The following is a 70,979-nucleotide window of genomic DNA, read 5'->3' on the forward strand; positions in this document are numbered from 1 at the left end:
ATGTCTGGGGCTGAGATTTCCTCACCTCTGAATCTCCCCACTGTGACGCAGGCATTGGTGGAGGGAAGAGCAGGCCCGGGTGGGTTCTCAGTGCCTCCAGGGAGACAGAAAAACACCCGAGGGGACATTTGGACAGACCACTCCAGTGGGTTATGGGGCCCAGGGGCCACACTATCCTCAGCAGTCTCTGGCTGCTGGGCTCCCTGTCTTCCTCTGGTCCCTCAGTGGTGGCTGGACTGGGTGGGATAGGGTGGTTTATAGAGTTTCAAGGGCTACGGGAACACCATTGCCCTTCCCTGCCCAGCCTGGGGCAGAGGACCTGCTGGGACGCTGTGACTCTGAGCTGTGACTCTACTAGGTGGGCAGAGAAGGAAGGTGGGCCTCGTTTGGGACAGGGCTGGTGGGGGCAGGAGGTGGGCCCCTTCAGCAGAGGCGGCCATCCTTCTTGCTGCTGCCCACATTGATGTCTCCTTTGTTCGAAGGCTTTCTGCTCTGGGGAGCATCTGGCACTTCGTATGAAAGTTTGTGTCTTTACAAAACCTTCAAGGTGGGAATTTTCAGCCTCACTCTATAAGGAGAAAACTGAGACTTGAAGGAGTCCCTTTGTCCTGGTAACTCAGCCAGGAGGTGGCTCTACCTCCCTTCCCTGGGCAGACACCTCACCTCTCCCTGAGCTCTGACTCTTGGGCTGTGGAAGGCCTACAGAGCCAGGGCTGCAGAAATGCATCCAGGGCAAGGCCCAGAGTCTCAGCAAGCTGCGCCATCTCATAGCCACATCTGGTTGAAGGATGGGGTGCAACGTGGCAGAGGAGGGCCTTCAAAAGAGGGGAGAGCCTTGAGGCCACTTGAGGGGTGACACAAGCCCTATTTCCAGTCCTGCTGGATGATCATTGCAGCCCAGTTCCCAGAGTTGGGCATGGGGGGAACCGGCAGTGGCGGCTCCTCTCTGGAGCCTGTGGGGCTCAGGTTTCTAACTCCACGAACCTGCCATTTCCAAGGGTCCCCAGGCTCCCTGCATTGAGGGAGGGTCGAGGGATCAGGGCTCTTTAAACAGAGAGTCCTGGCCCCCTTCCAGACCTCCTGAACCAGAAAGCCTATTGTTAGACATTTGTTGAGCACCACTGTAGCTAAGTCTCTCACACATCTGATTATTTCCTTCAAATAAATGCCTTAAGGAGGAATTTCTGGTTAAGGATTGTGAATATTTCATGCTCTAGATATATTTCCAGGTTATCCCCTAGAAAGACTGGGCTACACTTCAAGGAGGGGTCATTTGGGGACACTGGATATTTTCTTTTGGGGCCATGAGCAAGTGGCTACTGTGGGGGAGGCCTGGGCCACCAAATGGCAACAGGAGGTGAGGAACAATTTTATGGTGGGAGATAGTGGTGGGGGTGGGGAGTGGGAGGGAGCTACTGGGACAGCACCTCACTTTGCCTGAGGTGACACTGGTCCTGTGTCCGTCAGGCTGGGACAGCACTGGCAAATCCCTGTGGGTTGTAATGACATGATCTCAGTGTTCCTTTGTTGCTGGATCTTAAGGGCTCAAAGAGCATGGAGGAAGGACCCTGGAGAGGTGAGGCCTGAGGGAGAGACGGGCTGTGGGGCTAGAGAGTGTGTGAGCCCTGACTCGGCCACCTGCAGGCTGTGTGGTCTCGGGCATGGCGCTGGGCCTCCCTCACCTTGGGTCCTGAGGAATGGAGCAATGGTGTTGGCGGAGTGTGGGCAACAAGGAAGTGTCCCTCCCCTTCCAGTACTGCTGGCTGTAGGGACACTTCCCTGAACCGTGCAGGCATTTAGGAGGAGCAGGGATGGGATTGTGAGACCCCTCCCCAACACGGACCCAGTGTGCCTCACATTCTCCTCAAGAGAGACACAGGACCTCAAGGGCAACGTCAGAGCCAGCCAATCACATTCTCCTCAAGAGAGACACAGGACCTCAAGGGCAACGTCAGAGCCAGCCAAAGTGGAGCTGCAGGTACTGGACGGTACTACAGTATGCACAATACACTGAGGTCCCCGAGGAGTCACATTCATACAGACAGTCGGGTGGTGGCTGCCAGGGGCTGGGAGAGGTACTGGACTGAGGCTCTGCTCAGGCCATCTGATACCTTGTCAGGCTGCTAACAGTGACAGTGACTTTGGGCCCACTAGGACCAGGAAAGCAGTGAAGCTCTGAAGCCTGGATGCCTGTTAGAGCCACCTGGGAGCTTTGACAACCCTGATGCTCAGGGCACATCCCAGGGCCACTGCATCAGAATTTTGTTTTGAATTCTTTTTAAAATTGTGGTAAAATATAACTAATACAAAATTTACCATTTTTATCATTTTTAAGTATATGATTCAGTGGTATTAAGTAAATTCACAGTTGACGTTGTTGCACAACCAATCTCCAAAACTTTTTTTATATTCTGCAAATGAAACTCTGTCCCCATTAAACAACTCCCCATTGCTCCCTCTCTCCGGGCCCTGGCACCACCCCACTCTGTCTCTACGAATGTGACTGTACTGTAGTTGTCTTTTATTGTTCAGCTCAGTGTCCTCAAAGTCCATTCCCATGCAGCGCACATCAACATTTCCTTCCTTTCTAAGGCTGAACACCATTCCATTGCATAGATGTACTGCATTTTGTTGTTGATCTGTTCACAGACACTGGGTAGTTTTCGGGCTTCAGTGGGTTGAAGTTCCAGGAGTTCCCACTGTGCAGCCAACGGCCAGTGGGCTGGGCACAGCCTGGCCTCCTGCCAGGCAGCCTCAGTGGTATCACCACTTCCTTATGCCAGTGGTGCACTCCGCTGTTATCAAGCCCAAGCACCAGTGCAGGTAACACCCTGCTCCCCGTTCCCCCCACCCTAAACAAAAACACCCAGCAGGGCCTGCCAGGTCTGCACCCAGGCAGTCCCACCCAATGTCTCTGGGCCCTATGGAGACCAGCCTCAGCATGGACATTGAGGGGTGGCTCCTGCGAATTACTGGTTCCCACATGCAGGGCTTTTCTTACTCCAGTCTAGTGTGTTACAACATAAGGACAGTAAGTCACACCCAGTTGTCTGGGGCTTGAGCCTCCCATCTTGTCAATCTTCTGCCTGCTGCATCTTGTACTTCTCTATCTCCAAAATCCAAGGGGGTCTTCATTCTCCCACGGAGTCCTTCCCTCTGTAGTGGGGAGAATGGAAGGCGCCAAGGGAATGCATGCTTAAGAACCAAGATCAATACATGGTTTGACAACGGTGCTATATTTGAAATTGGGAGTGTGCCAGGAAAGTTACTCCTTTGTTCATTTGTTCAACACACCGAGGCAGGCACTGGGCTGTAAGATACCAACTGTGATCTCCGTGTGATCTCCAGCTTCACGGAAGGAATTCTGGGGAGCATTCATCCACCACCACAGGCTGCCGCGACCCCAGACCCCCTGCTGCGGGCAACAGGTGCAATCGCAAGGACCAGGTGCAATAGCCGCACCTTCGCATCCACCCTTCGGGTGTTCATGGCCGGAAGGAGGAAGGGTACAGCGGTACACCAGGGTGGGATTCCAAACCCACCCTGCACCACACGTGGCCCCGCCCACCCGTCGAGAAAGCCACGCCCCCTCTCGGGGCGGGGACGGGTCCAACCAATCAGAACTCCCGGATCGCGTACGTTAGGCTCCGCCCAGGTGAGCGCGGGTCGCGCTGCGCTTTCTACAAACCCGGTCGCGGCCTGTGGCCCAGGCGGCAGGCGGCCGGGAGCCCGCGCCCTACGCAGGCGCCAGCGCGCCCTCCCGCGGGGCGGCGAGGCCGGAAGCGAAGGCCCGGCGCTCTGCGCGCGGCACCGGAAGCCAGTGGCAAGGCGCCCGCCGCCGGAAGCCCGCGTCTGACGCGTCCCCCGGCCCGCGGCGCCGGAAGTGGTGGGGGGCGGGCTGCGGCTGGCCGAGGGCCGGAGCACCCATGGCGGAGGGCGGCGGCCCCGATAGGCGGGCCGGTCTGGGGTCCGCAGGTAACGTGCGCGCGGCCGCTGGGCCGCGGGGCGTGTGGGGACATCTGGGGCTGGCCCGGCGGCCCTGCCGAGGCTCCGCGTCCTCGTCCCGGGATGTCCAGGCCCGCGACGCAGGCAGGGGCCGCGCCCGGTCGCCGGGGGTCGGGTCTGCACCGCTCGCCTTGCGGGACGACCCGGCCATGGACGCGCGCACTGTTCTCGGCCTCGCGTGAGAGGTTTTCCTCCCCGTGGAGTTGTGTTGTTGCTGCCGGCCCGGTACCTGGGGCGAATTGGATATGGCTCCAGCTGTCAACATAGGGTGCCGGTCATCTTCCGGTTCTGAGCGCACGGATCAGGACAGCCCCCCAGAGGTCACGCCGCCCACTGGTGGTACAGCGGGCAGCCGCTCACCCCCGTCAGACTGGGGACAGCGATGACGCTGTCAGTGACACAGCTTGCACAGGGGCCCGTGGCCCACCAGCAGAAGCACCGAGCAAGGCTCACACCCATCACCACACACAGTCGTATCTCTTAGGGTCTCCACCGGGAAAAATTCCTACCGTGCAAATGTGAATTGGCAGGGGAAGCAGTCAGGAAAGGTCCTCGGTGGTGGGATTCCCTCCTTGCCCAATTTTTGAGCTTGTTATGTTTGTCAAAGCCTTCGTGTGCTCTGGACTTTACATCCTCATCTGTATCTTTGGAGAGAGTACTCTCCAAAAATTCTATTATTCTTTCTTATTACTCTCTTAAGTGCGCAACAAATCGCAAAAGATTTGACTTGAAGGCTAGTGCAAGTAGCCTTGTCATCCATCCAACCCTCCTTCCTTCCATCTGTTCACTCAGCGATTTGTTGAGGACCTACCATTGGCTGGACCCTGCTGAGGATACCACAGTGACCAGAACAAGTCAGACAGCATATACCAGACTGGGTTTTGGTTAGCATTGACTCTGACTTCAGGGACAGCCAGGACCTTAAAATGTGGGATGCCATGTCCTGGGAGGACGAGAGATGGAATGAGAGGTTCTTAGTTGGAAGGGAACTGGTAGACCTCCTGGTATAGAGAGGAGTCCTGTGTGAGAAACTCTGGCTTTACCCTCTGGACAGGGCTCCTTTCTATAACTATGTACCTGGCTGTTTTGTTATTCAGGATCAGGTCTAGGGGGAGGGGCAACAAAGATGTTCAGTTAAGGCTTAAGTTCTATCAGTGGGGTAATTATGTTGTCATTGGAGTAATTACTAGCAAAACACAAACTTGAAGTTGCCTTTGAATGGGGAGTTGGGGAAGATTCTGCAGCTCTGTTGAGCTGGGTCAGGGGTAGGTTGTGCAGAGGACAGTGGGTGGGTGTTGGGAGTGTAGGAGGACTCAGCAAAAGTCCTCAAACTGTCCCATTCCTGCTTTGAACTTTTTTTTTTTGTAGAGACAGAGTTTTACTTTGTTGCCCTCGGTAGAGTGCTGTAGCGTCACAGCTCACAGCAACCTCCAACTCCAGGGCTTAGGTGATTCTCTTGCCTCAGCCTCTCGAGTACCTGGGACTATAGGCACCCGCCACAATGCCCGGTTATTCTCTTGTTGCAGTTTGGCCAGGGCCGGGTTTGAACCCGCCACCTTCGGTATATGTGGCTGGCGCCCTACCCATGGAGCCACATGCGCCGCCCCTTGCTTTGAACTTTTACACCCTATTATAATTGCAACTATGGGGGTAATTACAGTGTAGACTAGTGACTGGAGGCCTGGGATGGTGCCTTGCAGGGCTGTTTCCAGGCTGTGTATCTGTCCATTGGTCTGCTACAGGTCTGGGTGTGAGATCAGCTTGAGGGACCCTTGTGTTTGTGGACCCTTGTCCAGCCCACAGCCAGTGGCCTTTGTGTCTGACCTCAACCACTAACTGTCAAATCCTAGAGGGCAAGGACATCACTCTATTGTACCTATGGCTTAGTCTTCTGTATAGGAGGTACTCAAGAGAGATTTAATCTGAATATAAAAAGCAGCTTCAGCATCTGGAAAGATCCTGCTCATGGAGGGGTGTGCTTTATAACTGTGTGCTTGGACTCACGCTAGGATAGCACAGCAAGGCAGGGACTTGAATCCAAGCAGCCTGAGTTTATATTCTTTACTTACACAACTATCTGTGTAATTTTTTTTTTTTATTGTTGGGGATTCATTGAGGGTACAATAAGCCAGGTTACACTGATTGCAATTGTTAGGTAAAGTCCCTCTTGCAATTATGTCTTGCCCCCATAAAGCTATCTATGTAATTTTTATAAAATTTTTAATCTATTGGAGCTTTATTTCAGATTATGGTGTGAGGTAGAGAACTCAGGTATTTCCAAGTAAGGCAGTAATTCTATAAATGTCATTTGTTGAATACTCTTTTCCATCCTCACTGATGTTGATCCCCTTTTATCACAGACAGACAGACCTTGTTCCAGACCTCTGCAGTAAAGCAAATATTGCAGTAAAGCAAGTTACACGAATTGTTTGGTTTCCCAGTGCACATAAAAGTTACATTACACTATGCAGTAGTCCATTAAGTGTGTGATAATAGTGTGTCTAAACAATGTATATACTTCAATTAAAAAATATGATTTTGTAGACAGTGCTCATGATCATCTGAGCCTTCAGCAAGGTGTAAGCTTTTGGCAGGTGGAGGGTCTTGCCTCCATATTGATGATGGCTGCGCCTGATCAAGGTGGTGGTGACTAAAGGTAGAGCTGGCTGTGCAGTTTCTTTTTTCTTTCTTTCTTTTTTTTTTTTTTGAGACAGAGTCTCAAGCTGTTGCCCTGGGTAGAGTGCTATGGCATCACAGCTCATAGTAACCCCAAACTCTTGGGTTTAATGATTCTCTTGCTTCAGCCTCCCAAGTAGCTGAGACTATAAGTGCCCACCACAATGCCTGGCTATGTTGTTGTTGTGGTGGTGGTGGTGGTTGTTGCCATTGTTGTTTTATCTGGCCTGGGCTGGGTTTGAACCCACCAGCCTCAGTGTATGTGGTTGGTGCCCTACCCACTGAGCTACAGGCGCCGCCCAACTAGTTTCTTAAGACAACATTGAAGTTTGCCACATCAGTTGACTCTTCCTTTAATGAAATTTCTCTGTAGCATGAGAAGCTGTTTGATAGCATTTTACTCACAAACTTCTTTCACAATTGGAGTCCCTCCTCCCAAACCCTGTTACTGCTCTGTCAACCAAGTTTATGTGATATTGCAGATCCTTTGTTGTCATTACTTTTTTTTTGAGACAGAATCTTACTTTGTCTCCCTTAGTAGAGTGCTGTGGCATCACAGCTCACAGCAAGCTCAAACTCTTGGGCTTAAAAGATTCTCTTGCCTCAGCCTTCTGAGTAGCTGGGACTACAGGCGCCGGCCACAACACCTGGCTATTTTTTTGTTGCAGTTGTCATTGTTGTTTAGCTGGCCTGGGCTGGGTTTGAACCCTTCAGCCTTTGTGTATGTGGCCGGCACCGTAACCACTGAGGTACTTGAACCCTGTTTACGGCATCTTCACCAGGAGTGGATTCCATCCTAAGAAACCACTTTCTTTGCTCATCTATGAGTACCGACTCTTCATTCAAGTTTTATTAGGTAACTGCAGGAATTCAGCCATGTCTTCAGGCTCTACTTCTTTTTTCTTATTTTTTAATTTTTTAAAATTTTTTGTAGAGATGGAGTTTCTCTTTTTTTTTTTTTTGTAGAGACAGAGTCTCACCTTATGGCCCTCGGTAGAGTGCCGTGGCGTCACACAGCTCACAGCAACCTTCAACTCCTGGGCTTAGGCAATTCTCCTGCCTCAGCCTCCCGAGCAGCTGGGACTACAGGCGCCAGCCACAACGCCCGGCTATTTCTCTGTTGCAGTTTGGCCAGGGCTGGGTTCGAACCTGCCACCCTCGGCATATGGGGCTGGCGTCCCACCCGCTGAGCCACAGGCGCCGCCCAAGAGATGGAGTTTCTCTATGTTGCCCAGGCTGGTCGTGAACTCTGAGGCCCCAGTGGTCCGTCCTCCCACCTTGGCCTCCCAAAGTGCTGCGCTTATGGGTGTGAGCCTCTGTGCCTGGCTGGACGCCACTCCTAATTCCAGGTGACTTGCTCTGCACCTGTGGCTCTTCCTCCACTAAACTTTTGGATCCCTTGGTCCATGAGGGTTGGAATAAAAAGTCAGATTCTTTCAAATTGCTGTTAATGATGATGTTTTGATCTTCCAAGAATCATTGAATGTTCTCAGTGGCATCTACAGTGGTGAATCTTTTCCAGAAGGTTTTCCATTGACTTTGCCTAGATCCATTAGAAGAATCACAATTTATGGCAGTTATAGCCTTATAAAATGTATTTCTTCAATAATAGTAAGACTTGAAAGTGAAAATTACTCATGGATCATGGACTGCAGATTGGCTGTTGTGTTGGCAGCATGAAAACATTCCTCTCCATGTATTTGTCAGCGTTCTTGGGTGATCAGATGTATTGTCAGTGAGCAGTAATTTGAAAGGAATCTCTTCGGAGCAGTAGGTGTCCACGTTGGACTTCAGTCATTCAGTAAGCCACACTATAAAGAGGTGCTGTCACTCAGGTTTTGTTATTTCATTTATAGATCATGGCAAATGACCATTGGCTTCAACTAAAGTCACCAACTGCATTAAGCCCCTAATAAGAGAATCAGCCTGTCCTTTGAAGTTTCAAAGCCAGGCACTTCCTTCTCTCTAGCTGTGAAGATCCTAGATGACATCTCTTCCTAACAGGAGATTGTTTCATCTGCATCGAAAATCTGTTGTTTGTAAACTCTCCTGTCCCGCTTGGCTCCTCGATCCCTTCGCCTCTGAGCCCTTCTCCAGATACTCCCTTTTCCCCTTTCTCTTGAATCTTCACTATCTTCCTTCCTACTGACTTAGTTCTCTCTTAATAAGAAAATCTGTTTATTCGTCAGTGATTTTAGCTAGATCTGAGTAACTTTCTGCAGCTTTTCCGTCAGCATTTGCTGCTGCATCTTACACTTTGGAGATGGCTTCTTAAACCTCGTGAACCAGCCTCTGCTGGCTTCAGACTTTTCTTTTGCAACGTCCTCACCAATCTCAGTCTTCTTAGAATTGAAGAGTTAGGGCCTTGCTCTGGATTAGGCTCTGGCTTAATAGGCTCTGGCTTAATAGGCTCTGGCTTAAGGTGGTGGTGTGGGTGGTTGATCTCCTGTCCAGACCACTCAGACTTTCTGCAGATCAGCAGCAAGGCTGTTTTGCTTTCTTATCATCTGCGTGCAGTGGCATCATAGCTCCCTGCAGCCTTAAACTCCTGGGCTCAAGCAACCCTCTTTTGGCTTTTGTATTCTTAAATTAGGTTTAGCTTATAGTTTCCCATCCCCATCAGCTTTTTAAAGGTTATGCTTGTCAAGGTTGTTGTCAGGAATGTGCTGGTTTCAGAAGGGAAACGTTCTCCCATTTTCTGAGATTTATTTCTTAAGATGTTTTTTTTTTTTTGAGACACAGTCTCACTATGTCGCCTTTGTTAGAGTGCTGTGGCATCACAGCTCACAGCAACCTCTAACTCTTGGGCTTGAGAGATTCTCTTGCCTCAGCTTCCCAAGTAGCTAGGACTACAGGTGCCTGCCACAATGTCCAGCTATTTTTTGTTGCAGTTATCATTTTTGCTTAGCTGATCTGGGCTGGGTTTGAACCCTCCAGCCTCGGTGTATGTGGCTGGCTCTGTGCTACGGGCGCCCAGCCTATTTCCTAAGATGTTGAGAGTAGCCGATAGAGGATGTGCTTGTGCAGATGGTGGCCCCTGTTGGCCGGCCTTGGCCAGGTCTGGCAGGGCTGACAGGAGCCCCTCTCTCCAGCGCAGGTCCTAATCTGAAGGAGTGGCTACGGGAGCAGTTTTGTGACCATCCACTGGAGCACTGTGAGGACACAAGGCTCCATGACGCAGCCTACGTGGGGGACCTCCAGACCCTCAGGAGCCTGTTGCAAGAGGAGAGCTACCGGAGGTGAGTGCCGCCGCCCAGCTGGAGCAGGTACCCGGCGTCCATGGGTCTGCGTGAAGCCGAGGCTCACAGCGTGCAGATGAAGACCCTGGTGCTAAGAGGAACATGTTCCACGTAGAGGGTGGGGAGGAAAACAGACGGAGGAAGCATGGTCAGAGTTGTAGGAGACAGCTCGACAGTGTGAGTGGGGAGTCCGAGTTCAGGTCCACTTCTGTCATTGACCTTTCTGGGCGCCAGCTTTCTTATGTTTCCCTTCAGTGGTGGCTGTCCTCTGTCTCTTGTGGCACTGTGTCAAGCACCCTGTGCGTGCACCTTCCTTGACTGTTTCCACCTGGCACCCTCTGCACCCTAGCTTCCCTGGCGCTCAGTTACCTGCCTCCAGACCCAGGTTCCAGCCTCAGGCAACTGTCCCATCTCCCCTTTGATGGGTGATCTCCCTTTTGGTAGGCCCTGACCTTGCTTGCCAAATCCCCTGGTCCTCCAGACTGGCTCCAGCATTTCCTTCATGGCCCTGGGCTCATGCTGATCTGTGTCCCTGCTCAGGACACTGGGCGAGTGGAGTCTGCACTCTCCAGTGATGGTTCTGTGTGTCTTCAGACTTGAGTCCAGGTAGATTTTGAACTCTACTGCAACAGAAACTCCTCTGTTTTCCCCGCATTTCTGCTTCCAGTTCAGCACTAGGATGGCAGTGATGGAAGAAAGGCCATCACTGATGTTGATGCTGCAGCTAATGCTACCCCTTTCCTTTGGATAGTTCCCAAGAAAAGGATTTGTAACAGTCTAGGAATTATGTTTGTTTCCTTCTAGTGTCGTAGTATTATTTCATCAGAGCAGGTATCAGTATTTTTTAAAAATACCAGAAAGGATCATCATACAGAGACAGATGGATTATGTACAAATATTTAATGTGGATGACTCAAGCCCAGAGAAAACCTTAATTAAACTTGCAGAAGTAATCGTAGAGCAGAGCTCAGCTAGGTCTCAGACTGAGTCCTCCCGTAGTCCTTCCAAGCCCTACTTGTCCCGTTTCTTCTCATGTCCAGGCTCGGTGTGTCTCCTTTTACTCTGGGTGGTGGGTTTGTGGGCATGCCTCTGCTGCAGCTGAAGGAGGAACCCGAGGGCTGGTTTGAGGAGCTGCCTCCTCCCACACACTCTGGGTCACTGGCTCTGTTCTGAGTCACGTGGGAGTGGGGCAGGGGGAACTGACCCTTGATGCCAGCCTGGTGGGTCAGCAGGTCTGGGCACCTGCAGTCTGATTGTCACAGTCCTTGAGAGCTATGTCTGGACAGTTTCCATGTGCTGCTGTTCCTGTGCCCCCACGCCACCTCTGTGATGCATTTAGGCTGTCATCCGTGCTATGTCAGAGATGGGGGGACCATAGTGGTCACCTAGACCCAGGGAGGACTCTGAGCCCAGTGAGACTCCCAGTCTCAGGCCTTTGCAAAAAAAAGGGGGCTGGGCACCCTGGCCTGGATTCCCAGGTGTGTGTGCTATTCACCATGCACCATCTCCCTGTAGACCCTGCCTCCTTTGTAAAAGGTGGTGCTCTGGACCGCAGGGCTGTAAATCTGAGAGCAGACGTCTTAGTTCCAGAGCTGATCTTCCTGCCTGAGCCTTTACACTCCTCTGCCCTGGAACGGGGCTTCTGATGCCAGCCCTGCCATACACAGGTCTAGCAGTGGGGAGACACGGAAGTATTTCAGAAGGCAGAGCATAGGTGGAGCCATTGCTACAGCGGAGGGAGGGCTGTTCATGTGATGGCCCCCTCTGGCAGTATCTGCAGCCTGGCCTGTCCTGGCCCTCTCACAAGCCCCCTCCTTGTGCCCTTCTGTAGCCGCATCAATGAGAAGTCCGTCTGGTGCTGTGGCTGGCTCCCCTGTACACCACTGCGGATTGCAGCCACTGCGGGCCACGGGAGCTGTGTGGACTTCCTTATCCGAAAGGGGGCCGAGGTGGACCTGGTGGACGTAAAGGGGCAGACTGCCCTGTATGTGGCTGTGGTGAATGGGCACCTGGAGAGTGCCCAGATCCTTCTGGAAGCTGGCGCAGACCCCAACGGAAGCCGACACCATCGCAGCACCCCGGTCTACCATGCCTCCCGTGTGGGCAGGGCGGACATCCTGCAGGCCCTCATCAGGTCAGTGCCGCCCTGCCCGGCCCTGCAGCCCCTTCTCACGGCTGGTTCTCTGTATTTGCTTTCTTCCTCTCTTTCAGATGGCTCTTCAGAGCCTCCGTCTACTTTGCTAGCCTTTTAAAAGAACTCTTCTTATGTTTATCAGTTTTATTTTTCTACCTACTTACTCATTTTAATCTGTGTATATCTTTGTTTTCGATTTTTATTTATTTTTTTCCTAGCCTTTTGAGTTGAAGCTTATTCATTGTTTTCTTGATTAATAATGTAAAAGTTCAAGGTAAAAGGTCATGAAAGGTAAAGCTATTAATTTATCTTTTTTTTTTTTTGAGACAGGGTCTCATTATGTCGCTCTTGGTAAAGTGCTGTGGCATTACAGCTCACAGCAATCTCAAACTCTTGGGCTTGAGCTATTCTCTTGCTCAGCCTCCCAAGTAGCTGAGAGGACAGGCGCCCCCAACAATGCCCGGCTATTTTTTGTTGTAGTTGTTGTTGTTGTTTAGCATGCCTGAGTCAGGTTTGAACCCACCAGTCTCGGTGTATGTGGCCGGTGCCCTACCACTGAGCTATGGGTGCCGAGCCTAATTTACCTTTTTCTATAGTTTTGGCCATGTCCTCTAAGTTTTTTCCTTACTTTGTAAACAGCTGAAATTGAAATTGATTTCCTTTGTTCCTAGAGTTATGGAGGATAAAGTTTTAATAACATTTTTTTATGAACTTCTAATTTTATCGTATTGTGCTCAGATAACGTGAGCCACACAGTGTCCATTTTGGTGATTCTTTGCGTTTTTTTACATTACTGTTCATTGGTGTCAGACTGCATTGTTGTGGGTGCTTGGAATAAGGCACGTGGCTGTGGCGTTGTGTCTGCAGGCTGCAGTGTGCTCACCTGAGTTACTTTACTCAGAGCCCCTCTCTCTAGTTGTACATTTTTGGCACTGGCTCTACTAAAAATTAAGAGAGAGAAGTCTTTTACTCTCTATACTTTGTGATTTGTCAGATTCCCACTCCTTGTGTGTTCATGTTTCAAATAATTTTTGCTTTGACTGTTTTGATGCTAACCAAGCTCATAAAATTCCTGCTTATGGATTATGCCTGTTATCAAACAGCAGAGTCCTGTTGGTTTTACGTACGGCTCATGTATACAGCGTCATGAAATGCTTCGTTTACCCGTAGTAGCTCTGTGTATGCTCGTGCAGAAATATTTGCTGGGATTCTTCGTTTTTTTAATACCATTAACGTTGCTATGGCTGATGTTAGTTAGGGTCTGTTTCTTTTATCTTTCTGTTTCTCAGCAGTTTCCTTTTTTTGATATCTTCTGTTCTGTGATCAGTGTTTTCTTTGCTTTTCCTCTTCTGTCTTGGAAGGTTTTTACAGTCCTATTTGGTTCCCTTTATGTCTTCTGTTTGAAGCAGATTGTTCTCATTTTTCATGTTTCCAGCAACTTCTTTCTACCAAAGATGCTTTTTATCCTTCCTTTGCTGTAGAGTCCAGATTGTTCTGTGGTTAGGCTGGGTACCATTTGGGAGCTGATTGTCAGTGGAGTTTTTCACTGTGGAGAAGGCTCAGGAAAGGGTTCCGTGGTTCCCAGCCACAGTCAAGGTGGTTCTAAAGAGCAGACCCCTGGCGTTCCTTTTGCCTAGCACAGCACGGGGTTTTTAAATTAGACTCTGGGATTACATTTATTCCATTGGAAGGTTTTATGTGTTAAGTAGCTATTATACACTTGGCTTTTGGGAGGGTACATGAGAGTAATAAGGTGGTGATAATAGAGGATGAAAAAGCTGTGAAGCTTTTTTTCTTTGTATGGAGTTCTAGCCAGATAATAAACCACCTCAGTCCTGCATCTCTGCATCTTGGAGAATGTAAATCATTAATTTGGAAATGTTTTTGAGGAGGACCAATCAATGAAATTCACCTTAGCTCCAGAAAGCCCTTTGGGCATTTCATTCAGTTCATGATGCACAACTGCCTTGAGTTCCCTGCAGGCTTGACTGAGACACACACACAGAGATGTTCTTCTTGAGAAAACATTGCTGAGACGTCCCCCACCCTCACTGGAGTGCTGGACATTACTTTTACAGTGAGGTACCAAGAACACATATTATTCTATTGAAAAATTTCTGTATTCTAGACTTCAAGGTAATTGACTTTGGAAAATGAGAGTGATACAGTGAAGTTACTGAACAGATAATATCTGTGAATAAGGGAACTTGGCCCCTGTGTTTCCCTCTTTGGCGGAGCTCTCATCTTTCACTGTTGTAATTCTCTGTCCCTCTATAAATAACCCCCATTTTATTTGTAAATTCCCTTGATATACATTGCTCATGTTTTAGAAAAAGGTAAGGAGTGATATTTCTGTATGTGCAAAAGTTATATTGATTTATTGAGTCGTCCCAGTGGGTCCTTGCCAGTGATATTAAAAGCAATAGAGGAATCTGGAAAATATTCAGGATTAAAATGAACTGGATCTTATCCAGCATCTTTTTATGAGTGGTTGAGGGTCTATCTTTCCCACAGCTCAGCTAATACAAGATTGTCATTTTGCCCAAAATTACAAACATTTCAGAAGACATTTACCTAAAAATAGGGAGAAAAAACAGTCACTACTTGAAATCTAGCTTTCCTTTTCTTAATTGGTTTGGTATATGAAATGGAATATCAGTTTCTGGCTGGTTTCATGTGTGTTTTAGATGTTTCTGCTATTGCTGCTCGTCCATTTTGGAGGAGGTCACCAGAGTGTGTTGGTCTGTGTGTCTGTCCTCGGGCCTTTGCTGCCTGAGAACAGCAGTGTGGGTTCCAGGGGCAAGTTTCTTAGAACTCAGAATGGAGCTGGAGAGGCAGTTAGAAAGTGCAGGTGCTGGCCGGGACTGCTGGCCGGCCTCTTACCACACCTGTGCAGCGCGCCCTCTGTCTTCCGGGCCCCTGGGCACTGCTACATACTGCCATTTCCTATTCAGATGAAGTACTTAGGTGATGACAAAACTTGTGAGACATTGCAGGACCACCTGGGGCCAGTGAAGGCCCAAGAAACCAGGTGCTGGCTGTCTAAAGTTTCCTCCAGTTAGAGGCAGGTGACAGACAGTCTGGGCGGGAGTCTCCCAGAGCTGAGGCTGGGCTCTTGTCCCTCCTGTGCCATTCCTGGTTCTGAGACTCACTCTGATCTTTTGGTTAAGTCAGTGTCTGCCAGGTTTCCCTGTTGTAAAGTTATTCTTTACCTCTGTAATTAGTATTTCGTGGAGAGGTACTTTGCAACCATGTGTGTGGTCTGTTCCTCATCTCAAGTTTTTGATTTGTTCATTTATTTATTTATGTTAGTGTAGACTCACGGTTTTTTACATTATCCCGTGAATTACACTCTAGTATTATTGTTACTTTGATGCTCAGATCATCTCAGATTGGGCTACTGGTAGCCGCTTTAACCCACCCCTGAGTCCGTTTAGCATGTCCCTTTACCCTTTCTTATATGACAAGATGCAGGCTTACCTTGTACTTTGCCTGTCCCAGTCCCAGCATCGGCCGTTTCTCCAAGGAGCCCAGGTTTCTGTGTAGAAAATGTTGTCTGGACTCCACAGTGCTTCTTGCTCCTGGGTTGTCACTGTTTGCAGGCCCTCCGACTAGGTCAAGGTAAGGTCACACGTACATCGGAAGGGGCAAGGGGAAATTCCCCTGGAAGTTCGCTGAAAGATCTTCCTGCACGTGCCTCACCCATGTAGCCACCCTTGGAAGGTACCCTCGTCACTTTGCCAGGGGTCTGACCCTCTGAGCCAGGCTGTCCTCCCTGCTGTAGTTGGCTGACCCCTGCACCACGAAGTTAAATGTTTGGGCATCTCTTAGTGTGGTCCCACTTCACTCCTGGCTTCAGCGGAGAGGGAAGCTCCCAAAGGGGCTCCTGCACCTGCCCTGTGTGAGAGGCCATGACTGGGGGTCGAGAGGACAACAGTCCTAGGAATCACTGCGCTGGAAGTGCCTGTCTACTGTGTAGAGCTGTGTGAGGCTGTCCTGCTGGTGACCTGGGCATGTCCCCTGCCCTCTGCCCCCCAGTGAGCAGTAGCTTCCGGCCACCTGCCTTTCTCCTTACTCATGGGGTGCTCTGGGGTGTGCCCTTCTCATCTGCATGGCCGTACAGTGCTGCTTCCTACCAGGGAGCTGTTGTCCATTCAACCAGCCCCCACTGAGGGTCACCTGGAAGCTTTCCTGTTTTCAGCTATTAGGGATAATGCTTTAATGAACTGCTGTGTGCATACATCTTTTCACAGTCTTGCAAATGTTTTTCAGGACTAAAGTCTCAGAATTGTGATTGATGAATCAAAGAATAAATATATGTGTAATTTTGTAGCAATTGCTAAATTCCCGTCCATAGAGATGGCTCTATTTTGCATTGTCCCAGCCATGAATGAGACGTCCTATTTCCTTATAGCCTGGTCAATAAACTTTTGGATTTTTCCCAATCTCATGGGTGAGATGGGCTATATCAGGGTAGTTTTAATTTGTTTTGTTTTGTTTTCTTTCTTTCTTTCTTTTTTTTTTTTTTTTTTAAAGAGACAGGATCTTGCTCTGTTGCCCCGGTCAGAGTGCAGTAGCCCAATCATAGCTCACTGCAGCCTTGATCTCCTGGGCTCAACCATTCCCACCCTCCTCAGCCTTCCCAGAGCTGAGACTACAGGGTACACCTAGCTCATTTTAATTTTTTTTGTAAAGTCAGAATCTTGCTATATTGCTCAGGCTGGTCTCAAACTTCTAGCTCAGCCTCCCACAGTGCTGGGACCACACAGGCTTCAGGCTGGTTTTAATTTATATTTCTGTTGTTGTGAGGAAGGCTGGGCATCTTCTGTGGTTAGGAGCCATTCCCACAACTGCCTCTCAGCTCATTTTTCTATAGAGATGTTTATGTTTTGCCTTTAGAAACTCTTTATATGTTAAGGATATTAATGCTTTGTTTAACATGTTTTTATTAAACATAAATGAAAGATTGAGGAAAATGTTGCATAAAAATGAAACAAAACAAATGAAAAATTGAGGAAAATGTTACAAAGCATTTATAAAGCAATTGTAAAAATGTTACAAATGTTCACAAAGCAATTGCTTATGTAATTTTTGCTATGCAAAAGTTTAAAAAATGTTTTTCATGTTGAAAACATTTCCTTTCTGTATTTTGTGTTACAATTGGGCAAATTTTACTTAGAGATTTTCTCCTACTTTTTGTATGGTTTCATATTTTACTTTTAAAATTTAGATCCATTTGGAATTTATTCTGGAGTATGCTGTGATGGATGGATTTAATTTTAATATTTTTTCATATGGATATTCAGCTATCCCAAAAGCACTTATTAAAAGTCCACCCTTCATTGCTTATTTGTGATGCTGCTTCTGCCATATACTAAGTTTCTATATGTGATTTGGTTTAAGAGGTCGTTTTCCCCTAAGTTTATTTTGTAAATGAAAATACTAGTTCTAGAGTGAAATAATTTGATTATAGGTGTAAATAAATAAAAATAGTGTACCTGGAGCCACATTAGTTTGATTATAAAGTTTATTTAGAAGAGGAAACAAGATGGAACAGCAAAGCCTTAATGGGAGCAGGTAGCCCTTCTCTAAGCATTTAGCTTATAAAGCAAAAGGTAATTTCGTCTATTAAAAAATGTTAGGAAAACTGACACCTTCAAGATGCTGAGTCTTCGAATCTAAAACTTTGGTGTGTCTTCTCATTCTTTTAGGTTTACTTTTGTGACTTTCATTAGCATTTTATCATTTTCCTTATGCAAATTTTAGACATTTATTGTTAAGTTTATACTTAGATATGTCATTTTAAAATTTATTTTGCTGTCATAAATGGTGTCTTCTGTGTTACCTTTGAACTTGTATGTATGAATATTGATTTTACAACTGTCCAAGAAGTCTGATGATTGAGTTCATGAACTTACCGTCATGTACCATGTGCTTACGTTGGCAGCCCTGTATAAACAGCTTGCCAAGGTGTCAGGGCCCGTGACGCCGTGTCTCACACCCTGACCCAGGGCCTCGTCAGACCTGGACTCTAGGTCTCCAGCCCTGGCCCACTCAACTGTCTGGACATGGGCCGCTGCGCCAGCTTGATTGGAATAGGTCTCATTCAGGTCTCAGGTGCCGAAGCAGCTCAGAAGTCACAGTCAATATTAGCAGGAGCGAGCATCTCAGCAGCAGTCTCAGTAGGGGAACACTGGTCAGGCCTCCTCTGAGCAAGAAGCAGAGGCAAAGGAGGAGCCCCAGCTAACTTCTCCAGACGCTATGGAGGCATGCGTGTGGCCGGTTATGCCACACGTGTGGAGACTGCTGCCCAGTGATGTACACGCTTTGTGTTCTCCTGCCTCTCGTAACGAGACAACGATCCCTTCTCCCAATCCCTTATTACCGCAGTATTTCTCCCAGGTGCCTCCTACGCCGAGGTTTCGTAACCTTGGCATGTCAGTGTATGACGGCTGCGTGTGTGCTGATGGGGGTTATCTTGCCTAGTGGTGTTCTTTATTGCTGTTTCGTAGTTTTGTGTGCTGTGGCAAGAATGCTGGAGCTTGAGTTAGAGCAACAAACAAAATTCTCGTTAAGCTTGGCAAGAGTGGAAGTGAAATAAGGGACATGTTAGTCCAAGTTCACGGGGATTATATGGCAGTGTGCACATGGATTTAATGTTTTCTGAATGAAGAGAAAGGTGTCACTGATGAAGAGAGGTCAGGGCAGCCAGGGACACAGCACTGATGAAAACCTTGCAGAATCCATGGGACTGTGGGTCAGAACCGTCGGCTGCCTATGAGAAGCACAGCAGACCCAGTCAACACCGACAGAGAAACAGGAAAGTCTTCACTGAGAATCTTGGTGTGAGAAAAATGTGGCTTTTGGATCAGGACAGAGCACCAGCTCACATGACGCTGTGTATGAGGGAGTGTTTAGCCAGTAAAGAAATAACTGTATTGGAACCCTCCCTGCTCACCTGATCTGGACCCCCGTGATTGTTTTTCTTCACCTAAAGATAAAGGGAATATTGAAAGGAAGACATTTTGATAACATTAAGGACACAGCTCTGATGATGTGTGGTATGATCACAGCTCCGATGGCCATTCCAGAAAAAGGGTTCCAGAATTGCTTTGAAGGGTGTAGTGGGTGCTGGAGGTGCTGCACAGCTTCCCAGGGGAGCACTTCGAAGGTGACCACAATGATACTCAGCATTGAGCTGTGTCACACTCCTTCTAGGACGAGTTTGTGAACTTAATTGTCATACGTTGTTCTTTTATAAATTCTCCCATTGCTAGTTCCTTATTTTTCTGTGTTCCTTGTTTTGGGCTTTCCAGACATGAGTATTTCCTCTGAAAACAGGGACCCTTCTCCTCTTCTTTGCTGATCTCTCATTGAACGGCTTTCACTTGCCTCATGACACGGGTCACACAAGAGGTTGGGGGGCGGCGGGTGCGTTTTGACCCATCTGTAGCAGGTGCGTCTCTCATTCCTCATTAAGTGAGATGCTTATTTCTGGGTTGAGAGAATATATTTATCTTTTTAAGGAAAAGCCATCACTTCCTCTTTTCTTTTACTGACTACTTTTTTTTTTTTGAGACAAGAGTTTCATTATGTCGCCCTTGGTAGAGTGCTGTGGTGTCACAGCTCATAGCAACCTCCAGCTCTTGGGCTTAAGCGATTCTCCTGCCTCAGCCTCCCGAGTAGATGGGACTACAGGCACCTGCCACAACGCTTGGCTATTTTTTGTTGCAGGTGTGCTTGCTGTTTAGCTACCCAGGCTGGTTTCAAATGCGCCAGCCTTGGTGTATGTGGCTGGCACTGTAACCACTATGCTACGGGTGCTGAGCCTCTTATTATTGAGTACTTTTAAACATACATAACTGTTGAGTTTTGTTATATACCTTTTTTTTGCTTCTGAAGAGAAAATCAGAAGATTTTCCCCTTAGTTCCACTATTCATCTGATGGATTATATTAATTCTGATGGGACCTGCCCTGGCGTCCCTGGATAACTCTATGAAGTCATGGTCTGCTGCTTTCTTTATGTGCGTTAGGATTGTCTTTGCTAATATTTTATTGATGATTTTTAAATTGATACTCATGAGTAAAATGGGTACTTTTTCTTGGTGGTATAGCCTTTAGTTTTCCTTTTTTCTTCCTTTACTCTGAAATAGTTTAAATAGCCCTAGGAATGTTTTCGTGTAAGTGGGTTCCAGGTTCTATCCTGCTTCCTTGTCTTTCTGGACAGACTGAAGCTGTTTGTGACCTGTGGGTCCGTCCGCACAGCTCCCGGCCTCACTGAACGAGGCCTCCCTGGGGCTGTGGAGTGGTGGTGTGCTGTGGTCAGCCCGCTGCAGGCCTCACTGCCCTCTCTTCTGCAGGTATGGTGCCGACGTTGATGTGAACTACCACCTGACTGCTGACGTCCAGCCCCCGTTCTCCCGGCGGCTCACTTCCCTGGTGGTCTGTCCCTTGTACATCAGTGCGGCCTACCACAACCTCCAGTGCTTCCGACTGCTACTCCTGGCTGGGGCAAACCCTGACTTCAACTGCAACGGTCCTGTCAACACACAGGGGTTCTACAGGGGCTCCCCTGGGTGTGTCATGGATGCCGTTCTGCGTCATGGATGTGAGGCCGCCTTTGTGAGTCTGCTGGTGGAGTTTGGAGCCAACCTGAACCTGGTCAAGTGGGAGTCACTGGGCCCAGAGGCAAGAGGCAGAAGGAAGGTGGACCCCGAGGCCTTGCAGGTCTTCAGAGAGGCCAGAAGTAAGTGGCCTGGGTTCAACTCTGACTTGTCATCTGTTTGGGTCCGTTGAATGAATGAAGGTGTAGTAATTCAAAAACTCCCAACAAACTCTTAAGGATTTGGCCAAAATCTTCAGTGAGGACTAGCAATTTTCCAGCATGGTCATTGAGATTGATCTTTTCTTTTAAAATTCCTGTACACCAAGGGTAGATATCAGGAAATCTATAAAGGTACATGTATGTTCTCAGAGTTCCTAGAATTATGTTCTCATTATCTTTTTGCTCTGCTTTGTGACTCAAATTGTTAGAGACAATGACTTCTTTTTTTTTGAGACAGAGTCTTACTCTGTCACCCTGGGTTAAGTGCCAGGGCATCATAGCTCACAGCAACCTCCAACACTTGGGCTTAGCGATTCTCTTGCCTCAGCCTCCCAAGTAGCTAGGACTACAGGTGCCCACCACAACGCCCGGCTGTTTTCTTCTTGCAGTTGTCATTGTAGTTTAGCTGCCCCAGCCCGGGCTGGAACCCTAAGTGGTAGTAACCACTGTGCTAAGGGCGCTGAGCCGAGATAGTGACTTCTTTTATATGTGGTTTTAAATGAGGCCTGACCCAAATTGCCAGCCCATTTTGTAAGGTTCCTCTCTTCCCTTTCTTCAGTTCTACCCAAGTACTGTTATTTTGGATGCAGCTGTGTCTAATTTTGGTCATAATGAAGTCCGTTTTTTCTTATTTATGAGGAAAGGTTTTGTTAAGGATTAATAAATCAATAGCATGAGAGCTTGGAACTGATCCATGGTTTGGTCTTGTTATCAGAGGCCCTCTCTGGGATTCGGAAATTGACCCTGTGTGTCCTCTGTGACCTCCTGCTACATGTCATCCCCACCTTCCCTTCTGGGTCTTGAGGGGATCCACAGAACTTACGTTCATTATGATTTGGTTACTGGAGTTCCCTAAACAGTTTATTAAAACACGTTCCTGTTGGTCAGGTGTGGTGGCTCCCATCTGTAATCCCAGCACTCTGGGAGGCCAAGGTGGGAGATTCGCTTGAGCTCAGGGGTTTGAGAACAGCCTGAGCTACTAGAGATGGAGAAATTAACTGGTCATGGTGGTGGGTGCCTGTCATCCCAGCAACTTGGGAGGCTGAGGCAGGAGGCTCGCTTTAGCCCAGAAGTTTGAGGTTGCTGTGAGCTGGGATCACACCATAGCACTCCAACCTGGGTACCAGAGTGAGACTCTGCCTCAAAAAAAATAAGTAAATAAAAAATAAAGAAAACAAAACCTCCATGCTCTTGTCGAACCTTGTTTAAAGTAGTGATTAGCGGTCAGTGGGGAACCCTGCTGGTAGAAAACAGCAGTGGTATCCATGACTTTTCCCTTATCACCCACTTTAGTGACTGAGGCAGAGACTTGGGTAGGGTTTTTTGACCCAGAGCAAAATTGTCCTCCTGTCCCCATGAGTACTGTCCAGACGATCCCCCAGGCTCCCGCGGAGCTTTAGAGGGGACCAAGAGAAGAGGCTGACAGCAGGGGGGGTCAGTTGCTCGTCTCCTGGGGCCTTTACTGACCACGTCTAACTTTGTCTAGGCAGCGGTTCTCAACCTTGGGTCGTGACCCCTTTGTAACAATGAAAATACATCGCGGCATTAGGAAGGTTGAAAACCAGGCGAGGGCGTTAACTTAGTGGAGGGAGGAGAGGCTTTTCCAGTGAGTGATGCCCCAGGTTAATTGGCTGTGAAGAAGGTTCTGCTCCGTCCTCAGGTGGAGGGACCGAGAACGCGACCCTGCTCTGGGGGCTCCCGCACTGCAGGGTGTGGAGGCCAGTGAGCAGCAGGGCCGCCTGGTTCTCGGTCATGGCCAGCCTTTAGTCTCTAGGGTCAGGGTAGGAGCTGATTGATCTTCCTTCCTCTGTCTCTCCCTTCCTTTCCCCGGCTGTGCAGGTATTCCCAGGAACTTGCTGAGTTTGTGCCGCGTGGCTGTGAGAAGAGCTCTTGGCAAATACCGGCTTCATCTGATCCCCTCACTGCCTCTGCCAGAACCCATAAAAAAGTTTCTGCTTTATGAGTAGAAAGCAAGTGCAGCCTTGGTTACCGTGAGGAGGAAGGTGATCTGCAGGGAAAATGGACACCGACTCTCGCACCTGTGACCCGTGTCCCGTGCTGCCGGCCGAATCCCTATTGGCTGTTGGTAGAGAAGAAATGGCCTTGTTCTAATTGAATTGTAATTCCACCTCAGGTGCTGAGCCATCGGACAGTTCTGGTCATCATTAGCCAAGAGGCTCTTAGAAAACTTAATTTTGTTCTTCCTAAATATCTCTGTTCTGGATTTTCACAGTTGCATAATGGTGGAATGGGCTCTGACATGTGTGCAGTGTGGGCAGCTGGAGAGGGAAGACGCCTAGCACTTTCCAGAACTGTTTTTATTTATTTTTCTACTTCTCAATTTAATCATTCAATTAAAGTTTCTAATATCTAGATGAACAGGGAGTTGCGGTAAGCAGAGTAGAGAACAGAAGTGCAGTTCGCCAATTTGCTGGTTTGCCTTCCCTGCTCCTGGGGTTAAGCAGCATGTGCCCTGGTCATAGTGGTCACACGCCCTTTTCTTGCTCCCCAGTATTCTGCTTCCGTAGTGGAGCTGCCACATTAATTGTCTTCATTCCAGGATGGCCTCCGGGCTGCTGTGTGTCAGATTCAGCTGTGTATTTGCTCACAGTCTGTGGGGTCGTGGCGCAGAGGTCCAGGCGCTGTGCCTGTCCTCAGGCCCATGTGCCTCATCATGCCCTCAGCTGTCAGAAGCTTTCTGCCCTTTCACCGGAGGGACCTTCCAGACAGGGAGTGATTTTAGGAGACCCACATGGAGCTAGCTAGTAAACGACTGCCTTCCCTGGGAGCAAGGACTGTTCCAATAGCGTTCACTGCCAGTTTTAACAGAAGGAAAGCTGAGGCCCTGTCTCCTGGTCCCTGCACATATGAGAGCAGAAAGCTCAGTTGGGCTCCTTGGTGTCCAGTGGACAGAACCTCTGGTGGTTGTGTCCTTTTCACTTGTCTTGGAATCTAGGAGGGGAGAGCGGTGAAGTCTGGGTCTGCCTGCTGGGGGTGGTGGCAGGGGAGTGAGATGTCCTGGATTATCGTCACAGTGATGGCTGTGTGGCTGGCTTCCTGTCTCAGCCTCGGCAGTGCCCGGTGTGAGGGCCAGTGACAGAGGTGGCTGCTGTTTGCAGTGAAGTCACATTTTGTCATTTGAATCCCCCAAGGGCCATTGTGTAGACCCTTGGTGGTTCTGGACTTCAGAAATAGTTAAGAAACGAGCAGCTTTCAAATCTGCGTTAAGATTTTCTATAATAAGAGAAATCCTATTTGTAAAAGTTGAGCTAATGAGATTGTTTTATTTGTTAGCGTCGTTGTGTTTTTAGCTGTCCAGCAGTGTCTGGCCACTGTATTCTGCAGTTTGAGAGTGTAATTCCAGCCCCCACCTCACATGTCCTTGACGGGCTGTGTGTTGGATATCTCTGTGGCTGGCCTGAGTGTGCAGGTCTGAGCAGAAAAGCATTGTTCAGAGGGAAATGTGGTCACCGAGGTGTTCGTGCAGCTGAAGGGATGTCTTGTAGGCTGTGTAGGTGTGTATGTGGGCTGGGTCTCTGAGTCCTGGGGGCGGGCCATGTGCTGTTCCTAAGGGGAGCTTGAAGTCAGGAAGCAGGAAGGGGGAGAGGGCAGAGGTGAGGGGATTCAGCCCAGGAGAGAGGGGTGAGGCGTGTTCCTCGTGGACTCAGAACTGGGCTGTGGCTGGGTGGGGACTGTAGGGAGTAAGGGAAGGGTTGCATGGAAAATTGAGCCACCGGGGGGGACTGAGCTGCTCTGGAGGGGCTGCTTATCACTGGAGATCTGTAAGCAGTGACTATACCGTGGTAGGGCTGAGAGAGGGCTCTTAGTGGTAGGGGTGAGCTTGCTGTACTTTTAGCTTTTTCTGGCTTCCTGCTTAGCTCTGCCAACTCTTGTCCTCTCTTCCTGCTGCCCTTTGGCTCAGTGTGGGAGAGGGCAGTTTCTCCAGCTGAGCTGGGCTGTGGGTAAGTGGCAAGCTCCGAGGCTTCTTCCCAGCCCTCCCTGTGGTTCTGGGCCCTTTGGAAAGTGCACCTGGGAATGCTGCCCGTGCAGGATCCCCACGCACAAGTGTGCTGGTGTGACCTCTAGCTGGCAGAGGCGTGGGCCCGGGCGCAGCAGAACGGGTGCCCATTTCTGTGCCCAGTGCAGGGCTTGTGTCTTGAGGATGGATCCACTTTCCCAGACTCTCTCTGGAGGAATGGACTGGATTGATACTTACAGCTGAGCCTTGCTCAGACCTGCCCAGGGAGATAATGTGTCTGGGGAGAGAATGAGCCAGAGGATGGGTCCCTCCCTGGCATGTGGCGTGTCCCAGCTGGTCTGCAGGGATCTGGGGTCTCAGCTGTTCATTTACAGGGGACTGTTCAGCTTCCTCTTTATTTTATTTGTTTTTGAGACAGGATCTCATTCTGTTGCCCAGGCTTAAGTGCAATGGAACAATCATAGCTCATCATGGCCTCAGACTCTGGCTTTGCAAAGAGTCCCACCTTGGCCTTCAGAGTAGCTGGGACTACAGACACGTGCCACCATGTCTGGCTAATTTTAAAATTTCTTTTGTAGAGGTGAGGTCTCACTGTGTTGCCCAGGCTGGTCTCTAATTCCTGGCCTCAAGTGAGCCTCCTGCTACACTCTCCCAGGGCGCTAAGGTCACGGGTATGCGCCACTGCGCCTGGCCTCAGATGCTCTTTACTCAAGCCAGCCTTTCCTTATGTTTTCAGAGTCGGAACAACTTTGAGTTTCAGCCTCTTGTTTGAAAGGTCAGCCTTTTTTTTGAAATTTCATGGCTGAAATAAATCTGAATGAATCTGAAAACAGTATAGGTAGCTGAGGTCACTCCTGGTTTTTAGTAACACTTAACTGAAGCCCCTTTTCCTTTGTTGGCAAGGATGGTTACAGAATAGGAGAGAGTGGCAGTCTCTGTTGAGCACTTTGTGAAATCATCTTTCTAAGTCCTGGGGCCCAAAAAGCAAGGGAATGTGGTGGTGCCCTTGAAGAGGCTACTGCCTGCTGGCCCAGAGCATTCCACAGGACAGGGGGTTGGGGGATCTGTGGAAGGAAGCCTGGTGCTGCTTCCAGCCCACCCCAGGAGCATCTGACTGTCCCCACTCCTGGGGCGGCTACCGGTCGTGGGCCTCAGCTGCTGTGAACAGGCCTCTTGAGAACTTAGCTTTAGGGGACTGGGTGAGGGTCACACCATCTGTGACCTTTCATATTATGCATCTTATTTATATATTTATTTATTTATATTCTGCCTTATTCCAGGAAAGTGTTTAAGGCAGCAATGCTTGCTTTTAATGTTCTGTTTTGATATTTGAAAACTTTAGTTGAAAATGTACTTGTTGGGGGCGGCGCTTGTGGCTCAAGGAGTAGGGCACCGGCCCCATATACCAGAGGTGGCAGGTTCAAACCTGGCCCCGGCTAAAAACTGCAAAAAAAAAAGAAAAGAAAATGTACTTGTTAAACAGGTAATTTTAAAAAGAGAAGGCAATTAGCAATTTCCTCATGTTGACTGTGTTCCTGTTCATAGGGTTAAGTGGTATCATTTTAAGTTTTATTTTCCTTCTTCCATGAATTGGTTCTTCAAGTAAAAAAAGTTGTGGTGAAAGAGGGAGAGGAACACACAGCAAGTGGGATAAGTGAAGGAAAGCTCTGCTGGGCTGCTCTGCCCTGTGCTGTAGCTCAGGACTCTGTGACATTGGAAGAGGCTCTGTGAGCAGTGGAGGCCCTACTGGAGATGTCCGGGCTGCCTGCTCGCCTTTCCTGGGGATTTTGTGTGGTGGCGTGGGAGGACGCACGTGCCTATGGGTGTGCTTTGGATGTGAGCAGTCTCTGGGCATAGGCGGGCTGCTCTCTCTGTGGCTGTGTCCCTGTTCTCCGGGGAGATGCTGTCAAGGTGATTGGTGCTGGAGGAGCCTGTGGCCTGGGAGGGTCAGGGCCTGCACTTGGTTCCTGATGGTGCAGCCAGAGTCACTGTGGCCGACAGCCTGGTGTTGGGCACAGCGAGCTCTGCGGACACAAGAGGATGACATGGTGAGCACTTCATAGAGTCAGATTTATTCAACCTGAGGAGATGATTATTTTCTTCCTAATTTGGTTGATAAGTGTCCTTGTTTATGATGAAGGTGATAGTACAGAGCAAGATTTCTGCTTTTTGGAATGCTCTTAGCTGCAGAACAAAATTTTGGTTACTCTTTGTCAAGCTCTTAAATTTCTTTTTAAGCGTGCCTGTCTCTGAAATCCCTGAGTCAGGGAGCCTTGGTCCAGCTGTGCTCTGTGTTTGCATGTTGCTGAGAAAGTCTGTGCAGGGTGGGTGTCACCGCATTTCTACCACCTCATGGTCCAGGGTAAGTGCTGAGTCGCTGTGAGTGTGAGGTGACACAGATGGCCATGCAGAGATGAGCTCTAGCTGCTCCTGGATCCATGGGAGACACAGGAAGTTTGTATGGCCTTCTTGGTGAGGACTGCCCCTTAATTGGCCTTGGGAGGCTGTGGCACCCTGAATGTTGGCAGTGGCTCTAGTGGTGGGTCTTCTGGTGCTGGGGCTGTAGGCTTCGGCCTCCTCACTCGCCCACCTGCATGGCCCTTCGTGACTGGTCCTGCCCACCAGGGTTCCCTGCCAGTGTCGGATCACGTTCCTGGAACAGTACTTGTTTTGGCATGTGACCGTCTTTCTCACTGATGCCTCACTTTCCTCCTCCCTCTTCCAAACTGACTCCCGCAGGGTGGAATAAATAAGTTATGTGTACACATACATGGCTGATGGGATTCGTGGGGAGGAGAGTTCCCCAGAGGGGCCACATGGACTGGGAAGTGCGCAGAGCTGATGGATTAAGTAATGTAAATTCTCAGCAGACAGGAAGAGGGAGGTGTGGGGTGGGGGGTAGCTCTGCGGCCACCACGTGTCATTGTTCAGTGTCTGGAATGCAGTGGGGTCTCTTTCTTAAGTAGCTTTGATTTCAGCATCTCTTAGATACTACTTAGACATTAGATACACTAATGTCTGCATGAATCTGGCTGAGTGTGGCATGAACATGGCCCGCTGTGCGTACAGAGTCACAGTTTGCTACTGTGCTTTAGCCAGCAGTACCCTGCCGCACGCTCTCTGCACGGCTCCTGCCCCTCTGTCCAGTGCTGGCACTGTGGGCATAACTTGCTGTGTGCCTGGAGACAAGCTGAATGGAGACCGTGCTCTGCCAGCCTGGGCCCTTCTGCTTTGGCAGTGACGTGAGTTTGCCTGCAGCGGCTGGGATGTGACCATGACTATGACTGTTTTTGCCCTTGTGCCTAGTTAAGAACTTTCAAAAGTTTGATGGACATTTTTGATATGTTATTGTAACTTTAATAAATGCTTTATTCCCCTCTAATTCCCCCCGGAATGCCTTAATTGTGTGGAGTGTTTTTTTCAGCAGGTAGAAGTGTTGGCTGTGTGTAGTCTGGGTTTGCATATTTCCAGAAGAAGGGGCTGTCTCTGTGGAAGGTTTTGAATGATTGGACAGAGGGCTGTGAAACAGGAGCTTCAGACTGCTCTGAGGAGCCCAGGCCCAGGGAGGCGCCCGCAGTGACAGCCTGCCTTACTGAATGGCTCATGGTTTCTGGTCTGATGAGAGTTACTTGTGCCCTGAAAAGTGTTTGAGACCCATGGTTTTGAAGCAGGGTGACCTGTCCCCATGGTGGTCTGTGGGCAAGACTGAGGTTTGGCCCTGGGGTTCTGTGTGACCTGTCTTGACAATAGGGGGTAAGGTGTGAAGATACAGGACGAACCCTGGAATGAATGAACTAAATAAAGACACTCACTCGTCTCTCGGGTCTCCTTGCATGTTCTCTATCTCTGCTGTTTTAGATACTTTCTCCTTTCCTTACACCTGAATTTCCCCTTAGCTCCTGCTCTACTGAAGAAAAGCCTCCTGTCACAGGTGGCCCCAGGCTCTTTGCCTCAGGCCAGCCGGTGTGTGTGGCAGAGATGGCCCTTCCATTCCCCGTCCGTTCTCTCCAGCTGTTTTTAGATGGACGCATGGGTTCCTGGAGCTAAGGCTTCACTCCCGTGTCCTGTCCTGCTGGGTGTGGCCGCTCTCCTCTGCGCCTCCTAAACCACTAACGTGACTCCACTGACATGACAGGGAAGTTTGTTTTTAAGTATAAATCTACTAGGATGACTAAAAATATCAACAAAATTGGAAACCTCTCAGGAAAATCAGGAAATGGGGACATCTGAGCCTGTGAGTGATGTTGCAGAGCTCCCAGAGACTCTGGGATTGGCAATTCTGGCTTTGGAAGTGGTCGTGAGATAGGTGAGGCCCGGAGGATTGGCCAAGAGCCTGTGTGAGAAGCAGACTCCACGCCATGGCTAGCTGCCCGCCTCAGCCTGCGGACGGCCAAGAGGGGCACCACACTCAGCCTGCGGACAGCCCAGGGGGCGCCACACTCAGCCTTCGCTTGTAGGGTGCTGAGATCAGTAGCATCTTCTATACAAGAAACAAAGCAAAACGAGACTTCGTTAAGGAGTCTCACCAACCTGAAAGGAAACACCTGAAGCGACCAGCACAGAATGCGTCTTACAGCGGTCTCCAGCGAGTTAGAGAGCCTGTCCCCCTCAAGTGCGCTGTGATTTTTACCCTGGTTAGGGGCCCTGTGGCAACAGAGGGTGAATGTGAGGGGATGGGCAGTTGAGTGCCCCTTTGGGGCATCTGCCCTGTGAAGGTCGTCACAGGATTTTCAGTCAGAGGAAGATTGTGACACCATGGGGCAGAGTCCCGCTGCCACTGGAGGTTCAGAGTAATGTGAGGTTAGTCATTTGTCAGTTCCACCTGGGTCCAACTAAAAGTCCCCATGCTGCATCTCGTGGTCCTGTCCTGCCCCAACCACATCCTGACTACGTTCAGAACTGCTCCCAGCCAGGACAGTTACACTTTATGTTTGATTTCAGAAATATCAATCCTGAAACTACAAGAAAAAAGAGGGCCAACTGCGCTGGGAGCTGACTTGTCCTTGGTGAGCGTGTAGTGCCATCCTCGAGTGGTGTTACTGCCATAAACCCCAAGGCATTAGGGTCAGTGGGTGCGACCTCAGTTAGCCAAAGGCTTGATTAGTTCTGATGCTGGTCATCTGTAGTGCCCTCCGATTGCTGGCATCACATCTCCCACTCTTTTTTTTCATGAGACAGAGTCTCAAGCTGTTGCCCTGGGTAGAGTGCCCTGGCGTCATAGCTCACGGCAGCCTCAAACTCTTGGGCTTAAGCCAGTGGTTCTCAACCTTCCTAATGCCGTGATGTATTTCCATTGTTACAAAGGAGTCGTGACCCACAGGTTGAGAACCGCTGGCTTAAGCGATTCTCTTGCCTCAGCCTTCCAAATAGCTGGGACTACAGGTACTTGCCTCAATGCCTGGGTATTTTTCGTTGCAGTTGTCATTGTTGTTTTAGCAGGCCCAGGCTGGGTTCAAACCCATCAGCCTCGGTGTATGTGGCTGGCGCCCTAGCCACTGAGCTACGGGTGCCACTCTTAGTGAACTCAGCACCGCTTTAGCCCAGGAGCACAATAGATCAATTCCGAAATCTCATTTTGTGAGTCTGTCTCCTATGGTCATGGTCAGTACCAGTTCTGTAATGGTCAGGGTCTTACCAGGAGACAGTAACCACACAATAATTTGAGCAAGGGAGGTTTAGTGTAAAGAATTATTAACTACAGCAGAACCTCTGTAAGTTGACCACCCAAGGGACTGTAACAAACTGTCAACATTTGGAGGTGTTCACCATAAGGAACCAGGCCTGCTGCGCTCACATGTCCATGTGGTGCCTGTCGGGGTCTGTGAAACTTAGGTCAACTTAGGGAGGGGGTCAGCTGTGGAGGTTCTACTGTATTTCCAGGGATCTAACTAACACGCAGAGATAAGAGAGTTCTAAAGACTTACCAGAGTGAGAATTCCGAAGGAGGGAATGAATTTGGAAGGAGGGAGCCCTCCCCCAGGCTGATCCTGAGACCTTGTTGGAGAGGGTGTGGTTCTGGCTCAACAGTTGGCAGAGAGGTTGGGTGGGCTCCTTTGGGTGGGGGGTTGTTCCATGTTTAAGCTGGGCGAGGTAGTGCAGGCCAGGAGGAGCAGGCAGGGTCCCCACGCCCAACACAGTGCACATCGTAGGGTACCCACCGTGGCTGGCCTGGAAGCCGCCTAGGGAGGGAGGTGTTGTTAAACTTTCTAGAAAACTGCAGGGCATGGCTGGGCTTGCTGGCCAGCAGTGAGGCCTCTGTGGGGGGCTGTGGAACTCCCAGCTGTCTGGGGACCTGCAGAGTTCCCAGAGAATCTTGCAGTGGTGCCATTGAACTCCTGCCAGGAAAGTGACTCAGGTGCCCAGAAACTCACTGGGGGGTAAGCCCCACTGGGTGTGCAGAGCCCAGCCAAGTGCCATGGGAACAGGAGAGGCTGCCTCCTGCTCCAGCTGCCTTCTGTGATCCTTGCTGACAGCCCAGCCCTGTGAGCTAGCCAGGGAGCAAAGACCCAGGAGCGCAGAGGGCGGTGAAGATGGAGTTGGAGCTGAGGGTCGTATTGGCAGCTGGTTCTGTGACGTTCATACAGCCCTGGGAATAACCCAGCAAAGGCAGCAGGAGGAAGGAAATCATACTGGCTCATCCCACTTACAAGCGATGCAAAATCCTAAAGAGGGTGCCACACTGGACTGCTGTGGGTTGTCTTGGTGTCAGCCAGCTCTCTGGGGACATTCGTGCTCCCCTCTCATAGTATGGAGCTGAATCTGGGAGGCACTGGCTGTGGCCGAGCCGCTGCTTCCTGTGGGTGCTGTGCAGAGGCACGTGCCTTCTGGATGTGGATGGCGACAGGCACCTCTGGGATGTGAAGTCACGAGCTCCCTAGGAAAGGCCGTGTGGAGAAGAGCTTGCCAGCCCCTCTTGGAAGTATTTGGGATATGTGTGCGTATGTGTCTGTGTGTTTGTGTATGTGTGCTTGTGTGTATGTGTGTTTGTATGCATACGTGTGTGTGTTCACTATATATGTACGGCAAGTAAGAAAACAAGGGGGCTCCCTTGTTATGACACAATTCTTGCAATTTTTTATATTTATTAAAAACCCACAGCAATCATTATGACTAACCATGAAATATTTAAAACTTTGCCTTTGAGCTGGGTGCACTAAGGCATTAAGAAATAATATATAAACTTACAGTGGCATAAAAACCAAATACACAGGAATATGTGTAATAAATGATGTGCGAAGTAACTTTGGGAGAGATCAAAGAAGACCCAAATAAAGGGACCAACATATCGGATTTCTCCAAATTGTTCTGTAGATTTAATGCAATCCCAATTAAAATCCTTACTTGTTTCTTTTTTGAATTTGAAAGAGAATTCTAAAAACTGTGTGGTCATGTAAAAGGACAAAGTCAGCAGGCTCTGCAGGAAAGTGATGTTGAGAGGGCCCACCCTGCCGGAGAGCAGGGCTCACTCTGGGGCTCAGCGCTGTGAGAGGAGGCAGGCACAGGAGCAGACCCTGGTCACGTGTGTGTGCTCCAGTTGTGACAAAATGGACACTGCGGGATGACGGGAAGGACAGTCTGTTGAGTCAGTTGTGCTGAGACAGCTGGCTGTCCGCACTGACATGCAGAAACAGGTCTCTACATCTCACCACGTTCAAGACAACTCTCGCTGCGGTGCTGATCTGTGTGGGAAGGGCAGACATGTAAAGCTTTTAGGAGATAAAATAGGGAACTAATTTTCTTTAGGAATCTGCTAAACCTCCTTTGTGACTCTTAAGGCTGCCAGGGGCTGCCAAGAGCTTGTGTGAAGAGAATCAGTCTGCAGGAAAAGTCTAACCAGGCCCCCGCTGCATGTCCTGCCTGCTCCAATCCCTGCTGCAGCCACAATTGCAGTCTCCCCCCTCCCGCATGCCTGCCACCCACCAGCCAGCAACATGGATTAGGTATGAGTGAGTCCCGCATTCGGGATGTCTGATAAATCATAGCCTTCCTGGAGCAACCATGTTCTTCACGGTTGCCAGCATGCTGCAAAGCAACTGTCAGCTTTTCCTGGCCACCATCCAGGTGACAGAGCACAGCTCACCTGGGTTCCAACAATCAAGAGTAATCTCTCTAGTAAACCAATGACATAATTTCAAAAAAAGGTCATGTTTTCTGCTATAAAGTATCTTGCCTCCAGTATGAAATGGATGATTTTGATTGGTAAAGGCTCAGAGGCATTGCTCACAGCACCCTCTCCTGACAAGAAAATGAACACCCATCGCTAAAACCACCAGCAGAGTCGCTAATGACTCTCTTGTGTGCTAAGAGATTAAAGTGAGTCCCCATTTTCGCCAAATTCCTTTTTTAGCAGGTACATGCTGGGATGTGGGAGAGCCACTGTCCTAAGGATGTGATGCCAAGTATCCAGATTTCTACTTGGATTTAACCTCTGGTGTGAAGGCTCTGAGTTGGCCAGAGGCATATACTCAGAATGTGTTGGGGAAGGACAACAGATGAGTCTGAAAAAGTTGTGCAGTGCATGAGCTGGGGAGGAGGGTGTACGGGTGCAATGCAGAGAGAAGGTGTTCTGCTGTGGGTTGGGGTCTGTACTCTTCCCCCGGCACTGCCTGGAACACAGTGGTCCCCCGTGAGCACTGCAGCCTGTGGTGTGTGCGTGTCTCCTGGGGGCTGTTTGGAGGTGGGTAAGGCAGTGTTCTTGCACAGTGTGGTGCACACGGGTGTCCAGAGTGAAGTGTTGATGGTCATAAAGATGCTTCCTCGTGACACCAACAGTATTAGGGAACTCCGTCCTGCCCCATCGCTCCTGGGGCAGCCTCACTGATGAGTCTGCTGCCCTGAGTGGTGTGAACCTTCTGCTTCAAGTCGAAAGAGCAAGTTGCTGGCGTTGATGGAAGGTAACAAGATTCCTCACAGGACTTTTCACAGGCCATTGCCTTTGTTGGAGAAATACGTGGTACTGGCACACATAGAGATCCGTCCACGAGGAGGATTTCCTAGAGTGGAACGGCAGTGGAGTGGACGAGGGCCCCATCCGCTGCAGGCTCTTCCACCTTCTCTCTTCCGGCCTTCCAGGCTGCAAGGGCGCCCAGGGTGGTGTCTGACGCTGCTGGGCTTGGCATCCACGTTTGATCCATATGTCAGAACTGGCTCACAGATGGGTGTCACTTCCGAAAACCTGTAGTTACAGGCTAACATTGTCTGATTTAGTTAAAAAAAGGAATTAAGCAAAGAAACTACCTGGAAATGAGAAATGCCCCTTAGCCACTTAGCCATCAGTGAGCCAAAAATAAATGCTTTGGTGAAGGGTGCAAAAAATGTCACCCCTCTCATACATAGTGAAAGTGAGGTAACTCATAGTAACAAAAATACTCGATAAAAAATGTATGATCATTAAAAATGTTCATCTAAAATTAGAGGTCTAACTACGTTTGTAGATGCTGAAAGTTGGGAAATACTGCCCTGGTCTGTGCTTGGAATGCTGGCCTGCAGTGAAATCATCTGAGGTGGGTATAGGCCTCTGGGACCAGCCAGGTGACTCTGGGACCAGCTGGAGGACAGTTACCTCCCTGGTTCCCGTGGCTCGGGCCTTTCTTCCCTGCAGGCCTGCGTCCAGCGCCCTGGGAAGGGGTTTTGGAAAATGCACCTTTAAGGTCTCGAAACCCCAAATGGGGTGGCCACACTGTTCAGAAGTTACAGCAGCAGCCTTGCTCCTGAGCCCAAGCTGTGTGAGCCTCAGGCTCCAGGGTGCAGCCAGGAGGGGTCAGAGAGCTTGAAATTTCGCGGCTTGTAAACACTAATCAGAATTACAGGTGTGGGAACTGCATTTAACATGTAGGCACCCAAGTAACAGCAGGGCAGGCGACTTGGGGACATGCCTTGAAAACTTCCTGGAGGGGTGCCAACTGGCTCCTCCCTCCCTGTGGGAAGGGGGAGGGCTGCAGCCCTGTGCCCAGCCCCTCCTGCACACCCAGCCCAGGCAGCTGTTTAGCTCCCTCCTACCACCTGCCATGCTCCTTTCCATGGTCTGGGCAGGGAGCCCCCCTCTCTCTGGGGCTGCCCCCTGCCCCGTTTTGGATGCTGGAAAGACTCCTTCTCTCCCAGCTGAGCCCACTTCCCTGCCCCATACCCCCCATGCTGAGATCTTGGACACACCCCACCCCAAGCATTCCTTGTCAGGATCTGAGTGTCTTCCTTACCCTAGAGGGGCTGGAATGAGTCAGCAGCAGTGGGGAAGTGTGCCTGGGGGTCACCTTGTGCAGACACCGCCAGCTTGTCTCTGCCTGGCAGTAGCTCTAGCCTATGACTCTTCCCTAAGGCCACTGCCACCAGTAAGTGTCACCCTTATGAATGAAAACTTTAAAAACCCTACAACTTCCTAATCCATGTATCTCAGTCCATACTGCTGCTATAACAAAATTCCCAAGCTGGATAATATAAAAATAATGGAAATTTATCTCCTGGAGTTATGGAAACTGGGAAGTTCAAGGTCAAGGTGCTGGCATGCTTGGATCTGGTGAGGGCCTGTCTCTGTGTCTGCAGTGGTGGTTTGAATGCCATGTCTCTCTCACAAGGTGGAAGGGATAGACCAGACTGCCCCTGGGAAGGTGCCATTCAGTGGCCACCTTGAAAGACCTCAGCTCTTAATACCGGCACACGGGGTCTCAGTTTCCAACATGTGAATGGAGTGGGACACATACATTCAAATCATAGCATCATGGAAACAGCACATTTCTGAAGAAAGACTTTTATTTATTGTCCAAGACGATGCTACTGAGATAGGAGGGGCCCTCGGCAGGTTCTTGTCATGGGAGGATGAAATTCCAGAAGAGTTGTTTTCTCTAATCAGAAAGAGCTCCTGTCCTATGGATGCTGGAGATTTAAACTTTATAGGATTGACTGACTAAATGATGCCCACTCAAATTAAAATTTCAGATAAACCAATAAATAATTTTTGGTAAAGTTATATCTCATCCAATATTTAAATTTAATTGGGCCTCCTATATTTTTATTTGCTCTGTCTAGCAACTCTGCAATGAACCTGGGAATGAAATTAAAGTTTTTATAAATATGTAATACTCTCTGTGGGAAATTTGACTTATAAATAAGGGTGGCAAATTTTTTAAATTTCAGTAGATTTAGGGGGTACAAGTGTTTTCTGTTACCTAGATGAATTACATAATGCTGAAGCCAGGGCTTTCAGGGTGCCTGTCACTAGCATCGTGTGCCTTGTACCTGATAGGTGGGTTTTATCCCTCACCCCTCCACCACTCCCCCCTTCTTAGTTTTCAATGTTCATTACCCCAACTTTATGACCATACACACCCCTTGTTCAGCTCCCACTCATAAGTGAGAACATGTGGTGTTTGTTTTTCCATTCCTGAGACACTTCACTTAGGACAATGGTCTCCAGTTCCATCCAAATTGCTGCAAAAGACATTATTTCATTGCTTTTTTTCTCTTTTCTGAAAAGCTACTAGTTTTGACATTTCATTCCCTTTATAGCTAAGCAATAGTCTATGGTATGTATACATCACATTTACTTTTATCACCTCCTCAGTTGATGGACACTTCAGTTTCTGTATCTTTGTAATTGCGAACTGTGCTGTGATAAAGATTCAGGTGCAGTTGTGTTTTTTTATAAAATGACTTCTTTTCCTCTGGGTAGGTACCTAGTAGTGGGATTGCTGTATCACAGGCTAGGTCTGCTTTTAGTTTTTTGAGGAATCTCCATCCAGGTTTCTATAGAAGTTGTGCTGGTTTCCATTCCCACCTATAGTCTGTAAGCATTCCCTTTTCCCTGTATCCAATTCGACACCTATTGTTTTCTGACTTTTTAACAATGGCCATTTTGAAAAGGTGTTTTAATTTGGTTTTACTTGAGAATTAGTGATGTTGAACATTTTTTCATATGTCTGTTGGCCATTTGTCTATCTTCTTTTGGAAAAAATATGTAAAATGGTTTGTGTTTTCTTGCCAAATTTGGGAAATTTCAGTCACTATTTCTTCAGGTACTTTTCCCAGCCCCTCCCTACTTTTTTCTCTTCTCAGGACTACGATGACATAAATGTTACATTTTTAAAATAGTCTCACCTGGCCCTGAGGCTCTGTTCATTTTTTTTTTTTCTGTGTCTATTTCTTCTGTCATCCAAATTGGGTAATTTATATGGTTCTCCCTTCTAGTTTGTGAATTTTTTCCTCTGCTTTTTAACTCCCTTGTGGAGCCTATCCAGTGAGTTTTTATTTTGATTATTGTATTTTTTAGTTCTAATGTTTCTCTTTATCTCTTTTCATATTTTTATTTCTTTGCTAAGACTTTTTGCTTTTAAAATTTATTTCCAGTTTATTTCCGATTCCTGGTTGAAGCATTTTTATGACGGCTGCCTTGTCATCTTTGTCATGTAATTCCGGTGTGTGTCCTTTCAGTGTTGGTGTCCGGGGGCTGTATTTTCTCATTCATGTTGAGATTTCTTGATTACTAGTATGACAAATGATTTACAGTACATCTTCCATTTTAGCAGACTTCCTCTGTCACTTCGTCACTTAAGAAGGGGAGTGTCAGGAAGAGTGGCTACCCCAGGGGCCGGGGAAGGTTTGTGTGGTAGGGGAGAAGTTGAGGATTTGCTAGGGTTCCTCTGACATCAGCCCCAGACGGGGGTTGGAGGGTCACCTCATATGTATGTTGTGTTGAGGTACAGAGTGTCTCTACCTAATTTGTTGAAAATTTTCATTATGAAAGAATGTTGAATTTTGTCAACTGCTCATAGTGACCTCCAACTTGGGCTCAAGCAATTCTCTTGCCTCAGTTTTTCTATTTTTAGTAGAGACAAGGTACCCTCATTTTTTTTTGTTTGTTTATTTAGTTTCTAGAGGTATCATGGCTTAAGTTGTTTATTAGAAATATTTCTTCTTTTTTGATGTAGAGGTTTATTGCTATGAACTTCCCTCTTAGAAGTGCTTTTGCCATTCTCATCTGTCTCAAATAATTTTTAAAATTCCCTTTTTAATTTCATAATTCGTTCTTGGTTATTTAGGAGCGTGTTGTTTGCTTTCTATGTATTTATAAAGTTTCTGAAGTTTTTCTTATTATTATTTCTAGTTTCATTCCTGTGGTCTGAAAAAATACTTGATGTTATCTGTATCGTCTTAAGTTTAAGACATGTTTTGTGGCCTAATATATGATCTATTCTGGAGAATGTTCTGGGTGAAGTTAAAAAGAATGTGTATTCTGCAGCTGTTGGATGGAATGTTCTGTAAATGTCTGTTAGGTCCATCTGGTCTATGGTGTAGTTTAAGTTTGATTTTCCATCTAGATGATCTGTTCATTGTTTAAAGTGGGGTGTGACATCCCCTACTACTATCATATTTCAGAATGTCCCTCATTTGAGATCCTAAAAATATTTGCTTTATATATTTGGATGTTCTGATATTGGATGCATATATATTTGCAATTTTTATATCCTGTTGTTGAATTGCTCCCTTATTGAGTCATTATATATTGACTTTCTTTTTATCTTTTTATAGTTTTTGACTTAAAGTCTACCTTGTCTGACATGAGCATGGTATTCCAGTTCTCTCTTGGTTTCCATTTGCAAAGAATGTCTTTGCAAGAATGTCTTTCACTTTCAGCCTGTTTGTCATTAGCAGTAAACTGAGTCTCTTGTAGGTAGTAGTTAGGTCTTGTTAATTTTTTTTAGCCTATATCAAGCACTTTATATCTTTTAATTGGAGAATTTAAAAAAATTTACATTTAAGATTATTGTTGATAGGTAAAGACTTACTCCTGCCACTTTGCTAATTGTTCTCTGGTTTTGTTGATCCTTTGCTTTTTCTTTCTCTTTTATGGTTTATCCGTGTGGATTGGGGTTTTTATGTGCTAATAGGCTTTGTTTTATTTCTCTTTCTTATTTGTGTATCTATTAGAATTTCTTTCTTTGTAGTTACCATGCATTAACATAGAATAATTACAATACATTATATTTTGCTGTAATGAGTTAAGTTTGGTTACACAAAAGTCCTCTTTTTTTTTTTTTTTTGGCTGGGGCTAGGTTTGAACCTGCCACCTCCGGCATGCGGGACCGGCACCCTACTCCTTGAGCCACAGGCGCTGCCAACAAAAGTCCTCTAGACTCTCCCCAACACCCAATTCGTGTTTCGGTTGCTTTGATTTACATTTTTATATTTTGTGTGTTCCTTAGCCAATAATTGTGGCTGTTGATGTTTTTAACCTTTTGAACATCAAATATTATACTAGAGAATGGAAAGATTTACATAGCACCATTACAGCACTGGGGTATTCTGAGCATGATTATGGATTTACATACACTGATGAGTTTTATACTTTTGTGTGTTTTTATGATAGTAATTATTGTTCTTTTGTTTCCAGTTGTAGCACTTTTCTAGGTATTTCTTGTATGAGCTGTCTAATGGTGACAAATGCCTTCAATTTTTGCTTGTCTAGGAAGGTTTTTATTTCTCCATTTCTGAAGGATAGCTTTCCCAGATAACAGTATTCTTGGCAGACAGTTATTTTCTTTTAACACTTTGAATATATCATCCCATTCTCTTCTGGCCTGCAAAGTTTCTGCTAAGAAATCTGCTGATTCATGTAGTCTATTAGGAATTTCCTTTTATGTGAATTGACATTTTTCTCTTGTATCTTTAGAATTGTCTTTGTCTTTAACTTTTTCTTTTTTGGCAGGGTTTTTTTTTTTTTTTTTTTGTCCAGGGCTGGGTTTGAACCTGCCACCTCTGCTATATGGGGCCAGCGCCCTACTCCTTTGAGCCACAGGCACTGCCCTTTGTCTTTAACTTTTGACAGTTTGATTATAAGGTGCCTTGGAAGGATATTTTTGGGTTGAATCTCATTTGGGACTTTTGAGCTTCCTGGATCTGGGTGCCTGTATTTCTCCCGAGATGTGGGAAGTATTCAGCTGTTATTTTGTTAACTGTGTTTTCTGTGCCTTTCTTCATTTCTTTTCCTTCCAGCCCTCCTATAATGTTGTTTGCTTAATGCTATTCTGTAAGTCTTGTAGGCTTTCTATAATTTTTAAAAATCTTATACCCTCTTTGACTTGACTGGGTTATTTTAAAAGATCTGTCTTCAAGTTCAGAAATTCTTCCTTTTTCTTGATCTAGTTTGTTGTTGAAGCTCTCGGGGTGTGTGTGTGTGTGTGGTGTGTGTGTGTGTCTGTGTGTGTGTGTGTGTGTGTGGTGTGTGTGTGGTGTGTGTGTGTGTGTCTGTGTGTGTGTGTGTGGTGTGTGTGTGTCTGTGTGTGTGTGTGTCTGTGTGTGTGTGGTGTGTGTGTGGTGTGTGTGTGTGTGTGGTGTGTGTGTGCGTCTGTGTGTGTGTGGTGTGTGTGTGTGGTGTGTGTGTGTCTGTGTGTGTGGTGTGTGTGTGTCTGTGTGTGTGGTGTGTGTGTGGTGTGTGTGTGTCTGTGTGTGTGTGGTGTGTGTGTGGTGTGTGTGGTGTGTGTGTGTGGTGTGTGTGTGTGTCTGTGTGTGTGTGTGTGGTGTGTGTGGTGTGTGTGTGTCTGTGTGTGTGTGGTGTGTGTGTGGTGTGTGTGGTGTGTGTGTGTGGTGTGTGTGTGTGGTGTGTGTGTGTCTGTGTGTGTGTGGTGTGTGTGGTGTGTGTGTGTGTGGTGTGTGTGGTGTGTGCGTGTGTGTCTGTGTGTGTCTGTGTGTGTGTCTCTGTGTGTGTGTGTGTGTTTTCAATTCCATTCATTGGATTGTTCAGTTCCAAGACTTAGGTTTGGTTCTTTTTTGTGATATCTACATCTTAGCTGAATTTCTCATTCAGATGATGAATTCTTTCCTGGTCTTCTTGAATTGTTTTTCTGTATTCTTTGGCATCTCTCTGAGTTTCCTTGAGATCATTATTTTGAATTCTTTTTCAGGTGTTCCACGAACGTCCTTGTCTTTGGGGTCAGTTACTGGAGACTTACTATATTCCTCTGGGGTGTCATGTTTCCTTGCTTTCTCGTGTTTCTTATGTCCCTATGCTGATATCTGCACATCTAATGCAACAGTTCCTTTTGCCAATTTTATGAGGTTGCTTTTGTAGGCAGAGGCTTTTCCCTATAGCTGGGTTGTGGGGTGCTGGTTGGGAATGGTGTGTTGGTTTTAATTCTGGGTAGGCTGAGTAGTGTGGTCTCTATATCCTTATCTGTGACCTCTGTAATTGTCTCAGTAGACTAGGCTGCAGCAAGCTGTGATGGCAGTGGAGCAGTTTTGCGGGAGGCAGGAGTAGCGAGTTGGTTGTTGGACAGGGTATATTTGAGTACTTTGGGCTGGCAGGCTGTGTGATCTCTTTGGAGAGAAAGGCTACTGCTGGGCCAGTTGTTGTGCCAAGGGTGAGAGCAGTGGGGCTCCCTCTAGGCCAGCTGCTGGGTTGGGGACAGGCCTGTGCTAGCTGGGAAGTTGCCCTAGGTGGTTCTATCTGTGGATATGGGGCTGCTTCTGGGCTGTCTGTTGGGTTGGGGGAGGGCCAGGTAGCTAAACAGGGTTCTCTCTAGTGGAGTGAGATAACCTCCTGGCCAGCAATCATTCCAAGGATGGAGGAGCACAGGCAGGCAGCTACATGGGGTTTCCCTGCTGTAAAGGGCTGTTTCCCTACGGATGAGTGCCAATGGGTTTGGACATTGGGGTTTCAGCCTTCCTTTGGACCTAGGCTCTGGGGTGTTGGGATGTTGATACTGCAGCATCTGTGTGTGAATGTGGAGGAATGATGGAGGGCTCTCAGGCATAGAGTGAGTTGGTGACTACTGGCCCTAGGGAAGGGTGCATTGCAGCTGTGGGTCTGGCTTCAACGTGGTACTGTGCTGTAGCAAGTCAGGTCATGGAGGTGGGGTACCGAGGGGGTTCCTGCTCTGGGCAGTGCAGTCATGCAGACTCCCAGCAAATATCCACACTGGATGTGGATCCTATGAGGACCAGGGACCTTGCTGTAGCAATGACTGCTGGTATCTGAAGCAATGATGCGGACTGCTGAAGGTCTCCAGCTTGTTTTTTTACCTCCAGGAAGATGTCCCCCTGCCTCATCCCACTCTCTGTGGTGTTATCCTGGGCTTCTATGCTCCATGAAGATTTCAGTGCTCCCTGTGCTGTCCAGCACACTTCCTCAGTCACTCCAGTTGAAATGTAATTGTGGATTTATTATTTTGGTTCCTTTTTGGGGTGGGTGGGTGGGTATGAGTGCCAGACCCCTGTAGTCAGTCATGTGCTGATGCCTGGTACTTGCACTGTCTTCTAACATCATAAAGGTCCAGGGAAAGCCACCCTGATCATTGCTGGAGCAACAAAGTGCAAGCTAGTGTTTGGATAGAGAGAGGACTTTCAGGTACTTTGGGAGCAGAATCTTTAAGTCCTTTCACCTAAATAAGGTTTTAAAAAATGCTATGGGAGTGCTTGCTTCGGCAGCACATATACTAAAATTGGAACGATACAGAGAAGATTAGCATGGCCCCTGCGCAAGGATGGACATGCAAATTCGTGAAGCGTTCCATATTTAAAAAAAAAAAAATGCTATGGGAAGCATAAGTAGGTGCTTCCCTGAGGAAAGACACAAAGATGAGAGGAACCCTAGACACTTGCCTGGTCCCAGGCATGAGGTGTCTGAACCTGCATGCTCTGCCTAGCACAGCACTGTCAGGGGGGCACCGGCTCTATGCTGCTGGCCTGGAAGAGCTGGTCTGTTTGGGCTGTGCATGTTTAGAACCCTCCATTTAGTTATGCCTCATCTGTCTTGTGTCCAGTACAGAGCTAGGAATGGGTGGCGTCTACAGCCCTAGTCATGTCCTCCCCCCCCCCCCCATGAGGAACTCTGAGCAGGTCCAATGCAGGCTGTTAATGCGGGTACAGAACACATGTTCACTTTCTGAGCAGTCACTCTCAGGGAGTGTCCCTCAGAGCCTCTGCAGAGTTTGTATCATTTTAGCAGGGAGTGTGGAGTCATTGCGGGGAGGTTGGGAAGAGACTAAGTGGATTTGTGCCCCACGTATGAAAGCCTTCAGAGAATGACAACTTGAGCTCCAGCCCCCACTCTGTTTAATCTGGACCATAACCAGGGTTCCAGCAAGTTAAAGGTGACTCTCATCCTGAGTTTTATTGTTCCGATGTTGGTCCTTTAGTATGTAATTTGGCCTGATGTTGAGCTGAGAAAACGCATTGTCTTATTTCACCCTTGACATTTTTATTGCAGGGAATTTTCAAATCTGTGGGAAAGACTGTTCAGGCTGCTTCCTTGGGAAGTATTTAAAGGGATACAAGTCAGCTACTGAATGCAGAGAGAGAGGGAAAAGGGAGAAGAGAGACTGAGGAAATACAGGGGAAGGAGATGGAAGCCTGAGGAACCTTGTCATAGCATTTATTTCTCCACTTGTTCTTTGTGCCACAGGTTTTGAAGTAAGATAGTTTTTTTCTCTCTGTCCATCAGATGTAAATCGGGCCTCCTGTTTGTCTTTAGGCAGAGGGACCTGTCCCCAGCTCTGAGATGCTGGCCATTTCTCATTACTTGTCTGGGCCTTTGTCCCTTCACGTGCAGAGGGAGTCCAAGAATGTACACTTCTTAGGCTCATTTCAGGGGTCAAGTGGGGTTCATTGCTCACTCTGCAAGTGTCTGTGTGTACTTGGCTCTGTGCTAGGAGCTGGCTTCTGTCTCCTGGAGCTTATCAAGGGATAAGGATGCTGTTTAATGAGCCATGCGTCAAAGTGAGGGTGAGAGGGCTCCTTGTGGGAAGATGCACGTAGGTGAAATCTGGGGTCTGGGAGTGGACGAAGGGGTAGCTTATGCAGAGGGCTGTGTTGGGAGAGCTGGGAGGAGACAGCTGGTGAGGGTGAGGGCCAGGAGAGAGAGGAGCAAAAGAGAGGAGAGGGGCTGGGAAGGCTGACAGGTGGAGACCGTGGAGCATCTTCTAGCTCAGATTGAAGCAGGGAAAGCTACATTGGACTTGCCTTTTGGAAAGTGTATTCTGACTTCAGGAACTGGCCTTGAGGTCTGGGGAGGCCAACAATCTGTCTATTGCTGGAGTCCAGCTTTGATACTGGCTGCTTGGACTGTGGTGGTGGGCAAGCGGTAGGGGGGCGGATTGAGAGAAGGGAGCTGGGTGGCACCTGTGGCTTAGTGAGTAGAGTGCCGGCCCCATATACTGAGGGTGGTGGGTTCAAACCCGGCCCTGGCCAAACTGCAACAAAAAATAGCTGGGTGTTGCGGTGGGCACCTATGGTCCTAGCTACTCGGAAGCTGAGGCAAGAGAATTGCCTAAACCCAAGAGTTGGAGGTTGCTGTGAGCTGTGACTCCACAGCACTCTACTGAGGGCAATAAAGTGAGACTCTGTCTCTATTAAAAAAAAGAGAGAGAGAGAGAGAGGGAGAAGGGAGCTGATGTTATAATTGTTTAAGGAGTAAGGTCCTCTGCACTTGGTGACTGGTTGCACAATAGGTGGTGAGGAAGCGGACAGTGTCAGGATAAGGTCCCCATTTCTGCCTCATGCAATGAGGTAAGAGTCTTGTTATTCACTAAGATGGAAGCTGCCAGATGAGGCCTGGCCTTGGAAACACCAAATTTGAAGTGTCTTTGAGAGACATTCAGTGGGCAATTGGAATAGGTTCGTTGAATATACCATTTTGGAGTTCAGAGCTGAGATCTAGACCCTTGTTTTCAGACTCCCCCGTATCTACACTGGGCCATTGTCCCTTCACATGAAGAGAGAGACCAAGAACACACTCTGCGGAGGCTCATTTCAAGGGCTAGACGAGGTTCATTGCTCACTCTCAAGTGTCTGCATGTGCTTGGCCCTGTGCTAGGAGCTGGCTTCCCTGTCCTGGGGCTTATCAAGGGATAAAGATGCTGTTTAACAAGCCGTGTGGCTTTTCAGTTCCTCCCTGAGAGGCAGAATGAACTTTTCTGACCCTTGATTGGGGTTCAACTCTATTCCATAAAAAAAAAAAAGAAAAAACCTTCTTGACCCCACAGTCCCCTTTCTGTGGTCTGAATGTTTCTGTCCCCCAGATTCATGTGTAGAAATCATAACCCTCAAGGTGATGGTGTTAGAAGGTAGGGTCTTGGGAGGAGATTGGGTCATGAGGGCTTGGTGCCCTCATAAAAGAGGTCACAGGAAGAAGGGCTATGAACACAAAAGGGGCTTTCCTCCGACACCAGATCTGCTGGCACCTTGATCTTGGACTTGTCAGACACCAGACCTGTGAGGAGGACGTTTTTGTTGTTTATAAGCTTCCCAGTTTATGGTGTTCTGTTACAGTATTCTGGGCAGATTAAAGCACCCCTCCATCTATGTCTACCTTCTCTCTTTTCTCCCATGCATGGTTCACACTCTGCTGAAGTTGCTGTCTCTGAGATGATGCTCTTTAAATACAGCTCCTCAACTACAGTAGCTGGAGTGTAGTTCCTCTCGGTCCTTAGACCTGTGAAACTAGAGATGAGTTATCTGCCTTCATGCCTAAGTTATGATGGTGGGACAGGCATGGTATACCCATTGTAGGTCCTGTTCTTTAAATAGGGGGAATGAGAGACACAAATTGCTATGGTGACTGGTCCATAGCAATTCTGAAACCTTGCAGGGCAAATGTTTGAAGTTCCTCAGGTAGGTCTTAAGGCCTGGAAATTATTCTCTATACCACTTCCCTCTGCCCTCCAGGCTCTTGGTTCCACCTCTCTTGAGTCATAGCCCTGTTTTTTTGTTTGTTTGTTCATTTGTTTTGTTTTGTTTGTTTTTTTTTGAGATAGTGCCTCACTGTGTCACCCTTGGTAGAGTACTGTGGTGTCACAGCTCACAGCAACCTCAAACTCTTGGGCTTAAGCGATTCTCTTGCCTCAGCCTCCCAAGTAGCTGGGACTACAGGTGCTGGCCACAACACCTGGCTATTTTTTTTTGGTAGTTGTCATTGTTGTTTGGCAGGCTGGGGCTGAGTTTCCAACCTACCAGCCCCAGTGTATGTGGCTGGTGCCCTAACTGCTGAGCTATGGGCACCAAGCCAGGGTCCTGTTTTGTTTTTTTGTTTTTTTTTGTTTTTGGGGATGGAATCTCACTTTGTCACCCTCGGTAGAGTTCTGTGGCATCACAGCTCATAGCAACCTCCAGCTCTTGGGCTTAGGCGATTCTCTTGCCTCAGCCTCCTGAGTAGCTGGGACCACAGGCACCCGCCACAATGCCCAGATATTTTTTTGTTGCAGTTTGGCTGGGGCTGGGTTCGAACCTGCCACCCTTGGTATATGGGGTGGCGCCCTACTAACCGAGCCACAGGTGCTGCCCGAGTCCTGTTTTTTTTTTTTTAATATACTTTTTTGAAAAGTAGTACATGTCTGCAGTGGAGTAGTTTTCATAGCCTTCTTATTATCAGTAGAATTTTGTGGGTCAAACTGATTCCTTTTATTTAGTTCTTTTTTTTTTTTTTGCAGTTTTTGGCCAGGGCTGGGTCTGAACCTACCACCTACGGTATATAGGGCCAGCACCCTACTCCTTTGAGCCACAGGTGCCACCCTATTTAGTTCTATTTTTATCCATTTCAGTTTAAGCTAGTAGTGTTTTTGATGATATAAATCTTATCAAAAACTTTGTGGATCACATGTGAATCTCATTGTAGGTGAATCCTATTTGACAGAAGCTATATTCAGAAATGTTTTCTCAATAATCCGTTAAGCTTTATTTGTTGCTTCTCTGCACTTAGTTTTTCTTTCTAATTCCTTGAGATGGAGACTTTGATAATTGACACTTAGTTTTCTTCTTTTCTCTTATGTGCATTTATTTCCCTCTGAACACTGTGTTAGTTTTATTATTTATTTATTTTTGCAGTTTTTGAATGGGGCTGAACCCACCACCTCTGGCATATGGGGCCGGTGCCCTACTCCTTTGAGCCATAGGCGCCACCATGAACATTGTGCTAGTTTTAATCTTAAGTTGTCATTTGTTACATTTTCATTTTTATTCATTTGTAAATATTTGTAATTTTATTATGTACTTTTGACTGATAGGTTATTTAAAGGAGTATTTGGGAATTTTAATTTTCCCAGAATTGTAGCTTAATTCAATTGTAGCCAATTTCAATTTTTTGAAATTGTTGAGATTTCATCATGTAGCTCATATCTTCTATATATTCACTGATATTTTTATCTGTTTCTTCTCTGTTTTAGTGAGATATTTGTTAAAATATCCCATTTTATAGTGGAATCATCTGTTTTCTTTTTATTTGTGTAAATATTTGATTTGTATATGTGTGTGTGTGTGTGTATATATATATTTGTTTTTTGAGACAGAGTCTTACTATGTCACCCTTGGTAGAGTGCCGTGACGTCACAGCTCACAGCAACCTCCAACTCTTGGGCTTAAGAGATTCTCTTGCTTCAGCCTCCCAAGTAGCTGGGACTACAGGCGCCCGCCACAACTCCCGGCTATTTTTTGTTGCACTTGACATTGTTGTTTATCTGGCCTGGGCTGGGTTCAAACCCACCACTCTTGGTGTATGTGGCTGGTGCTATAACCACTGTGCTACAGGTGCCTAGCCTTGATTGGTATATTTTAAACTTATATTATTAGGTAAATAATACATTTGAAATTGTTATGTCTTCCTGGTGGATTGGCCTTTTTATTGTTATAAAGTATATCCTTTTTTCTATTCATGTCTCTCACTTTTGAGTTTAATGTGTTAATATCATACATCATTAAGTATACTTTGGTTAATTATATAGCCTTTGCATAATATAACATTTTCTATTCTTTTACTTTCACCTTATATTTAAGGTCTGTCTTTTGTAAGCATCATAGAGTTGGACTTCGTGTTTTATCTACTCAATAATTTGTTTTTTAATTTAATACTTTATTTTATTGTAATTACTGATATATTTGGGTTTAAATCCATCTAGTGTTTTATTTTCTTTTTTGCTCATATGTTACTTGTTTCTTGCCCCAAATTTCTCTTAAAGTGATTTTCTGTTTTTTCATTTATATATTTTTTTCTGTACTTAATTTTGTATTGGCTTATCTTCCAGGTCTCTAATTCTCTCTTCAGCTATATCTAATCTACTTCAAAAATTATGTATTGAATTGTATTTATTCATTTAGAATGATTAGTTCTCTCTTTTTTGATGAAATAGAACTTACATACTGTCATCCAACGTGTTTATTTAGCCTGATGAAATTTTAACTATATTTCCTATAACTATATTTCATTGTAGGCTATATTTCATTATTTAGCCTGATGAAATGTTACACACACACATCCATAGCTATATCTATCTTCATATCTTAATAATTATAAATCAGATCAAGATGTTTTAGGTTCCTCATACTCTAAAGTCTCCTTCTTATTCCTTGTATCTGATATTTTCCTTAAAGATAACCAGTTTTTGACCTCTATTACCATAGATAAATTTTGTCTGTCCTTGAATTTCCTATAACTATATTTCATTGTAGGCTGAGTGTGGTGGCTCATGCCTGTAATCCTAGCACTCTGTGAGGCTGAGGCAGCTGGATTGTTTGAGCTCAGGAGTTTGAGACTAGCCTGAGCAAGAACAAGACTCTATCTCTACTAAAAATAGAAAAACTGAGGCAAGAGATCACTTGAGCCCAAGAATTGGAGGTTGCTGCGAGCTATGATGCCTTGGCACTCTACCCAGGGCAACAGCTTGAGACTCTGTCTCAAAAAAAAAAAAAAAAAAAAATATATATATATATATCATTGTATTTACTCTTTTGTATCTGACATTGTTTACTGAACATTGTATCTGAGATTTATCCATGATATTCTCGGCAGCAGCTTTTTAATTGCTATGTAATAATCCATTATATAAATATACCACATTTTATCTACTCATTCTGTTGTTGATGGGTATTTGTTTCTACAATACTCTTCTCTTGAGACTTTGTTCTCTTGGTGCTATGTCCATTGTGTCTGATAATTTTTGACCAAATGCTAGACATTGTGATCATAAATTGTTGAGGTTCTGAATTTGGTATCTTCCCCTGGGGAAGGTTGACTTTTGCTTATCACAGGCAGTGAGATTAGGGATAGATCATTTTCATTCAAGCAGATAGTGAGCTGACTTGAGGTGACCTTCAGTCTTTATAAGGCCAAGTTTATTTCTGGATTATTGTTATTCGTATGTCATGCTCCTTGATAGTGACGCTGCCCAAAGCTCAGCTTTTCAGCCACTTAAGTTTTGCTTTCTCTAGGGTCTGTCAGATTCTGGGCCACTGTTTGCAAATCAGAAATCACTCTGAGGAGACCAGTGATGCAGGATGTTGGGTTCACTTTCCTTATCCCTTAAGGAACTCAGATCTTGGCTGGCTTGATAGTCTTGGACTCCATGTCTTCCCCCTTAGCCCTGTGAGATTGATGAAACTTTGCTTAGCTGAGTAGCTCACTCATAGCAGCCACTTTCTTTATTTTATTTTATTTTATTTTATTATTAAATCATAGCTGTGTACATTAATGTGATCACGGGCCACCATACACTGGTTTTATGGACCATTTGACACATTTTCATCACACTGGTTAACATAGCCTTCCTGGCATTTTCTTAGTTATTGTGTTAAGACATTTATATTCTATATTTACTAAATTTCACATGTACCCTTGTAAGATGCATCGTAGATGTAATCCCACCAATCACCTTCCCTCTGCCAATCCTCCCCCCTCCCCTCTTCTCCCTCTTCCCCTTTCCCCATATTCTTAGGTTATAACTGGGTTATAGCTTTCATATGAAAGTCATAAATTAGTTTCATAGTAGGGCAGAGTACATTGGATACTTTTTCTTCCATTCTTGAGATACTTTACTAAGAAGAATATGTTCCAGCTCCATCCATGTAAACATGAAAGAGGCAAAGTCTCCATCTTTCTTTAAGGCTGCATAATATTCCATGGTGTACACGTACCACATAGTAGCCACTTCCTGCTTGGCGTCTAATCCTCTCAACGTCATGCTGTTTAGGGATGTTCAAATACCTGGAGGGTAAAAGCAGCACAGAGTCTCAGGTTCACCTCAGTGTTCTTATCCCTGGGATCTCTGTGTTTTTCTTGTTTTTGGCAGGGAGTTTGGTCAGATAAATCCTATTCTGTGTTTGCTAAAAGCAAGATGAAATAACTCCATGCTACTTTTTTTTCAGTAGTGGTTCTCATTAGAGGGAATTATCAGATGATTTTAAATTTGATTATCACAGTAGTCTGTCAGGTGGTCAGCAGGGTTATTGTCTCCATTTCACAGATCAAGACACTGAGGCTTTTAAGAGGGGTTAAGTGGTGGAATTGGCGTAACTAATATGTGGTGGACCATATTCTTACCCCTCACCCAACGCTGAACCCTTGCACTGTACTGACACATCTAGTGGGGTTCAAACTGTGCTCAGGGAACAGGAAACAGTAATAACTGAGGAAGAGAAAACTGGTGGGTGGTGGTTCAGTCATTTGAAAGGAAGGTACTCAATGAAACATGAGTGAAAGTCTCTATAAACAAATACCATGTGGATGCAGTTATTTAGCTATAAGTGACTGGGGAATCCCAGCAGCAAATAAACCTATTCCACATGCAGCAACCTGGGCCATCACCACCTCCTCCCAGCAGAGGTGCTGAGAAGCAGATCTGCAGACGCCAGCCCTTGGTGACGGGAGTTTAGGGACTGTGGGGCCCTGTGGTAGGCGGCTACTTAGGAGTGCCTCTTCAATGCAAAGGGCAGCACCTTGGATGAATTGTGGATTTTCTTGGCTGGTGTTGGCAATTTGCAAACTGATTTCATAGGCAGAATACCATCTGGTCCACCATTCCTGAGTGACATGCCCATCGATAGGCAAGGAAGTCAAGGCTTAGCAGGGTGTGACAGTCCCCAGGATGACTTTGCTGGGCCTCGGCCACGTTATAGGGTCTTCCACGGTGCCTGGCCCCTTTATTGTCACTGTACATCTGGGAGGGGAAGTGACTCTCCTCAGGTGGCCTCCTGGGTGTCTTCTGAATGTTGCCTTCTTCCAGTGTGGCATGAAGGACAGTCTGGAAGGTCTGAAGGCTGATACTAAGCTGCCTTCCAGGAGCGTCCGAGGAAGACATGAGAGGATACGGGGACAGCTGGCATCCAGTGCGACTGCCTGATAGAAGCCAGGTTCCTTCAAATAACTCTAGAATGTTCCACATTTGCATTTGCTGATTTTGGGATACCCATGTTAGGACAGGTGGCATCAGATCCCTTGGTCACCATTCCTTGCCTGGAGCCCCCTCAGCTCTGGGCTCCCTTGAGTCTGTGTGTGATCTCCTGGGAAGCTGTCCTTCAGTCCCCCTCAGTGTGTGGTACCAAGGCCACAAAGGATCCTTGTTCCTCACACACACTCTCTCCACAGCCCTCATGTGAGGACTCAGGGGCCTGCAGGCAGCCAAGAAGCTCCTTGGTGTTTCCTGAAGGTACAAGGGTCACACTTACACAGCCTCACAGGCAGTTCCCAGAGCTGTAACAAGCCAGCCACACATCCCGCCTCACACCTCAGCATCCTGGGGGTGACTGTGTGCCATGTTCTGAATTCTTTCAACATTCCTCTCCTCAGTGTTTTATATCCTCTTAAACAGAAGAGTCAACCTTGATATCTAGTTCCCTGAATTAACTCTTGTGGACTGAATCAGGAATCATGTCCCCCTCAATTCATATGTTGAAACCCTAACCCTCAATGTTACTGAAACAGGAAATAGGGACTTTGAGGAGGTTCCTAAGATTAAATGAGGTCATGAGGATGGGCCCTAATCCAATAAAATTGGTGTTCTTATAAGAAAAAGAAGAGATGCCAGAGAGGTTTTTATGTGTGCACAGAGCAAAGGCCATGTAAAGAGACGGCAAGAAGGCAGCTGCCTGCCTGCCAGGAGAGGAGTCCTCACCAGAAACCAACCCTGACGGCGTGTTGATCTTGACCTTCCCAGTTCCAGAGCTGTGAAAAAGCAAGTTTCTGTTGTGTCAGCCACTCAGTCTTGTTATGGCAGCCCGAGATGATTACTAATGCACCCTTCATTTAGTGATGACCGCACCCCCCAAAATAAGAGTTCCTCCTCCCTCACCCCCATATCTGGGACACTATACATTCTTTCCTGTGTTCATAAAAGCATTTTTAATCTTATAAAATACATCAAATCCATCCACTGCAGAGTCTCCCCATATAGGCAGAGTGAGGACAGCGTCCACTGCCATGTCTGTATACACCACACACACCCCGCACATTACACACAACCACACAAACACACACCACACACCCCCCGCACATTACACACAAACCACACAAACACACACCACACATGCCCCGCACAATACACACAACCACACAAACACACACCACACACGCCCCGCACATTACACACAAACCACACAAACACACACCACACACGCCCCGCACATTACACACAACCACACAAACACACACCACACACGCCCCGCACATTACACACAACCACACAAACACACACCACACACGCCCCGCACATTACACACAAACCACACAAACACACACCACACACGCCCCGCACATTACACACAAACCACACAAACACACCACACACGCCCCGCACATTACACACAACCACACAAACACACACCACACACGCCCCGCACATTACACACAACCACACAAACACACACCACACACGCCCCGCACATTACACACAAACCACACAAACACACACCACACACGCCCCGCACATTACACACAACCACACAAACACACACCACACACGCCCCGCACATTACACACAACCACACAAACACACACCACACACGCCCCGCACATTACACACAAACCACACAAACACACACCACACCCGCCCCGCACATTACACACAACCACACAAACACACACCACACACCCCCCGCACATTACACACAACCACACAAACACACACCACACACGCCCCGCACATTACACACAAACCACACAAACACACACCACACATGCCCCGCACATTACACACAACCACACAAACGCACACCACACACGCCCCGCACATTACACACAAACCACACAAACGCACACCACACACGCCCCGCACATTACACACAACCACACAAACGCACACCACACACGCCCCGCACATTACACACAACCACACAAACGCACACCACACACGCCCCGCACATTACACACAACCACACAAACGCACACCACACACGCCCCGCACATTACACACAACCACACAAACGCACACCACACACACCCCGCACATTACACACAACCACACAAACGCACACCACACACACCCTGCACATTACACACAAACCACACAAACACACTCCACACACACCCCTCCCATATCGCACACCCATTCACACCTCACACATTACACACAAACCACACAAACACACCACACACACCCCACACATTACACATAACCACACAAACACACACCACACACCCCGCACATTACACACAAACCACACAAACACACACCACACACACCCTGCACATTACACACAACCACACACCACACACACCCTGCACATTACACACAAACCACACAAACACACTCCACACACACCCCGCACATTACACATAAACCACACAAACACACACCACACACACCCCTCCCATATCGCACACCCATTCATACCTCACACATTACACATAAACCACACACACCACACACACACCGCACATTACACACAAACCACACAAACACACACCACACACATCCTGCACATTACACACAAACCACACAAATACACACCCCTCCCATATCGCACACCCATTCACACCTCACACATTGCACATAAACCACACACACACCACATATACACGCCACTCACATCACACACAGCATAGACCAGAAACACCTGACACCAAACGCACTCATACTACCCATATGCCCTAGTCATACCTACTACACCACATACCACATCCACACACAGCTGCCCACCAAACCCCCACACTACACCCACCAAACACATACCCCATGCCTGCCCCCAACACAGGCACATCCAACCCCCACCCTGTAGCCTGGTGTGTGTGGTCAATAGGGTCACAACTAGTGACTGAGAACTTCTGTTGTTTGCACCCAGAGGCAGGAGCAGGAAGGCTTCCTGGTTGGGCCCATCTGACAGCCCTGCCTCCTACACTCACACCCCTTGCACAGGCAGGCTGGCCGTGTAGACCTCAGCCAAGTCCAGAGACAGTGCTTCAGAAGGGTTTTCTGGGCTGGATCATTGCTCCTTCTTCCAGCCATTCCTGTAGTGGGTCCAATTGTGTCCCCCAAAGACATGTTGGCATCTTAACCCAGGTTCCCCACAAATGTGCCCTTGTTTGGGTACAGGGTCTTTGCAAATGTGAATAAGTGAAGTCATCCTGGAGCAGGGTGGGCTGTAAATCCAATGCTTGCTGCCCCTAAAAGAGGAAGGAGAGGGGGATCTGAAGAGAGACACTTGGGCAGACACCTCACAAAGCCTGAGGCCATGATGCCCCAGGAGCCGGAGAAAGGTCCAGAGCAGAGTCTGCTTCAAAGCTTCTGGAAGGAACCAGCCCCATGACTGGAGCCACCCAGTGTGCAGTACTATGTTACGGCAGCCATAGGAGGTGACTACAGTCCTATATGCATTTCTTGAGGTGCTGGGCCAAAGGGACAGACCTGGCCCTGCTCTCCTGGGTGACCCCAAATGATAATGAGACGTAAGGGGAAGTAGGACTTAATGGGTTGTTCTGCAGGCCTCTGAGGAGGGGCTTGGCCCTGGGCCTGAGGATTCTGGCTCATTCGTGATGTGTCAGTGACCTGGGGCTGACTGACCTCAGGAGGAGCCGGGGCCTCGTAAAGGGGTGGTCTTTGGATGCCAGGATTTTCCCAGAACAATCTAATAAGCTGGGAAGGGGGAGGGTGGACAGATGGCTGCCTGCTCGAAGGCTTCTGGTTATGGTTCAACTTTAATGATATCATCCTGGACAGAGCTCCTAAGCGGCCCTGGGGCCTGGTTTCTATTGGGCGGGGCGTCCTTCCCGGCTGCCTGTGAGCTTCAGATTCCAGGCATCTTTCCAAAAGTTGCTTCTAATTAGCCTCACCTTTGGCCCGCATGTCCAGAGGCCTGAGGTGGAGTCCACATTCTTACAAGTGTTTAGAGCTATTGAGAAGGGGGGCGGCCACTCTTTGATCATGATCAAGCAGCTCTGGCAATCGTCAGCCCTGACAAACTTCTCCTTCCCTCCGGCTCCCCAGACCCAGGGCCAGCCCCTCAGGGAATCCTGAAGGAAGGCAGTGACCTTGGTGTTGGTCCTCTGGCCTGCCCTCTCCCCCCTAGCCTCTGTCATAGCTTCCTTTGACCTTGGCCGTCCTGGGGGAATGGCTGACCATTCTCGAGATCTCTGACTCTGGCCCTGGCAGGGCCTACCTCTCAGAGGTAACTTAGAACTCTAGTTCCTTTCAAAGGAAAACCAGGTACAGTTGCCAGTAGCATTTTATAGAAGGATTTGCAGGAGGAATTCCTCTGTCCCAGGGGTGATGCCTGTGGGGCTCTGGGTGTGGGTGGGCGTGGTCTCATTCCAGAGCCTGCTTTAGCCACGGGAATGGGGGAATGGGGTGATGCTGGAACCCTGGAATTTTCTCTGAGTCCAGGGATGAGTGTGCCTATCTCTTGGGCCAGTAAAGGTCTGAATGGGTGGAGGGATGACTGTGGCTGGGTGAAGGAGTAAAGCTTTTCTTCTAAGACTTTGACCTCGATGTTTGGTGATTAGAGACTTGGGCTGCTGGGCATTAAGTCCCTCCCTGTAGTTTGCAGCCTGGAGGAAGTTGCTTGCTCCGAGTGAAATTATCTAAATGTCTCAAATCCCTTCCTAAGCACAGGGAGAGTTTAAAAACATGAGGCCTTGTGGGACCTTAATGGGGTCAAGTGGGCCCCTAACGGGGTCAAATGCTCAGAGCCGTGCTCTCTGGGCAGAAGCTGGCTGGGCTCCCAGTAGCCCAGGAATTAGGGATGACAGTGCCAGGGCACCTGTGGCCTGAGTCTTGCCCTCCCATCACACAGCCCCCACTCCCATTCCCACCCAGCTTGGGGTCCCTGCACCTGGCCCCTGTAACAGACCTTCGGGGTACTTGAGCTTACTTTTTTTTTTTTTTTTTTGAGACAGAGTCTCACTCTGTGTCCTGGCTAGAGTGCCATAGGGTCACAGCTCATAGCAACCTCAAACTCTTGGGCTTGAGTGATTCAGCTTCCTGAGTGGCTAGGACTGCAGGTGCCTGCCACAAGGCTCAACTAGTTTTTCTATTTTTAGTAGAGATGGGGTCTCACTCCTGTTCAGTCTCGTCTCGAACTCCTGAACTCAGGTAATCCACCTGCCTGGGCTTTCCAGAGTGCTGGGATTATAGGAAGGAGCCACCACCCGGCCTGAGCTTTCTTTCTTTATGGCAAGATGTCCATCTTCGGCCTCCTCCTCTCTTTGCCGTCAGCCACTGACTGCTTACACTTGCATGGGCGTCTGTGTGAGCCAAGCCCTGTGGATATACCAGGGTCCTCAAGGAGCCCACAGGTCGGGGTGGAGCATGTACCCCACCCCACGTCTGATGTCGTGATCTGGAGCCCATTCCTCTGCAGATCCACTGGGGTCTGGATGGAGCCTCATCTTCTGTCCATGGTGTGGGGAGGCTGTCCTCGAGCCCCAGGAGAGCCCTGGCCCGGAGCCTCAGCAAGGCATCTGTGGGGTGAGAGCTTGACTCAAGGGCACCATGAGCCACCAGCAATGAGCCTGCCAGAGCAGAGGAGGTCCTGTTCTGCCCAAGCCTGCACATCTCCCTGTGTTGCTGAGTCCTCATCAGCACCTGCCCTTTCTGCTCACTGGGCATGGTGGGGACACAGCATTGCGGCCAGCTCTTGTCCACCCCTGCACCTCTGACCAGTTCAAGCTCCTTGCTGCATTCTGGAATATTTATTCTTTGTACCTCTTGGAAGTTGGCTTTTTGTGGTTTGTGTCCCTGTGAATGTATCAATCTATTTGAAAAGAAAACAAAGGTAGATTTAAAGAAATGAAAGTAGTTGGACATACAAAAATTGAACATTACCAAAATATTTCTAGAGCAGTGGTTTTTAAGCCCTTTCCAGCTCTGTCTGCTCTGGGGGTGGGTAAAGGGGGCCTTGGTTCCTCTGAGGGCCCAAGATTCTGAGCAGCGTAAGGACTCACTGGCTGGGGGGCAGGCAAGGATCGACTGCCCACAGGAGAAAACCAGTCCCGGCTGCATGAGTGGGCAGCCCACTGACCTCTGAGCAAGTGACAGTGGCGGTGGCCAGAGGGAATGCTTTTGCCCTGACAGAGCTCAGCCATTTTGGGGCTTCATAGTCCGGGTCTGGGTTAAGGGGGTCTTCAAGACCATCCTAGCACTCAGTGATTTACTAGAAGGACTCACAGGACTCAGAAAAAGCTGTGTGCACATGATTGTTTATTACAATGAAAGGACACTGATTTAAGTCAGTAAGGGGAAAAGATGTGTGGGGTGAAGTTTCAGGAGAAACCAGACTCAAATTTCCAGGTTTCCCTTCCCAGTGGAGGATAGTCATACAGATAGGGCCCATATTTCTCCCCCGTATTTCCTTGTGTTTGCATCTCTCTGCTTCTGAAATCTTGTCTTTAGACCCCATCATCAGTCCTAGCATGGCATGTGTCAAGACTTAGCATCCTTTTTCAGCTCACCTCTTAAAAATTCAGATTCATTTTGTTCCCTGGACCTTATTTCAAGAGAGAATTTTCAGAGTCTTTCAAATGGGTCCTCCCTGATCCCCAACCCCATAAGGGAAGAATGGGAGTTTAGAAATCATCCCTCTGATGTCAAGGCAGCTGTTTTATTTTGTGCGTAAGCCAGTGGTAGCTGGGGGTGGGGGAGAACTGAGTGGGCTCACCCAAAATCCTGCACCCTTTTTCCTCCACTCCAGCTACCCACTTCCCAAGACCCCTTTTCTCATGATTACCTTTGTCAGTCCCTTTAGACAACCATGCCTCACACATCTTCCTAGTCATGACCATGGGACATTGCCTCTTGCTTACTCTCACATTCTTGTTTTTTCCTTTGGCCTATGATTCTACCTCATACCACAGCATTCTCTGCACAGGGAGTACTCTGTTCACCATGGCCTGACTCCCTGCCTTGACCTTAATGGAGGGGCCTGTGAACCCATGTTGTCAGGTTAGCCCCAGTTATGCCGGAGAACTGGCAGTGATGACTGGCTAAGTCAAGGCTCAGGCAGATGGATGATTTGGAGTGCACAGTCTCCTTCATGAGGTTCTCCAGTTATTCCCAGATAAGCTCAACATGTTAGATTCAGGGGGAAATTTCGGCAACCCCATGATACTCAGTAAGAGGCATATAGTTTCCCATCTGGTTTAAAGATGGGAAAAGATGGGAAAGCCCTCTGTTGTGGGATCTAGGGGTTGAATGATCTGCTAGGGTGGAGATTTTGACTCTTAGTATGTGTGGTGCAGCACTGTTGTCTTGGTGCTGGGTGCAAATTTCCAGACAGGGCTGACTAGCTCCCTTTCTGCTACACTGAGTGAAGTGTAGAAACCTTACCTCTCTTTATGTTCCTTTACCACACTTCATTTTTAATGTAATAGTTTTAAAATATTTCATCTAGGGTGGCACCTGTGGCTCAGTGGGTAGGGCGCCGGCCCCATATACTGAGGGTGGCGGGTTCAAACTCGGCCTCGGCCAAACTGCAACAAAAAAATAGCTGGGCGTTGTGTTGGGCGCCTGTGGTCCCAGCTACTTAGGAGGCTGAGGCAAGAGAATCGCCTAAGCCCAAGAGCTGGAGGTTGCTGTGAGCTGTGTGATGCCATAGCACTCTACTGAGGGTGATAAAGTGAGACTCTGTCTCTACAAAAAAAAAAAAAAGAAAGAAAGAAAACTCTACAAGCCTATTGTGTTTACTCATATTTTTCTTATGTGTGTTTTTCTTCCTTCTTGATGTTCCAAGGTTCCTTCTTTTACTTTTTTTTTTTCTGTTTAGAGAGATTCTTATGGCCAGTTTTTAGGTAGGTCTACTGGTGACAAATTGTCTTGATTTTCATTCTTCTGAGAATGTTTTAATCTCCCATTCCTTCCTGAGAAGTATTTTCCCTTGGTGTAGGATTCTGGGCAGGTTTTAACACTTGAAAAATATCATGTTACCTCCTCTTGCCTCCTTGGTTTCTTATGAGAAATTTGTGGTGATTCTAAGTTTTTGTTTTCTCTCTCTAGCAAGACATTATTTTTCTCTGGTTGCCATCAAGTTTTTTTTTTTTGTCTTTAGTTCTCAGGAGTTTCATTATGTTGCATGTTGATGTGAATTTCTTTGGGTTTATCCTGTTTGAGATTTTCTCAGCTTCTAAATCTGAAGGTTTATGTCTTTTGCCAAATTGGGGCAGTGTTAGGCCATTATATTCTCAGTTTTTTAGCCTCTCTCTTTTCTCCTTCCAGGACTCCAGCACCATCAAAAGCAAGTCTTTTGTAACAGTCCCACAGCCCCCTGAGACTTTCTCTGGCTTTTCGGTCAGTTTTCTCGTCATGGTTCAGTCTGGTGGCTGCTGGTGCTCTCTCTTCCACCTGACTCATTCTTGCCCTCTGACCTCTCCATTCTGCTCTGAGTTTACCCACTGAGCTTCATATTTCTGTTATTATACTTTTAAATTCTTAAATTTCCATTTAAAACATATACTCCATTTCTTTGCTGAAGCTTTCAATTTTTAAATTTGTTTCATTCACGTTTGTAATGAAAATCTTTGTCAATTAATTCTAGCCTCTCTGTCTCTGGATGTGACATCCATGGATTATCCTTTTCATTCGGTTTGAGAGCTTCCTGGTTCTTGGTCTGATGAAAGATTTTCAGCTGAATCCTGGACATTTTCGTCTTATGCTGTGTGCCTCTGAATCCCATCAAACCCTTCTTATTAGCGGGCCTTTTCTGACACGGTTCTGAAGGAGCTGCTGCCGCGGTGAGCAGGGTAGGAGCATCATTCAAGATGATACCAGATATTTTTCCTTCTGGCCGGGTTCTTGGTCTCGGAAAATGAAGATGAATTCCCAGACCACAGGCAAGCAGAAGTTATAGAGCGATAGTTTATTAGAAGATAGGAAAAGCCTCCAACACAAAAGAAGAGGCAGCAACTGGGTGTTGCCGCGCCCCGGCTGTTTGGGGCTTTTATGCCTAATCTGCCTGCCCTAAACTGCTGGCAGACACGGATTGGGTCCTTCAAACCCAGCTGGCTTACATTGGCTGGTTTCTTTAAAGCTTAACTGGCCTCTGTTGATTGGCCCTCCATTCATGCCCTGCACTTTTTCTGCCCAATCCCCAGAGGGAATCCCCTGGCATGCCCGGCTTAGCAACAGCCACTGACCAATGGCTGCACTGGTTTCTCTCGAGGAGTCCCTCCCACTTCTCGCATCCGTTGACCTGTCCCTGCTTAAAGCTTCCCGCTTCAGGCAGGTGGCAGCTCTGGCTCCCCAGGCGGGCTCCATCGGCCCTGTGGTGGCCTCCTCTCCACCGGGTGGGGTTAAGTCCTGATTCAGCATTACAGCCCCTTTCCCATTGCGGGCCAGGAGATGCGGCTCGGTACGGGTTCTGGAGGGCAGAGTGGGGCCTCGTGGGGCTTGCTGTGGCTGCGAGGTGGGTGCACAGCCTTCTCTGCAGCGTGTGGCTGGAGCAGTTACTGCCTCAAAGTTTTCTCTCCTGTGAGGCTACCCCCTTCCTTATCAACTCTGGCTGGGGAGAAAGGCTTTCATGGGGGTTTCTTTGGCCTATGCTCAGTGGTTTCTGAGTTGCAGGTGTCTTTATGTGTAAGTATGGGATATGAGGCAGAAAGAAAAGCCTGGGGACCCGCCATTGTGTCTTCCCTAGGTCCTGAGACTCCCAGCAGGGCTGCCTCCTCTCCATCTGCCAAGGCGTGTTTACATTTTGTTTACAGCGTCCAGGGCTCTTAGTAGTATTTGGCAAGAGAAGTAGGAAAAAGGTGTGGTTACTGCATCTTCCAAGAAGCTGATGTCCATATAGGTTCCTTTTGTTATCAGAAAAATTAAAATTCAGTAGAATTTCATTGATTGCTGTTTAGTAATTGAGTTGAAGAATTACAGAATGAACAGAAGACTGCTTAAAGCAGGAATGAATCTTCCAACAAAGAATGCGGGCCTGGTTGTAACAAAACTAAGTAATAAAGTAATTTGTTTTGCTCGTAAACTTTTGTTTAAATATTTTGAGCAGCATGACCCATGAAGTTTCGCATGTTCACTTTCATCATTGACAAAGGCAGATCCGTGCAAGGAAAGGGAAGGGACAATCATAGCCTGGTGTGTACAGCCGGTTCCAGAGGAATCAGTGTCCCCCCATCCCGCCCCCCTTTGCTCTGGCTTTTGGCAGCACCAGTGATTTTTTGTTCCAGAAGTCCTTCTGGGAAGGTCTGCTGGGTGTTCAGGCAGGTGAGGGAAGTGGAGGAAGGAGCACAGGTGGGTAGTGTGCGTCTCTGCCCCCTTAGGCAGGTGATACAGGCTGCAGCTCCCTGTGCCCGCGCATCTGACTCAGGCCATTGTCCCCCTTGGAAAGGACAGCAGGGATAAGCTTTCCAGATCCAGAGGAGGCTGAAAACGACCTCAGGGCTTTCTACTGCATGTACCTTTTTAGGCTGTACATGAAGGAGACTCAGTGTGTTCTGAGGACAAAGTGAGAAGGCGGTCAGATCTGCAGTGTGCCCCAGACCTGCTCTCTTCTGGTGCTCCTACATCCTCACCTGTGACACAAGCCAGGGTTACACCAACTCATCCTAGACCAAGTGCTGCATACCTCATTACTGAATACCCCCTTGGTTACTAGATGGAGGACTTTGAAGGCTACAGTGGTGATACTCAGCAATGAGGTACGGGTGAGCTGTGCGTGAGCCAGAGGAAGCCAGGGACAGCTTATGGGGCTGTGAGTGCCCCTCCCCCAGGAGGGAAGCCTGGCCTGACTCTTGTGATGCTGGCCAGCAGATATTTGTTTTTTGACCATTCGATATGATAGTCATGTCAAAATTTGCCATTTTCCTACCAAAACCCAGACACAGACCCATTATAAACTTGGCAGCCATGGCATTCTGGAGCGTCTCATCTTGGAATGCCTTTGCATTTCGCTGCTGAGCTATCTTGCTAAGGCCTGACACTCCGGCAAAGCATCTTGCAAGTAGAATCTCTTTACTCAACACTTCATCTGTGCCCTCCTTGCACATATTACTAATTAGGGTCTGAGGGAGGTCGAAATGTCACAGGCCGATGGTGCAGCCTCCCCCAAGCCCCGTGGGTCCTGGAACCACACAGAGGGTGGCCTCATTTTCCTTCCCATGGGTTGAGAGTCCTCAGGGGTGTCCTTCAGATCAAACTTTTCTGTGACTGTGGAAGGTCAGCCACTTATGACAGACAGGAAGGACGTTGGGTCGCCAGGATGTGGCCACTCCCAGGCCCAGGCCCACCACAGGGACCTCCGGGCCAGCTCGCTGGGCGGGAGGCTGAGGCTGGAGGGTCAGCACCATCCATCCTCCAGAGGCCCCCCAGGCACGGTGAATGGGCCATTTGTGTTTTATGAACAGCCCAGTATCACAGGAATGTGGCCCAGCCCCACTCAGGCTAAGAAGGAGCTGAGAGCTGAGAAATCATAATAAAACACCCTCCCGGGAAGCACTCGCATGAATCACAGCTAAGGTAATAATAACCCTTTTGGCAAACGCATTTTCTCTACCCCAAGCCAAGATATGTGCAGTTACACAAAGGGCCCTGTGACTGGTGGCGGCTGCCCTGCCAAGTGGACGCTCTTGCGGTTCTTAAATTTTGTTCTTTTCACAGGGCTGGGCCTGCTGAGGAATTTAGAGGACTCTGATGCTCAATGAAACTTTCTGGGGCTGTATTTATTTAACAGATATCTAAACTTATGGGGGCCCTGGTCAGAGCAAAGTAAACTTGTAAAAAATAACTTTATATTGATCTCATTTGTAGTTTCATATTAAACAATCTCTCTCTCTTTGCCCAAGAGAATTGAGAATACCTGTCAGAGTGCCGTGCTGGCAGCCTGGGGAAGCTAAGCACATTGAGAGAGAGAATGACCAATCCTGGTCTTCAGGTAAAGCTCGAGTCCTGGCAATACAGTAACCATGGGGCAATGGAAAGCCCAGGTGGGACTCAATTTGCTGCCTCTGCACATGCTGAGCTCAGGTTTGAGACGCTGGCCAAACGCAGTCTGATCTCTGTGCCTGGGAGTCTGGCTGGGAGCTACTGTGATGACCAGGGCAGGTGGCAGGCTCGCCCCCCTTTCTTAACTCAGATCAACCTGAAGTCACCTTGGGGACTTCACTGTCCTGTATGGGCCTGGGTTACCTTGTTTTTAAAATTAGAAGCTGGGCAAAGCCCCCTCCTGCCTTGGTCACCACCCAATCCCAGACAGGTACCATTAGCCTGTCAGTGACTCCTCATAGGAAAGACCCAGCCTCAGCCCCATCCCCTGTGGAGCTCTGAGCAGTTACCTTGCTGGTAGGAGCCATCAGGACCCATTCACTCATAAAGCCACTCATTCATTCACTCACTTAGCCATTCATTCACTCACTTAGCCATTCATTCATTCATTTGCGCAGCCACTCATTCATTCATTCACATAGCCACTCATTCATTCATTCATTCATTCACTCACTTAGCCATTCATTTCTTCACTCAGCCAGTCATTCATTTATTCATCTACACAGCCATTTCATGACTTCTTTCCTTGAGCCATTGGTCCATACACTTAGAATAAACCTCTGTAAATTATTTTACAGAGTGTGGGTGTCTCCCATTAATGCCACCACAGCAGGGTGCACTCCCCCTGTGTGCTCCGTAGTCTAGGTGTGCATCAAGGTGCTGGGCCTGGGGGAGACAGCCAATCACACTGCTCAGAAGACCCAGGCATCTGCCCAGAAATGCAAAACACACAAAATCCCAATTTTTCCCCCACACACAGTTGGGGACAAGTTTTCCTAAAGTATTGGATGATGTGCTCTCAATTTCACTAATTTTTTCACCACTTCTTACATATTATTACTCACTGCTTAAAAAGTGGTGCAGGTGGCCAGACCTCACACTATAATGCAAATGCAGGCAGTGGTCACACCTAGGGGCTGTGTGGCCTGGTGGGGCGCGGGCTGTGCCCTGTGGTGTGTTCCCCTCCTCTGCACATGTGGGCGTGACTTCACTGTCCCCATAGCAACTGCAGACTGCAGAGCTTAGTCACTGTAGAGAATTTGGTGCACACAGAAAAAGAAAATGTAACCCCTCTTTCCCATATTCTGAGGAACCCTGTGAATACTTGGTGTGTTTTCTTCCAACCCCCCAGCTTAAGTACCCACATACCAGTGTACTGCAGAGGCTCCGAGGCCCTGGTGTCCTCTCAGGATGTCAGAGAGCCCTCCTGGAAAGAGCTGAAGACCTCGATGTTGAGGAGATCATTGCCCAGCCTCCTCTAGACCCTGGGTCTGGCCTGGTGCCTTCCCCCCTGGCCTCCTCCACCCGGGGACCCCCCACCTCCCACTCCTCCTACCTCATCCTCTCATCATGCTGGCCCACAGCGGGCGCTGTTCTGGTCCCTACTGGCCTGCCCCAGCAGAGGTGCATTCTCATGCACCCCGGGTGGGCCTTGGGTTGCTAAGCTCGGCCAGCTAAGTACCTTGCAATCCCCCTGTACGAAAAGCAGGAGAAAGGCTTTCCCTGCGGCCTCTCTTGACCTGTCATGGCATTTCCCATTTACTACTTAGGGAGACCCTCATGGGAGCCCGGGCCCCCTATGATTCAACACGCAGGGCAAGGTGAGGGTTGTGTGTCGACCCTGCTCCTCTGCACAGGTGGGGACAGAGGACATCCCAGGGGAGGTGCTGCGGGGCAGTGTGGCCCATTGTCCCATTGCACGGTACTTGCAGAACACAAAGAAAAGTAGTAAGTGTCCCTAGAAAGTCACTAACACGCTCTGGCCACTATGCTCGGGGCCCCTTCTCAGCGCAGGCTCCATGTATGTGAGCTGACCGCAGGCCCAGGCAACAAGCCATGTGGTGGCTGAAGCGTTCAGGCCATGGGTGACTGGTGTGGGCCATGGAGGCCCCTCTATAGAAGCTCTGTCAGTGGCCTAAGGTATTTGTCCCCAGCCCCCAACAAAGGGTTACGGAGCAAAGCACTTTCTCTAAAATTTGTTGAGTTTACCTGACGGTCATTTTAGTTTGCTATTCTGTCCTTTCATTACCTTTAAAAAACCCTGCTTTTGCAAAACTGTAGAGTATAATTCTGGCATGCAAAATGGATGAATTTAGGTGTCAGTCTTTCACTTTGTCCTCAGAGAGTCATGCTGTCATGCTTGTCATCTGCCAGGGAGTGGAGAATGTGTGATGGCTACAGATGGTTATCTGAGGGTGACAATTTATTTATTTTTTAATTTTTTAAATTAAAACAATTTTTTTTTATTAAGTCAAATACACATAGATCATGAATACATTCATGCATATGTGGGGTACAATGTGCTCGTTTTTTTTAACATAAATGTTTTGAGGGTGACAATTTATGTGACACATGAGCACTTGTGCTAAATCTGTATTTAAAAGGCCCACGAAAGATGTCCCCTAGGGGAATCTGGCTGGGTCCTGGGACTTGCTCATTTATCCCAGAGCTGTTTAAGAAAAGTGCCTCGGGCACACCTAGCGTGTGGGGGAAGTGTCCATAGCACAGAGCAGAACGCGGGGTATCTGGATAGGAAACACCTGCTCTCCAGGCCTCACGTCTGGCCAGGCATTGTTTTATATCTGTGTGTTTTCCTTTCAGTTCGTTCAAACTCAATATAGTGGTGAAATTAAGTATATCATCAGGCTAAAGCTACCAAACCAAATACATAAATGGTAGGATTTGAAAAATCTGTAATAGCTGGGGTGAGTCTGGCCCTCGGCCAGCAGGGCTGGTGGGACAATGGAGGCAGTGTGTGAGCCCTCAGACCACAGCCAGGAGGGCCGGTTTCCACCTGGGGTGGCCAATCCAGCCTGGGGAAGGGCTTGGGCGGGGCCCCGGGAGAGGTGAGGGCTGCTATGGGGCTCTAACCTGCAGACATGAGCCCCCAAAGCCGGCTGTCGTTAGGTGGGCCACACGGGGAGCTGCAGTGTTGGGAGCGGGGTGGCAGAATCCAGAGGAGGAAGGTGTGGAGCTCTGACACAAAGGCGAATGTTTTGCCTTCTAAATCACCTTGGGCTGCTTAGCTGAAATCCCTCCTGAACTTCCCACCCCACATGTCTCATGGAGCGGGGGGCTGGGCTGCTTCTCGCTTTCCAAAGTCGCAAGTCATAATTCTTTCTTTCCGCCTCAGCCAGTTGCAGGCTGAGTTCTGAATGTGCTGCTGAGATGGTGTGAAAATCTCTTAGACTATCTGGGGACCTTCCACCTCCACGCCCGGCCGGATGCCGGAGAGAAGGGCCGAGTCCCAGAGTGGACTCTAAGATGGTTTGTTGGGATTTTGGTTTCCTAAGGAGCTCTTTTAGCCAGGAGAGCCAAGGCTTGTGTCCCCTCAGCTGTGATGCACCGACCACTCTCAGCCTCTATGTCTTTGGAGAACCAAGGCCCAAGGGCATGTGGACATGGCTAGCTGAGCACTCCTCACCTCCACGGCCATGTGCAGCACCTTGCCATGCCAAGGACACCGTGGCTTCCAGGGGCCAGCTCTAGCTGTTGCCAGATGTCTGATGCCTGGACACTCCCCAGTGGGGGGGGACATGTGACCCTGCTCTGAACCCAGAGAAACCATTGGGGTGACTTCTAGTCCCTTGTACTCAGCAACCAGACCTGCCCCGGGTGCCAGGCTGCTACCCAGCTGCCTCCTGGGCTGTTCTCACTTTCAATCCTCTTGCTGTGGCGGGGCAGCTACAGGAGGGCCACTCCCCCAAAGCTACAGTAGCTTCCTAGGACTGTGGGACAAATGGTCACAAACCCTGTCACTTAAAACAGCGCACATTTATTCTCTCACAGTTTGGGGGGGCTGAAGTCCATAACCAATCCTCCTTGGGAAAATACATTTTCTTGCTGTTTTTGCATCAAGTGGCTGCCCACATCCCTGATTCGAGGTGCTTCGCAGCAGAGCTGCACCCTCTTGCTTCCATTGTAACATCTCCCACTGTGGGACTATGACAGCCCCAATAGTGCCTCTCAAGACGTTCATGATCTAATCCCCGAATCCTGCGAGTATCGTCTTACACAGCAGGACGGTGACCTAGTCCATTCCAGCCAAAATGCCATAGGCCCAGCGGCTTATAAATGACAGAAATGTGTTTCTGGGAAATCCACAATCAGGCACTGATGGGTGCGGTGTCTGGAGAGGCTCTGGATTCTAGCTCAGAGATGACACCTACCAGCTGTGACCTCGTGTGGCAGAAAGACCAAGGCCACTCTCTGAGGGTGCCAGTGCCATTCATGACCTAATCACAACCACAGAGCCCACTCCCCCATTGTCACCTTAGGGGTCAGGCTTCAACAGATACATTTTTGGGGGATACAAACATTCAGATCACAACAGAGGTCTTTGCAGATGTGATTAAGGATTTATGTGGGGGAGGTGGCCCTAGATCATCTTGAGTGGAGGTGGCCTGGGAGCTGGTGAAGGCAAAGTCATGGAGGCCCCTCTGGAGCCTTCCAAAGGAACAGCCCTGCTGACACCTTGAACTTGGCCTAGTGAGACTGACTTAGGATTTCTGAGCTCCAGAGTTTAAGGAAATAATTCATGTTGCTTTAAGCCACTAACGGTGGCAGTGACAGGAAACTAGTACAGGTGGCATCTGCATTTCTACTAGGAGGGATTTAGGGGAGGTGGGGACAGGGCTTGAAGCTGCCTGTTCTTAACACATGCATGGTTCTTGCTTGGAGTTCACGTCATTGTAGGTGCCCGGGCTGTGTGCTTGTGAGATGAAGTTCAGGGTGCTTGTCTAGGGGCAGATGTGCTCCCAGCACCAATCACCCCCTCTTCCCTGGCCTCCAGGTGTTTCCATTTTCCTGCCAGGCATGTAATAGCTATTGCTGAGACTTCTGGGTTGATACTTACCTAGAGTTTTTTAATTCTTTCTTTCTTTTTTTTTTTTTTGGAGACAGCGTCTCACTATGTTGCCCTCAGTTTGGCTCACGGCAACCTCAAACTCCTGGGCTTAAGTGATTCTCTTGCCTCAGCCTCCCAAGTAGCTGGGACTACAGGCACCCACCACAATGCCTCACTCTTTTTTTTGTTGTGGTTGTGGTTGTTTAGCAGGCCCAGGCCGGTTTTGAACCCGCCAGCCTTGTTGTATGTGGCTGGTGCCGTAACCCCTGTACTACGGGCGCTGAGCCTAAAGCTTTGTTTCTTTAAAAATGCTCTTTTTATCAGTTATACATGCAGAGAATTTAGAGTCCAATAGATCAAAGGATGGGCTTGTCCTGTGAGTTCTCTCTTGGGAGGCAAATGCTTTCACCCTGGCAGCCGATTTTGCTAGAACTTACCCAGCTGCTGCCGGGTGACACGTTTGTCCTGCCGCTCCCTGACTTTTCCCCTTGGGATTGTCCTCTGACTCCCCCCCCAGAGGACTCCGGCTGGCTCTCTCTCACCGTCAGCCATGTCCTGTCCCCTTCTCTCTGAGTCTCTGGCACATACTGCCCGTCCTTCTGTCTTTCCAACCGCAGTGTCATCATTTCACCAACGTGGACAGTTCACGGCTCTCATTACAGTAAGAAGAGCACTTCTTCCTGAGCAACGTTTTGTTTTCTATGGAGTTAGTGATTATTTTGTTTCTCTGCATGCTTTGTTTTCCATGTATTTATCACACAACAACCCCAAACTCGCCCAGTTGTAAAAATTTCCTTAAAATCCACATCTCCACTTCCTCTTCCTGGAGACCTTCTCCTGACGTGCGGGCAGCGGTCTTGGGGCTTCCCTGCACCCCCGGCCTCTCAATGCCTCACGTGGGCCTCGGGGTCCCCACCCTGCCACCCAGCTCCCTCCTCGGCTCTCCGGTGGGTGTGTAGGTGGTCAATGGGAAGATCTTGCAATTCTGAAAATGTCTTTATTTTTATATAGTTTGGACTTTAGAATTCCAGGTCAGCAACCATTTCTCTGGTAACCCTGTGGGCCCCACCCCCTGTTTTCTGGCTTCCAAGGCTTCAGTTGAGAAGTCCCAGGACCACTCTGAGTCTCGGTCCCTTATGCACAGTGATGACAGTTGCCATCCTGCAGGGACTAACTGTGTCCTGGTGCTACCCTCAGCTGCCTTGGGAGCAGGGTCCCGGTCCCTATTTTGGGTGAGAAATGTGTCTTCAGTCACAGCCCAAGGCTCCACAGCTGGGGAGTGGGCAGAGCTGGTGCCGTGGTGCTGGGCCTCTGACAGTCACCTCTCTGGTCGGAGCAGCTGGTCGGAGCAGCTGAGTCCTTCCTCTCGGTCCTGCTGGCACAGCAGAGTGGGCTCGCTCCGTGCCTGCCCTGTCAGCTGGCTGCTGGGGAGGGTGGTGGAGCGTGAGCGCCCATCTAACCTGCTGGGGAGGGCAGCATAGAAGGTTCCAGAAGCCCTGGCCACTGTGCTGCCTTGCTTTGGGTGTTTTCTCTTCTTGATTGCTTTTAGGGGAGCCTAGTTATTTTCTCTAAAAATGAATAAGGTTAATATTTTCTCACTGTTAAATACCACGCAGTTGGTGGCACTGCTCCAGTGTTTCCCACCCTTTTTATCTCACGGCACACTTGACCTACAGTGAAACTTCCACAGCACACTCAAATTATGTTGATTAAAAAGACAGAATAAGCTTACTGTGTTTTGAACTTCTTTCAAAAATAATTTAATTAATAATCTTTAGAAAATTTCATGGCATACCTAAGATCCTCTCACAGCACACCCGTGTGCTACGGTGCACTGTTTGAAAATCACTGCATCACTGAAAAAGAAACCTCTGCAAACTATAGTATTCATGGACACGATGGAGAAGATTCATTTTAAAAACTAAATAGATGCTTTTTATGTTGTGTGCTGTGCATTTAGTCTAAATAAACTGAACAGTCTGAATAAGCCTGAGCACCCTTTTGCTCTCGTGTTTGTGTGTATTAAGGACAGTTTTGTAGAAATGCTGTGTTTTTATGATCCCCCCACCCCTGTGTCACATTTACTCCTGTCTTATTTATTGCATTGGGTATTAACACTCACGGTTTATTGAGGCATTTCCTCCAGGGCTTGCTGAATATGAGGGCTGTGGAATGATGCCTTGCTGTGTGGAAGGAGGTCATATTAAAGTCCAGACACTAGACGGCAGGGAACAAAATATTCCCTCTGATTCCAAGGAACACATTAACTCCCGAGCCCCGAGATTTCCATCGAGTGGTCTCACCTCCCAAGGTAACAGCTTCATTTTCCCTGGGTGAAGAATGAGATGTGGACTCCCGGCCAGCTTCGTGCTGTCCCTCCCTCTGTGCGCAGCTGGCCCTGGGGGCTCCTCGGGCCCAGGTCTCAGGGGTGAGCTCAGGCCCAGAGGTGGCAAGGCTGCTGGGCCACATTCAGATGCCATAGCACAGGAGGAAGTCCAGACTAGGCGACGGACCTGGGGAAGCTGGCCGAGGGGCCCACACTCATCAGCACCTTTCCGTGGCAGGTTGGGTCTTGGGGAGGATTTGGCAGGGATGGAACCACCAGGGAGAGCAGATGACAAGTGGCAGTGCCTGCACAGGCTGCCCCCCTGAAAAGTGTTCGGGGCAGTGGTGAGGACGGGCCTGGTTGTGGCTGTTGTGTCCAGAGCAGGAGACGTTGGGCAGGGGTGTCAGGATTCCATGTTCTCTTGTGTTCGAAGCAAGATCACAGGTAGCAACCTGGAAGTCAGCGATGCTGGGCAAGTGCACTCCATCTGTGGCTGGAGGCAGAGGCTGCCCCCGTGGCAGGGAGTGTGATGACCCTCGCCAGAGCTAGGCAGCCCCTGGTTCCTGGGCACTTCTGGGCTTGTAGGACACCACGGCCAGCTCAGGGGTTGCTATCTGCTGCTTTTCTGGCCACACCAGCACAGAGGAAGAGAGAGCGGGGCAGGCTAAGCTGGGCTCAGAAGCTCTGCTAGATGTTTTAGTGACCTCTGGTCCAGGTTGGTGTCCTCCCTGACCAGGTGTTGTGCCCCAGGCACTTGACTCTGCTGGGCAGCAGGTAAGATAATGCTCTAGGT

General features: G+C 48.2%; 1 protein-coding gene and 1 non-coding gene across 2 annotated transcripts; both read left to right on the plus strand.

The window, feature by feature from the left end:
* Nucleotides 1-2,423: 2,423 nt before the first annotated feature.
* ASB1 (ankyrin repeat and SOCS box containing 1) lies at nt 2,424-28,690 on the plus strand. The gene is made up of 5 exons (XM_053597727.1): nt 2,424-3,975; nt 9,779-9,920; nt 11,752-12,054; nt 20,416-20,801; nt 22,719-28,690. The coding sequence occupies exons 1-5, from the start codon at nt 3,927-3,929 to the stop codon at nt 22,844-22,846; spliced, it is 1,008 nt and encodes a 335-aa protein (XP_053453702.1). The 5' UTR covers nt 2,424-3,926; the 3' UTR covers nt 22,847-28,690.
* Nucleotides 28,691-42,257: 13,567 nt separating this feature from the next.
* Nucleotides 42,258-42,365, plus strand: LOC128590955 (U6 spliceosomal RNA). Its single transcript, XR_008381414.1, has one exon. It is a non-coding gene; the product is annotated as a U6 spliceosomal RNA (small nuclear RNA).
* Nucleotides 42,366-70,979: the final 28,614 nt, after the last annotated feature.

Source organism: Nycticebus coucang, chromosome 7 (genome assembly GCF_027406575.1).
Source record: "Nycticebus coucang isolate mNycCou1 chromosome 7, mNycCou1.pri, whole genome shotgun sequence".
In the NCBI taxonomy this organism is placed as follows: domain Eukaryota; kingdom Metazoa; phylum Chordata; class Mammalia; order Primates; family Lorisidae; genus Nycticebus; species Nycticebus coucang.

Coding starts and splice junctions, on each gene's coding strand:
- ASB1 (XM_053597727.1), top strand. CDS start 3,927: ATGGCGGAGGGCGGCGGCCCCGATAGGCGGGCCGGTCTGGGGTCCGCA. Junction 12,055..20,415: donor ATCCTGCAGGCCCTCATCAG/GTCAGTGCCGCC, acceptor TCTCTTCTGCAG/GTATGGTGCCGACGTTGATG. Junction 20,802..22,718: donor GGTCTTCAGAGAGGCCAGAA/GTAAGTGGCCTG, acceptor CCGGCTGTGCAG/GTATTCCCAGGAACTTGCTG.